This window comes from Rhipicephalus sanguineus, chromosome 10, assembly GCF_013339695.2.
Source record: "Rhipicephalus sanguineus isolate Rsan-2018 chromosome 10, BIME_Rsan_1.4, whole genome shotgun sequence".
NCBI lineage: Eukaryota > Metazoa > Arthropoda > Arachnida > Ixodida > Ixodidae > Rhipicephalus > Rhipicephalus sanguineus.
The window spans coordinates 71,045,556-71,117,644 of record NC_051185.1 but is presented as its reverse complement, the minus strand read 5'-3'; the positions used below and the strand labels follow the sequence as shown (position 1 = coordinate 71,117,644).

The 72,089-nt window shown below is 47.1% G+C and overlaps 1 protein-coding gene, 1 long non-coding RNA gene and 2 pseudogenes across 2 annotated transcripts; 1 reads left to right on the top strand and 3 right to left on the bottom strand.

Annotated features, from left to right (window-relative positions):
- Positions 1-17,778: 17,778 nt before the first annotated feature.
- Positions 17,779-22,151, bottom strand: LOC119372110 (uncharacterized). The gene is made up of 3 exons (XR_007417707.1): positions 22,031-22,151; positions 21,897-21,956; positions 17,779-20,183 (listed from the first exon to the last, which is right to left on the bottom strand). It is a non-coding gene; the product is annotated as an uncharacterized LOC119372110 (long non-coding RNA).
- A 2,086-nt stretch (positions 22,152-24,237) lies between these two features.
- LOC119372685 (acyl-coenzyme A thioesterase 13) lies at positions 24,238-34,677 on the top strand. The gene is made up of 3 exons (XM_037643130.2): positions 24,238-24,460; positions 26,242-26,429; positions 34,198-34,677. The coding sequence occupies exons 1-3, from the start codon at positions 24,392-24,394 to the stop codon at positions 34,358-34,360; spliced, it is 420 nt and encodes a 139-aa protein (XP_037499058.1). The 5' UTR covers positions 24,238-24,391; the 3' UTR covers positions 34,361-34,677.
- Positions 34,678-50,638: 15,961 nt separating this feature from the next.
- On the bottom strand, positions 50,639-59,691 carry LOC119406488 (uncharacterized; annotated as a pseudogene).
- Positions 59,692-59,698: 7 nt separating this feature from the next.
- On the bottom strand, positions 59,699-60,538 carry LOC125760259 (uncharacterized; annotated as a pseudogene).
- Between the last annotated feature and the right edge of the window lie 11,551 nt (positions 60,539-72,089).

Here is a 72,089-nt window from a genome sequence, read left to right as displayed (position 1 = left end):
TCCTGCCTCCGAGAGATAAGCCAAAATGAATTTGGCAACACGGAATCATAATTGGGACCATGCCTGTTTCTTGACTGGCTCGTACGTGTGCAGTGTCGTTTACTTGCTTGCTTTTCTTGCTTTTCTTTCCTTTTTTGTTTATTTTTCGTTCACGTTTTCCAATACTTGTACAATGTAAAGTGCTTACGCTCCTCTACCACTTGGAGCCTATTCACAAGAAGCGGGCGGAAATGGAAGGCGGTATGCCGACCCATTAAGGGGACGCTCTTCCCTCATGTGCCTCATTCTGCCCTCCGCGACAATTTTGGGTGGCCCTGCGCCCGACGCGAACCGACAAACACCTTCAACGACTTCATGCCATACACAGTTAACGTTTCCTTTTTTTTTCGTTTCCTCGTCTCGTTTTCTGACTTCGTCTGTGTTCTTCTCTTTCCTTTTTTCTTTTTTTCCTTTTTTCTTTTTCTCGTAATCTATCTCCCCCACTCTCTGAAATGTCCTTGAAGGCGAGAGGGACGCGGCAGGAAGCAAGATCGAACTTCGACGTCAGTTTTAACTCATCCCCCGAGGAAGGGAGCCGCATGCAATAAGTAACGCGATTCATTATTGGGGAATTTCGGCATCTAAGCCAATGGTATTGTTATATTTTTACCTCTGTTTATCATCTCCTTGATATGTAATATACATTATAAAGTACTAACAAAAGGAGCTGAAAACCACGTGCTACGAAGACACTACCTCTTTTTTCTATGCAGTAAATTCAGTCGGTTTGTACTGCCCCCATAGCAAAATAATACTATGACGGGACTAAACTTCAAAAAACATTTTCTTGACTATAACAAAAACTACTTCGATTAAACTTTTTGTGGACGAAGATGTTATGAATCTCAATCGTATGCGCTTTTCTGCTTATTTTTTCTTGGACCACCTTAGGGTGATACAGACGTCTGAACATAGGCCAATGTAGCGTTTTTTCCAAGTTCAGGATTTTATTTTAGAACCTGTGCGCCGCACATAGGCAAAACAAAAACTTTAAGAGATAGTACGTTTTATGGAGAGGTCTATAAAAATAATTGATATATTTGGTCTACAATCTTATTTTGTAAAAAAATTCCCGAAAAAGCAGCAACTTACTCAATTTTACCTACGCGCCAAGGAGTGAAAAATATAAAGCTACTCTAAGCAACTGTCGTATAATAAAAGCGCTATGCTCTGAAAACACAGAAAAGCAAGTTTCGGATGAATGCGTGAAATGGTCTATTTATCGCGAATTTTTCTTTCGTACCTGGTTTTCCACCATATCAAGAAGTTCAAATGGCGCTCACGTGCCCGAAAAATTTTTGCCGCTCAAAATATTTTGGGAAAATACTGTAGAAGTAATGTCTATGTGTGTCTAATTTTCTCAGATTTTTTCAGAGAAATCGATTTTTGTCGAGCGCCCAGACTGGGACAGTTGGCGTGGAATGACCCTATATATATACCGAATTCCAGGGGGGGGGGGCAGACGCCCCCCCTTGCCCCCCCTTGCGGACGCCCATGAGGAAGCCCCCTCTGTTATAGTAATTACAGTTACTTTATTCCGTAATTACTATTACAGAGTGAGAGCTCAGTAGATTAACAGACAAAAGTGGTCATGTCATAATTTATTACGTAAAACAGCAACGATTCCTGTACAGCATAGGAACGTAAAAACCACGAAATGAGATATAGCATGCGACTATATAATATTATTCAGAAGCGGCAAAAGAATACAAAATATCGCGGTAATTAAAATGCAGCTACATAGTATCCAACCTTCAAGAACACTTTTTGTTGCAAGATTCATCATTCGCAAAATTGTCAAACAACTAACAGTGCAATATGACAAAATTTAGGATCTGGCACAGCCATTCTGCAATATGTAAGCGTCGACTCATTAGCTTTACTTAATCAAACGCAAAGATGAAGTGAACAGAAATTGTCTAAAAGGGAATGTCGCCGAAGCCAACGCCTCGACAAGGGGACTAGTTTCCGTCAGGCAGGGGCGTAGCCAGAAAAATTTTTTTTTTTGGGCGGGGGTGGGGGGGTTCAACCATACTTTATATATGTTCGTGCGTGCGTTTGTATGTGTGCGTGTATATAAACACGAGCAAAGTAGAAAATTTTCGGGGGGGGGGGGCATTGAACCATCCAACCCCTTGGCTACGCCCCTGCCGTCAGGGCCCCGACGAAGACAAGCATTCATGATGAAACGTTTCCTCAACGCTTCATCTTCCGCTGAACTTTTTTCTTGTAGGAAGGAGAGAGAGAGAGAGAAGGAACAGAGGATAGGCAGGAAGGTTAAATAGCGTCCAGTTTGCTACCCTACTCATGGGAGGAGAATGAGGGAGTAAAAATAGAGAGAAAGAGACACATTTCACAACACACACACGGAGGAGTGTATCACAGGTGGTCACTCAGTTTGGTGCCTTGAAGTACTGCAGGAGGACTCGTGTGGTTTTCTGGGCTGATCTACTATGAAGACAGACTCCCAAGATCTTTCCTTCGGGAAAAGGCCGACCGTCAAGTCTCCTGAAGGCACACTGGAGAGTCCGGCGATGTGTTTGAAATAGCATACAGCAGCACAAATGATGATCGATAGTCTCTATGCAGTTGCAGTTACCGCACATTGATGAATCTGCCCTACCAATCCGATAGGTGAATGAGAAGACGCTACACCGAGCCACAGCCAACACAGCAACACAGCAAAAAGACATGGACAGTAGAAGTGGACAGGACAGCACTTACTCCTGTCCACTTCTACTGTCCACGTTTTTTTTTTTCAGTGTGCTTCAACCTAATTTTCCAAACATGAACGTAAACCAACAGGCCCAACTCGCCATCTTGCTCCAACACAGCATTCCAAGCAGGAAAGGAGGCATGCATCAAGCACCTGGTGTGTGTCTCGCTTCGTTTCAAAACAATCGTTCAGTAGCGCTACTTAAGACCACAGTTAAAGGAAATCGTCTCCAATGAGTTGAAATCACTAAGAACAAAACAAAACTGCAAAATAATATTTGGCCCACCGAGCCAAGAATGCGTAATGAAAAAAGAACGTAAATTGCTTGCAAGATCACTGTTGCTGAAGTGTATTGCTCACAAAATGAAACTTTTAGGAACGTTCTTACAACATGCCTCTGTTGGAACATTTCTCACTTAAAAAAAGTTTGGAAAAAGCTCTGGCATCATTACAGAAGTAAGATAGACGTTGGGAACAAAAGGCGCCATTTTAGACGTTAGCTAAAAATATTTGTGGATGCAGCATACGTGTTTCAACGGTGCCCACTAAAGGAGTAACGGTTTCAGGCTTCGAAATGCAGCGTACAAAACTTATCACAGAAATTATGGTCTGACATCCCAGAGAGCACACAGTTAAGCTTAAATGTGCCATGGCTAGCAGAAAATATGAGCACTGTAAATTACAGCGACATATAACAAAAAGTTCAACTAAACCAATTGTAGCGCGAAAACAAAATGTATGAACAGAAAACTAATCGAAACGACCGCAAAAATTACAATGAATGAGCCACTTACTAAAATGAATAAATAAAAATTAGGAATATGAAAATACCAGCCTGATAAAAAAAAAAACATGATTTTTTTATGATGCCCAGTATTAGAAAATGTCAGGCTAAAAGAACAAATTAATGTTATAACACACATCAGCTAAAGAAACTGGGACTCTTCCCCATTTTTTAATCAATAAGCACACAGCTGTAAATTCAGTATTGTCAGAGGCAGATCAGGGCATTGCACTTAGTACATCACATTTCTCAGTGTCAAAATATCACAATGTGTGGCATGTCAGACTGAACACATGGCTTCATGACAGGTACTTGATGGAAATCACTAGGCACATCAGGAAGTCTGCAAAGAATTAACACTACAAATAGCATACACACGAACGTTGTTGTGGCATCAGCAGCATGGGGCAGCGTTCCACGTCAAATATATTTTAGCACAATAGCCCTATAGTGCGGTTTCTTGAAGATGCCGACAAACAAAGACGCTCAAAAAAGTTAACTGCTGTGCAAACTGTGACCTTTTGTTTTTGACAGTTTCCAAGGAAAAGAGGAAAATGTCAATCACTTTACATCCATCTTTTTTCATACTAAAACCTGTCAGTCAGCCCATCAAAAAGAAGAAAGTAATAATTTAGTTGGTGTAGCCTTTGTTTCTAAACATCTAGGGCAAGTAGCATCTGCAATAAATAGTAGAAAAGATCATTTCATTATTTGTTAATATACCTATAGGACGGTGTGAAATGTTGAAAACTCGATAACACCGCACGGCGACAGAGAGCGAGCCTGCTATATTTAACCAGGTGCGTCTCGTAACATCTAGGGCAGTACCACCTGCAATAAATAGGAGAAAAGATCATTTCATTATTTGCTATTATACCTAAAATAGGACGGTGTGAAAAGATGAAAACTCGATAACACCGTACGGCGACAGAGAGCGAGCCTGCTATATTTAACCAGGCACAAAAGACGCGCAAGAGAACCTCTTGGTTCTGCTAAGAGCTGCAGGCTTTACCGGGAAAGGAGGAAGTTAACAGAGTAGGGGAAACAAATCACAAGTCCGAAAGCGCATCGAGATAGTCAAGGCAGCACTGAGAAAAAATGCCGAACTCCTCCCGTGAAACGCGTCTTTGACACTCATGCCCTCAGAAATTCGCAACTAACGGAGAAGCGTGACCAGCCTCTCGTTACATGCAGCTAGTACTGTGGAAGAAACCATGAACCAGTACGCTGTCGCTGCAAAGATTCTCGCATCCACAAACTTCAGTGACAATAAAACAGATGACACATGCCGTAACTTAATTCCAACAATGCAGTTTTAAAATTGGGTGCGCAAAGCTTTGCGTTCGTTCATCGCCATTGCGAATGCATTATACGCTACGTACGCAACAAACGCTATCTGCGTATCCCATTGTAAAACTGGCTACTCCGCATGCGTCGCACGCCATCCATCCTCTTGCGTACTCACGTTAAGTGGCGGAAATAGCATATGCGCCCAACGAACGCTATCTTTGCGTACCCTATTCTAAAACTACTTCTTACGCGGCACACGTAGCTTAAGCTAACGTATATATTGAAACTACCTCATCAAGCGGCCAAGAAAAAAAATCACAGCATATCCACGGAGTGAATGATGATGAGTGGGCGAAGTTGCGGAGGTTCATCGGTAAACCGTGAATTCTGCCCAGTACATCATCACCGACGTGAGATCGGGCGCGTTTATACTAAAGGTTCGATGAGTTATGACGACTTGCAGCGCACTTTAATTTTACATGTACGCTGTGAATTTTCATTGTTTAGAAAACCATTGCTTAGAAAACATCTGGCGTCTTTCGTTAAGCAGCTGGCGTCTTTTCGTTTTGCTTTAGAAACATCTGGCGTTCTTTCGTTTTGCTTTTACAAAACATCTGGCGTCTTTCGTTGGTTTATTTCATCAATCAACGGCGTTTTGAACAAAATTTTTATTGTTTAATCACGCACAGGAGAAATCTCACCAGGCACTACCTTGGAGGTAAACAATGGCTGCTACTGGGAATGGGAGACAGCAGAAGTCGGCTTTTAGCTAACACTTACACTTCTACTTCTACTAACGTTTCCTACTGGAACGTGCCAATGGCTGCTAATGGGGAATGAGAGACAGAAGAATTCGGCTTTTAGTTAACGCGCACGCTGCGAATTTTTTTTATTGTGCAACAACGCACAGGAGAAATCTCCCACCGGCACCACCTTGCAGGTCAAAGCGTAAGACTGGTTACATACTACGCTACGAGGGACGAACGGGTGCCGCTATAAGGAGCTTCGCCCCTAAAACATAGTCATTGTGCTGAAATTGGGTTAACAAATATACATACTGTTTTCGCTCATGTTCGTTCGAACATGGACGGAAACCATGACGTGCATTTACGTTTCGACAGCCTTATCATGTATGCTGAATAAATTCCGCAATCACGTACTGCTGAAACATGTCACACATGCAGCACGTGATGCAACGGAGCACGCTTTTTCATTTGTCATAGTTCTCAAATACTGAGCGCAAATGCAGTAAAAATGAACTTACCTTCAAAAATGACAGAAGCCCGTGGTTTACAGTATCCGCAAATCCACAGAACACTAATCGCACATCAAAGTAACCACGCCCGTCCCTCGATCATAGAAGAAAGGAAGTTGCGAGCGCGTCCCGCGCGCAAGCTGATGAGTGAAGTTTTCCACAGAGAATCTTACGGGACTCTAACCGTCAGTCAGCGTAACAGTCGCTCCACACAGACATACTTGCATTCGGGTCCACAAGTCTAACACGCAACGAAGTATAGTTTCTTCACAGCTGCGTTTATAGCCTCCATGAACCACGACACAAGCACGAAATATAGCAAAAGAGTGCATGACCGGTGAGCTCGACGCCCATGCGAAATCGGCGAGTTTAACTGACATTGCAGAAGCAACGGCCGCGCGGATAGATAGTCAGCGTTAAGGCCTTCGTGCGGAAGTTAGACGGTTATCGCTGCGAGTAAATTACAGTAAATTACGTAAAGTTTACTGGTTAACGAACTTTGAAATCTTCATTATTGCTGATGCAATGTAGACACCATACGCCTTTATCCTTTTGCGCGTTACTTTCTTTATCGCAATGAGAGATGGCGTGCGCAGTCTCGAGTTCAAATTTCAATTCGCGGTGGTTCATACATGCCCATGCATGCATGGGCCAAGTGGCGCGCAGTCCGCTGCTGGGCGACAAAACGTCTTATAAAGTGCGTCTTCTAGACGTCACGAACAAGACGTTTTTAAAACATCGAAATTGGTTTAGGATCGAAGAAACGTCTTGAAATACACGTTCCATACCAAAATGGTCTCAAAAAATGCCTTTTCTAGACGTTATCAAAAACGGATATAATACGGATTTTCTGTGACGTTTTTAAAACGTCGAAATTGGTTTAGAATCGAACAAACGTCTTGAAATATACGTTCCAGACCAAAATGGTCCTAAAAAATACGTTTTCTAGACGTTATCAAAAACGGATGCAATACGGATTTTCTGTGACGTTTTTAAAACGTCGAAATTGGTTTAGAATCCGTTTTATCCCATTTATCCCTAAAAAAAAAAATACGTTTTCTAGACCATGTGTGCTACCTGGGCAGAGGGAAAACGTGCGCAGGAATGAACCACGAAAGAACTTGTCGAGCCGTGCCCGACCACCGACTACTGTGGCCGGGCTGCGTTGTTGACAGGCGCCAGACGACGGACCACAGAGGGTTGAAGGGGGTACTGTTGGTAAACGGGTGTCTCAGCTTGCGACTGCTTCTGCGCAGAGCTGATAGACGGAGCGATCAAGGCGACGGTGAGTTAAGGCAAATTTATATACATATATACAGAGGCTTTACATATTCGGCGCTGGGGCCGACAGCTTATTGGGCTCGCACAGTGGTGCGACCAAGGAGGTTAAAATTAAACCTCCTTGGGTGCGACGACGACCCGGGATTTCTTCGTTCGCTCTCTCTCTCTCTCTCCGCGCAGCTTGGTTCTTTTATAGCCCTGGGCGATCGCTTGCATCAGCCAGGAGCGCGAAGCCTCCAATCAGGAACCGCCGTTGGTTGCTGGCTCGAACCGGATCCGCGGATGAGAGGGCTTGCCGCACGTTGCGGGAGAGATTTCCTTCGGTTGCGTCAGACGCATCGCCGGAGTTACCGGGGATTGCGTGACTCCCGCCTCGTTGCATCAGCGGGTGTTGACGCTGGTTGCGTCAGACGTTTTACCAGCTTGAATGCCTTGTCGAAGCAAGGAAGTTTGGGTTGGGAGCCCTGGCATAACACTACCGACACCAATTTTTGGAGCTTACTCCACCATACAAATCTCCTGTATACAGGGATGCTGCTGAGCTAATGTGAAGATCAGCAAATGATGATATTTTAGTTTGGCACTCAATTTTCCCATGGTGCACCTACTGAAAACGACACTAGTGTGATATCATGGTACAGTGTCAATTCTAAGGACATGCACCAGTATGGCTAGTTGCGATGACATCTGGTACCAAAGCATGCAAAATATATGGCCGCTTGTGTGTCACCAATGGAGCCACAGTGCAGAACGGCCATGGAAACGTCACAATATCTCGCGTCAGCATGTAACTAGAAGCTCATATCGTGCTGTGACGTCAGAGTACGGTAGGAACCAATACTAGCTTTTCAAAACACGATGTGATTAAGTTTTCAGCGCGCACTCACGCTTACCAGCACATTTTCTAGGCTCTTGAGCGCTTCGCCTTTCATTAGACACAAGAAAACGAGAACTGAAAATTTTCATGTACGTCAGTACCACTTTAACCACTGTAATACCGGTGAGGGTAAAACAACACTTCAACTCATGTAAATACCGGATTTTCTGCCTGCTAACCCGCCACACAGGGCAAGACACCAATAATAATCATCATCAAATATTACTTGCAGCGTGCCCGGGTTCAGCATGTAAACATGTGGGCCTTGGCTAAATTTAGTAGAGAACACCCTGGCCAGGCCAGGGATTAGTAACACGAGTGGTCATGTATACCCATACCCAGCTTCATAAAAATTCGTATCATACAGTGCTCTACCGACAGCGCCTTTGTTTCTCACTGTGTGCTACCATACTATATGATGAAAAAAACATTGCCAGTAATTGCCAGTAGCATATATGAATATGTGTAGGTGTGTGTATGTTGGCTTTATTATAAAACCTGAACTCAACTGTAGTATTATACGCCTTTGATGTGTACATGCGCTTTGTCCTTTTACTGCCACTGGAACTTTTTTGCGATTAATGCACTACAATAGCTAACCCTCAAAAGGCCACAATAATTCGAAGTGTAACTGCATGAAAAAAATATACCTATGTGCTCTGAAATTTGCATTTCTGCACATATATTTACACCAAAACTTGTGGACTTCCAGCATTTTCCATATGAACTGAATCAGCACCTGCGACATTGTTACACATTTACCACAACAAATTACCTTGCATTAGGATGTTGGCATTCTTAGCTGCATCGTTTTGTTTGACTTCTCTCTTTAATTTCTTTTTCTTTATTCTTGTGTGCCCTTTTGACTGCATTCCTTTACCACTGTTTCTTTGGCTTTTACATTTTTTTTAGTTCGTTGAGTAATAAAGGTGCACCCTTACTAAGGTCTAGAGTTTTTCATGGGCACTTTCAGATGTGAATGAATGAATTTGTGCCATTCGCCATAATTTTCAAGTCTTTTCACTGACTCGGGTGTTTTTCGCAGGTTTGTGGCTACGGTGACAATCGGAAACGTGATCCAAATCAATTTGCGAGTCATCCACCCTGGCAAAAGGATTGCTTTCATTGAAATGGATATCCTCGACAAAACCACCAAGCAAATCCTTATCCAAGGAACTCACACTATGTTCAAGTTCTCGAGGAGAGTGCGGTGAATTATTTGACGCAATCAGAGAACATTAGAAGAGTGCAATAAATAAACATTATGTTCCAAAATCAGATCATTGGAACACTAATATTTATCAAGTACTATTCATCGAGTGTGGTGGCAATCGCAAGCAGGGATGGGCATACCCCAAATAATAATACATGCCAGTATTCAAGTGCCTTTTCTCACACAGTAAAAGCGTGATTAAGTTTACTTGAAGTTGAGTTTACTTGAACCTTAGCAAGTTTCGATTGAGTTATTCTACATATATTCAGAGTGAACTGCATGCATTGCTAGTAAAATGATCCACTAGAGGGATGCAATGTACTGCTACTGTTCAAGATGGATCCAGAACTTGAGTGATGAAACAGAGTGGGGACGCCCAACAGTTTGTATGTGTCCAGCGAGACGAAATGTGCAAGTGTGGGCAAATGTGTGATTGTCAGCCAGACATTAAGGAGAAGCACCCAGAGACAAAGAGAAAGGCTTTTATACACACATCAAAAGACATGGAACTGAGCACAAAGACACATAAACATATAAGTTCATAGCACTTTCACATGAACAGCAGTCAAGTACAACAGCACTCACAGAATGGCTGGCTTAGCTGTTCTAGGTTCATCAGGTGTGGTTGCATCGACGAGCGTAACTACAACCACAAGTTCACTGCGGTCATATTGCAAGTTGGGGTCAATATTGGCCCTGGTGGCTCAGGACAGCTGTAAAAGCGATGGTGTTGCCTGCCACAGCAGCACCAAGAGCTGGATCGCATCCCAATTCTTCAGGGTCAGTGCCAGGACATGGCCTGGTTCAGCAGAGACGGCGCCGGGGAGCGTCCCGGGTGAGCAGTGACAGGGCCAAGAACGAACGGGGCAATGCCCATCCCAGCAGGAACCAGACAATAGTTGAAGCTAGTGTGCAGCTAAGCCAAGACAGAGCTGTGATACTGGGATGCAGCCCGGCATCCTATCCGCACTGCACAGTCCAAAGCTCACTGAGCTGTCCCATTCCTGAAACTGATCGTTTCCATCTCTTGAAAGCATCTCACACAACCTGCGCACCAATCACTCGTGCACCCGCACTTTTCTGGCCCTGCACACTGAATGCAAACTCTTCAAAGCCTGCGCACTTCGCTTTCAGGCTTTGCACACTTAAACAAGCACCGACGCCGACGCTCATACCTTTGCAAGTACGATCCTCGTGGTACGCTAACCGACGTGAAATATTCCAAGAAACTGAGTCCAATGGGATGAAATGACCAGCTGAGTGTACGACACTGAATGTCCAAACAAGATGAGAAGTGAGAACTTGAGCAAGTCTAAACGCCAAAGCGACAAAGCTGGGATGCGGGCAAGCACGTGCCTGCTGAGCTGCTTCACTTAATGTTGATGATGATGACAATACTAACCATACTGAAACCTGCCCACTCTGAGTGGGTGGCCAAGAATCAAGTGGATATAAACATTGCACAAATCTTTATTCTGGAATGTTTCAAACCCATTAGAATGGGTAGCTTTTCTGTACGGTAATTATTGTTACCCATTTTGATTGAACATTTGAAAGAAAAAAAAGAAACAAAAAAAGAAAAAAATAACTGCAAACCTGAAGCAGAGTTCTAAATTTCTTTGTGACATTTACTAAGTGTGCTTAATTTAAATATTAAAACGTAAATACTCAGAAATGTTCATCATATATTAGTGCTGAGAATTTAACTGAACTTTCTTGAACTATAACCAGTTTCTGAAGAAAAAAAAAAAAAGACTCAAGTTGTCACCAGATTTGCTTTTTAGACTAAATATGTCAGATTTTGCAAAGTTGAATAAGAATTGGTGTGAGCTCAACCACAGAGCAAAATCACTCATTCACATGTTAGCAGCAGACACTTGCACATAGTCTAAGACATGGGATTGATTACTTGTAACTACTAATTCAACCACAGAGCAAAATCACTCATTCACATGTTAGCAGCAGACACTTGCACATAGTCTAAGACATGGAAGTGATTACTTGTAACTACTAATTACATTTTTCATACTATTCTAATTGATCGATTACTTTTTTAGTCCAATTGACAATCCCTGCAATTCACTTTTTTTTCCCCTATTTCAGTGACACGTAACTGTTGCTTGATTCACAGACAAGCTTCTAACAGGGAATGCTGCCTCTAGCATATGTATTTGGCACAAAGTGCGGTAGCGCGACCAGAGCTGTGGAATGTGGCAGCCTCATATGGAAGTGCATGTTTCGACAGGCGCTCTGTATTTGTGCAATCCTTAACCAGCAAATTGGGACAGTCATCACGATGCAGTATTCGCCTTATCAGCCTCGAAACTACATGGCGTGCGAGATTTACTAACAAATAGCCTTCCTCCTCGGAACAGCTGCCATGCTTGCTGCACTTGAGGGGTTGGACTCGCACTGCGCCTTCCAGCTACATTTAAATTCATATAGTTGCTGCGCACGCAGGGTTATTTCCAAGGCTATATTGGTTTAATCTGCCTAGGAACGTCCAGAAAGTTGTACTTGCTGGGAAGTGCATCTTGGACTTCTAGGGCTGTCCTAGTCACTAGAATGATGCCTGTTTGTACAGGCTTCCAAACGGCTTTGTTTTAACTGCCAATAAGAATTTTTAAGAAATAGTCTGCTGTCACATTCAAGAGTGCAGCTGTCCTTATCAGCTTTCTCAACCACGTGGATGAAGGCAAGGTTCAGTGTTTGTGACGTAATGAGATGAAACCACCTATACTCCATCTCACAATTACCTTGCAGCACTGCCGAAGCTACGAGGAGTACACACGCAGTATCCTTGGGCTGCATACATTTCCGGGCATAACTGTTTCATCATTAATCATATACAAGGGCTTTAGCTGTGCTTCTTGCACGATGTGTTACAGCGATATGAAGTATGTTAGGCATGTACTTCGCAAACTCTGAATTATTGTAGCAATTACCAGCTGGTAATTGTAATAACCTCCCTAACTGCGATGACGTACAGCAACATGGTAGCCACCATACACCTCAGACTATACGCTTCCATTCGAATTCGTGCTTTTTACTGGCTCTCTACCCAGGCAGCAAAAAATAAGTGGTGTAACCTGTCATCGCTTAGTCTCATCTAACGCTAGGGGCAAGGCATCAGGTATATTTTGTTGCTATTATTTAGATCGCTCCTTTGTTTACATGCTGCTTGGACTACCAAGGTGGTGCCGAACAGTAAAATTAGTTTGATGTAAACATAGCAGATGGCGCCACAACATTAGCGCTGGTGATGCATCCACGATGAGAGACGCCACGAATGCCTAAAATTGTTTGCTGCGCCGAAAATTTGCTCTTCCGCTCAAGACCAGTGCACGATGGCCGCTGAAGGTGCGTCAAATGAATCTGCAGAGTGCTACTGGACACAGATCAACTATTTTTCAAAAGAAGCAAGGTTAGTGGTGCTTAATGTGTATAGTGCGGTGAAAAAAGAACTTTGTGAAAGCACAAGTATGAACGCTGCCATAAAAAGAACTGTGTTCCTCACAAATGCCAGCGAACGCTCCATCTACAAATGGGTTTCTGAACATCGAAGAAACGGCGAGGTGGCGTCCCCGAAGAGGTTCTTGCGTGGTGGCAGAGGACGCGAATGGTGAAAGAAGCTCGACGATTTTGACTTGAGCGTGCTGCGACAAGTAGTGCATGATCACTTCAAGAGGAATGAAATCCCCACAGTGCAAAAGCTTTCCTCTCACTTCAACGAGGATGAAACTCTGCCTTCACTTTCACCCGCAACAATGCATCGCATGCTGAGGAAGAGTTGGCCTGCAGAACCCGAGTGGCAAGGGAGCCCGATTGATCGCGATGCACTGCGGAAACGAGAATGGCTTTGTGGAAGGTGCCGGAGAAATATTTCAATAAAAAAAGGGCACAGGAGACTACAGTCGAACCCGGGTATATCGAACTCGCCAAAAAACGTTTATTCCCAGACAACACTCGACGTCCCGAGGTCGTCCTCAAATGGTACAATCGTCCTCGCAGATTTTTCGATGTCCTTGGTACGTATTGAGTACGACACGAGCTGGTTTGGCCCGGAAACGTCTTTGCGAGTGCTTCTAGAGGACAAGTTGTCCTGAAAAGGTTCTTCCAGATACCTTTCGGGGATGACAAAAGCAATATCGAGAGCGCGCTAGCAAGTTGTCCTGAAAAGGTTCTTCCAGGGACCTTTTGGGGATGACAAATGCAATGCATGCACTGAGCGCTTACATATGATTCCTCGCGTCCTTTTCACACTAAGTAGATGCATATCATATGTGAAAATTTTCTCAGCATGTTTGTTTCACAGAGACATTGCATATTTTCGCCTCATTGCTTCTCTTTTGGTTGAAAAGCTTCAAATTACGCGTTTCGCTTTCTGAAACACAAGTAATTAATAATCTTGGGTAGCGAAGCTGATATTGCGAAATGTTCATTTCAAATAGTGTGTTCCTAAACGTGGAAGCCATATATTAGTGAATATCCGCCGCTGAAGCGCGTAATAACAAACTAGCCGCTGGCAACCATTGACCATGTATTGCCGCTCTGGATAGTCAAGTAGCCAAACCAGCCAAGCCATTCCAAGTCAACTGACTGTCAAGATGGGATCTTGCAATGAAGGTTAGTGCAATGCAAACCGCATCTTTGTTGTTTGTGTGTACAGTACCGTTTAGTGTACAGTTTAGTGTACAGTTAACAAAAGTAAGATGTCTGAAAGTGCAAATCGTAGACGTCGACGGGAGGTCAATCGCCGTGTTGATGGGTGCTTCACGTTACTCAAAGCTCTGACTGGTGCTCCAATGAATGGATCGGCACCAGTCGAACAAATCGCGGTGAACTGTGCTTCGGAGAGTCCCAACGTGAATAACGGGGAATCGAGGTCTGCGTCTGACACATGGCCCAACCTCGGGCAAGTGAACTCGATGCCCGTGTCGAGTGCACTGGTGGGCTGTCAGAGCGGAGCCTCTAACACTAATGAGTGCACTGTGCACGATACACGTGGTGACGAGGACATTGTGCCAGACTTTCGAGGAAGTTTACAAGCATGGGCCATTGAGTCGCAGTCGTCGCATGCTGCGGTGACATCACATGAGACTGTCATGAAATGTAGCATTGTTCCACACGGGACAGCATCTGGTTCCTTTTGCATGTATTAATCCTTTCATTAAAATCGTAACTGCCTTTATTTGACGTCTTTTTTTTTTGCAGGAGTAGTCCGGTACAGTAAAACATCTTTGCAAATTTGCGTTGAATGCCTTAATATTGCTTTTTTTTTCAGACACTGCCTCTGACTATGTACTTGGACTCGGATGTCTGAGAAAGCGGTCCTCATAACCAGTCGGGACTAATTACTGTTTAAATAAATGAATTTCAGTCAACAAGCTTTGTTTGTATTTTTTGTCATAGTCAAGCACTTATTGTCACCTCTCCGTTTATTGACGCAGTATGCATCACAAGACCTCACAGAGGTGTTTTTCCTTTAATGTATGTAAATACATTGAAAAGAATAAATCATATGTAGTAATACAAAATATCACAGCCTACGGTACCGAACCGGCTGCACAATGGTTGTTCTGAAAACATACTAAAAAAGTCCTGAAGTGTTGTTTTGAGGACGTCCTGAGGTTGTTATGAGTACGGACAACAGGACTAGATTAGTGCCATTCTAGTACCGTAACAGGACGTCCTGAGGATATCATAATGTCCTCAAGGTGGCATACTGAGGATGTCCTGAGGTTGTTATTGTGCTGTCTGGGTTAGTTCGATATATGGCATAATTCGATATAGGCCCGCTATAGGATTTTGACACAAAGGCACATAACAATAAGAAAAGTACTTTATTAATATGGTGGCTTACTTGCGTGCCCTACTTTGGAACAAAATAGTCCTGGATTTTCTTCTGTGTCAACGACTTCGCTGCCTGCGACAGCACGCACGCCTCCACGTTGTCCAACGAGTCGGAGCAGCTCAGGCCACAACCTTCCACATTCACGCAATAGCGCCAGACCAACGCAAGTGCACTAATTACTTCGGAGGATGTAGGCAATGGGCCATCGTCAATTTCCTTATTGCTGTCGCTTTGGCTTGTGGTCGGCACGACGTCTGCAACGTAGTCCTCATCTTGTAGCTCACCCATGATGGCGACATCATCGTCCGCACTGACGAACTCGTAGAATGTCGATCCGTCGATAGCTCCCGGGAACTCTGCCAGCTCGCTCCAAACTTCGGCGAAAACACCTGCGGTGTCTTCAGTGCTGTCATCGGAATTTGGGGTGTCATCACCAGGCATGCGGAAGCCGGCATGCCTAAAGCAGTTCTGGATCGTCTCCTTCGTGACATCTGCCCACGATCTATGATTTATGATTTCGAGTTTCGCGGCGAACGGCAAATTCTGCCTCTTTGCACAAGCCATGACGACAGTGCGCCAATAAAGTTCACAGAGCACCAACAGGCAACACCACCAGCACGGACCACGCTGAATGAGGACTCGAGGAAAACAGGCAGCAGCAGGCACACAAGCATAAAGAAAGAAAAAATGGCGCTCACTTCTACCGCTTCTACCGCTTCCGCACCTCGGAGAAAGCACGACGGCCTCTGATTGGCTGTAAGCGCTGCGAGCGGGCCAGGATCATTTCTTGCAGGGGGGTGTTCCCCCGTGCACAACCGGGTCTAAACCACTTTTCCTAGGGTGGCGCCGGCAGCTTTCCCCGCCACCGCGAGGGAAAGCCAGCTTGCTGGGGCACTTTTGAGGCACATGGAGTTTGATATATCGGTTGTCGTTGCTATTTTCGTTCAATGTAACAGTAACTTTTGCTATTCTCATGTTCTCAATGTCTCATATTCTCATGTTCGTCCTCTTGAATGGCACGCTGTACCGTCGTAGCGTTCTGCCCGATGGCCCCGAGTTACTTCTCGTCGTGCCTAAACATTTGCGTTCAACGGTTCTGCATGAGCTTCACGACGAGCCCACTGCCAGCCACCTGGGCATATCTCGCACGTACGACCGTGTCCGGCGCCGCTTCTTTTGGCGCGGTCTCGCCCGGTCCGTTCAATGTTACGTGGCCTCCTGCGATAAATGCCAACGTCGAAAGCGACCTGCCGCACCCCCTGCTGGACTCCTTCACCCGATCTCCATCCGCATGTCCCCTGACTCGCCCTGCAGTACGGCCTTACTCCCCAGGCAACGCTCGCCGATCCTCTCCTACATTGCCTTTCCGCAACCCTACAGAATGGCGAACACCCGATGACCAGCCTATCTGCTTTTCCTGTCACCAGCCAGGGCACGTTTCTCGCTATTGCCGTCGCCGTTGGTCAATCCCACCACGCCAGACGTACCCTACCTACATGCGCCCTACCACTTCTATACGTTCAGCCGCTGCACCCTCCAATGTCTACTCGTCCTCTCACGAACCTCTCACCAATGACGCCACTTCGCCCGTTCGCCGCTACTCCCGCTCGCCGTCACCGCAACGCCGCCAATCCCGCTCTCCGCAGCCTCGACGCTTTTCCTCGCCGACTTTCTCTGGATGCTCGCAGCAGGCAAACTAGATATTGCAGCTTATGGAGGTGAAGCTGCAATACCATCGACGCCTGCAAATCCTCTACTGACGCTCCCCACACACCACAGCCTGCTTGAAGTAAAAGTCGACAATGTTCCTGTGACCGCCCTCGTTGACACAGGCGCGCATCTGTCTATAATGAGCGCTCCTCTACGCCGCCGTTTGCAGAAGATTATGACGCCGTCCACGACACAGGCAATACGTGTTGCCGATGGCGGTACTGTGGAAGTCATTGGAATGTGCACTGCTCGTGTCAGCATTGCCGGTCGTCACACCGTCGTCCTTTTCGCCGTTCTAGCTCGTTGCCCTCATGACCTCATACTTGGCCTTGATTTCCTTTCGGCACACTCGGCCTTAATTGACTGTTCTTCTGGCACATTCAGCCTCGATCTTCCTCTTCTCGCCGATACCTGTGAAAAGCCCGTCAGCCGCTTAAGCCCAACCACTTTTGTTCGCCTGCCACCTAGAGCAGTGACGCACGTCTGTTTGTCATCGACCCCTCCAGTTCCCGACGGCAACTACATCGTTACACCTATAACTGACGCACTCAATGTCAATTTACCGTGTTTAGAAATTGTTCGATATACGGGATAATTTGATATAAATGGGTTCGATATAGTCGGGCTCGACTGTATCACGAAGAGATCGACGGTCCCCACTATGAAAAATGGTTCGAAAAAACTCTACTACCACGTCTTTCTCCGAACAGCATGATTTTCCTCGATGACGCGCTGTATCACTCCGTGAGGCAGGAAAAGGTCCCCCGCATGAGTAACCTCAAAAGGGAAATGCAGGCGTGGCTTTCAGAAAAGGGGGTTCCGTGAAGTGACGATATGGTAAAGGCAGAGCTGATGAAGCTTATTCAGACTGTGAAAGTAGATGGCAACACATATCGTATTGACTGTATTGCTGCTACAGCCGGACACCTCATTTTAAGGCTACCACCGTATCACTGCCAGCTCAATCCCATAGAGCTGATGTGGAGCGACATGAAGCATTTTGTGGCTTCCGCGAACCGGGCATTATAAATGGAAGAGCTAAAGAAACATGTTGCAGAGGCCATAGCACAAGTAAGTCTGTGGTTGAGGATGAGGAAGACAAGTGGTTGAGGATGAGGAAGAGAAGATGAAGCAAATGGACCACATTATTGACAATGTGGTAGACAACCAACAAGCAGTCGTAGTCAATTTAGGGGAGGACACAACTTCTGACGAGGAAAACAGTATGATGAACACCTTGAATGACAATGACTTATAAAAGTTGAAAAAACTATCCCAAAACATTTTCTTTAGCAGTTATGCAATAAACACTGCAGCACAATTTCACGTTAAAAAGCATGTTTTGTGTATTTACTTATTGCTCAACTGAGGGCACGCACAGTACGTTACAGATTGAGGTACCCACAAACTGCAACGGGAACTGAATATTGAGCTGTCAGATCGTCAGTATCAAGCTACTTTGGGCAGTACCATAACTGAGCCTTGGCGACTTGAGTTGGAAGATATAATAATACACACTTCGCAAATGCTGTAATATACGCAACGTTAAAATAGCCACACTACGTGTAGATGGGGGTGGGGCGGGGGGAGTTATTAGCCTTATTTATTTATTTACATTTTCAGGCGTGAAAACAACCTATGTCAACTGCGGAGAGCAAGTACCGAAAAAGCAGGCGAGCCGATGCCAGAGAGACGCCCAGCAGACGACGAGCAGACAACACGACATGGATGAATACATCTTGAGGGGTTTTCGCATTTCCCGTTGGCTAAGAAGGCCTGCAGCTTCCACAGTGCTGGAAGGTACTTCTGAGATGGAGTATAAATATGGTTTTGATGAACCATGCAACAGTATTGATTGTTATCAAAAAGGACAGAAAAGACAGGCCTACTGTCCTTTTACTGTAATGATTGGAATCAAGAACAGAAGTGTTCAAGTGCAGCGCTAGCTTTGCCATCATGCCTCACAAGGGCCTTTAAAAAATCGGATGTTCACGTAGCTCGTCAGCAAATCGTGTTTCTTTACACTTTCTAGGTAGACGACCTGCTTCTTTAGCTAAATGATTTCTCATATTTTTGAACAAGTGGCCATACACCAACATTGAACACTGGCCTTACCCCAAAGCTTTCTCTGCGGGCCAAAGGGGTGACGGCGACTGGTTTGCAGCCTGCTGTGCTTAATGACCATCATACCGCAGAGCTTCCAAAGTGCTGCCCATGTTTCACACAACAACATGAATATTGCTGCTGATTGACTAGGATGCAGTAATTAGCTCAGCTACTCTGGCTTTAAAGCTGGCAGCGTGAATCAAGTTGCCAGTCAGCTGATATTCAATGGCATGCTTCTATATAGTGGAAGGACATGCAAGCATGAATACCAAGCTGTGTGTTGCCAAGCAATAAAGCAACGAACCAACGGAAAGAGGCGGTGTGGTTGCACCCAAGATATCACAGCACGAACAGTCATACATGAGACACTACATGATTTGCATCACATCTAGCAGCAGAACTGCATGGCATTCCTCTGGCTTCATGAGATTGATCTGTAGAATGGAAATCAATATTTGGAATGACTGGACGTAAACTAACAACAGCGCAAATGGACGAAGATGAAAAGAAAACAGAGGCATAGCGAAAGATTTGGATATACATGCTTCACACATTGGCTGCTTACCACCAAATGAAATGTAGAGAATTTCGTGTACCTTAACTCTATAAGTCAACCAGGCAAAGAGATATATGAACCAGGAAAACTCACAATATGTCACCTTGTGAAATATTAACATTTACCTTGAGAGGTTCCAATATATTAGAAAGCAGTCCAAATCGAAACTTTGTATGCTCAATTTGTCTTTGCAAGGTATGCTCCGAGAGCGAAGGAAAACAATATTCCCTGGGGAGGCTGCAGCTGTGTCCCACATGTCAGCCGCAGCGTCAGTGACTTGACAAGTGTGTTAGCTTCTCACCATGACTTCCAAGTTGACAACCACTCCAGTGATGATGGCGACATCTCATCATCGCTGAAAAGGTGTCAGATTCTTTTCTTCAACAGTGTCTTTTCCACCTCGCTCTTCAAGTATCTTCTTCTGTTGCTTGCAATTTTCTGTCAGCATTCTCTTCATTCTGCTCCAATTCATCTATGCATTCCAAAGGTACCTCGTCGGATGCTGAAAATAACAACAATGAAAAAGCTTTTAGTATATGTAGTGTGCACGTGGTTGAAACACAGACTGCCGCGTTAAAAGCATCACGTGCATGGATTACAGAGAGGCGTGAAGAGCCCTTGTGACACAGCATGCAAGAAAGCAGAGGTGTGCGAATGATGCTCTTTTGAAACCGAATCGAACGCAAATAGAATATTTGTGTGATGACTCTTCCGCAAATATTTGTATAAAACGAATATTCAAGCAAAACAGCGTAACACTAGCGGCGAGTAATTAAATGAAAGCTGTAGCCATTGAACGACCCCACACAAATGCCCACAAGGAGACGTGCAGCTCGACGTATGCATATTAACTAGTGACTTGGTTTGGTTTGGTTTATTCAAGGCAAAATTGTTAAAGAATTGCCTTGGGGGACACGACTAAAGGCTGAGTAATTGCCTGACTTGGTCGTGCCACCCTGGCAGCAAAGCAGAAACACACCGGTAAGCATAATAATCAGGAAACATAACAGTATATGTGATTCTACACGGATTCCATGATCAAGCAGAACTGCGAGTAGAGAAGATCACACATGCAAACAGAGATCTCATTAGAGTGGTGGCAATACAACAGATGCGTGCTTTTAAATTAATGCAACAAACTGACTAGGGCATACTTATGCCTGACAGGACAAATTATATTATAGTAAACAAATTTTCATGTAACATGTAGTGGAAAATTTCACATTGCTATTGGTGAACACCTCATGGCTCATACAGGTTTTAATAGCCCAAATTCAAGGGTTTTCAAGGACTTTCAAGTTCTTACCAAATGTTTTTCTTAAGGGGTACTGATACTGATTTCCAAAGCTGAGTTTAACCCGCCATACAAATCTCGTGTACTACACAGAGATGGCTCTGAGCAAGTGTGAAGCTCAGTAAATGCTGATATTTTATTTTGGTTTTAAGGTAAACTTTTACATGCACCAACTGGCAGTGACACTAACGTGTCAGGTTACAGTACCAATTCTGGTCGCGTTGCGCATCAGTATAGCTAGTTGTGATGACGTTAGGCACCAAATAATACAAAATGGCCACTTGTGCGTCACCAATGCAGCCATGGAGCATAGTGGCTGTGGAAATGTCACGGCATCTTGCACGAGCACGTGATGAGAAGCTCATATCGTGCCGTGACGTCAGGGTACGGTAGGAACCGAAACTAGCTTTTACAAACATGTCATTAATTTTTCAGGGTGGGCTCGCGTTAACCAGGACATTTTCTAGGCTCTTGAGGGCTTGGCCTTTCACTTGACAAAAAGAAATACAGCAATGGAAAATGCTTGTCAGGACCATTTTAAGGATGCAGAGCAGCAGTCCAAAGATAAATTGCTTGCTATAACAATGTTTAACAATGTCTCGAAAGCAATATGAATTGCTTTACGCATTAAAAGCACAAAAATTGAATGAGAAAGGTCCAGTATTGACCACATTGTCTTTTTATTCGACACACACACACAAAAAAAATCTGAAAATTTTTGTGCCAGTACCCCTTTAAAGAAATAACAGCTTACAGCATCCTTCACTAGGAGAAGTGGTGGGCCCTGTGGCAACCACCACGCAGTTTTAGAGCAAGCATGAGGCAGCCTGCAGTCGCCTCCTGCTTACTTTCGAACTTTGTGTAAAAGAGCACAATGTACCAGAGCGTGCAACAATAAAATGAATAAAAGGCACCACGTACTGTCGATCAAAACTGGTTCGTAGCAGGCATCAGGCAGCTCAAGGCAGTCTGGGGAAGGGGCTGCAGAAGGAATGAGATTATTGTGTGAGCATACGACCACACACTCAAATTTTGCGCTAGAGATAATGGCTTACAGCTGGGATCACTCGTCGAAGAGGCGGGCCTTAATTCGGATGCATCATTTACGGGCAACCATAACGTGGCCACAGAATCTGCATTAAAGGTAATAATGTAGTTGGCTGCATCTTTAAGTTGGCGAGAGAACATTATTGCCGACATTTTCGGAGGTGGGACAAGCAGGAACAACCACTCACTACTGTCATTTTCAGGTTCTTTTGGTTCCTGTGGAGGGGGCTTTTCCTGTTTCACGATAGGTCGGTGTGAGAAAATTGTGGGAACTGCGTTGGGCCTCAGCTTTTTTTTCCCAAATTCTTTCAATATGCGTGGCTCAAATTGGTCTTCGGTGAAATGCCGCTGGAACATTTAGGGAAAGAGTTATAATCAACTCAGGCAGGATGAAAAAAAAACGTTTATACAATTACAAGCGACTCACACGTAGCAGTGCTAGAAACTACTGCCCGCAGAATACTCCCTGCATTATCAGATCATAACCATCCACTGCTCAACCAATTCGTAATCAGAGCACATTGATAAAATTATTTCGGCTCGTCTAACGCATCCTTCGCGTTATTCGAGGGTTGCAGGTTCAGTCCTTGCCGGCGGCTAATTGGTTGGTTGGTTGGTTGTTCCTTGGCAACCTGGCGCAACCCACTGCGGGGGATCGGCCATGAAACGGGCGGCACCTTATTTTAGAGATAAAATTGTCTTTTTGTCCCCTTCAAGTTCTTCATTAAATACTACAGATAACGTCCGCTGTACTTTCCTTGGCTTGGAATTGTCTGTTAGTTCTCATCTAAGTGACTGAAACACACATCGAAGCGAGTAGAAAAGGATAGCTCCTCGATCTACAAGACATTTCGATTTTCAGTGAAACAAACAACGAATGAGCAACTCCATTTTTTTTTTTTTTTTGGCAACGTACGAATTGCCGCAGCAAAATCGCCGATGTGCAGGCCGGAACAACTAGAAATAACACAGCGTCAGGGGATTCTTTGAAACGAAAGCAACATGAGAGACGCCTCACCTCGCAAACAACACTATTCTTTGTGGGAACGAAGTTCTTTCGGCCAATGTTGAGCAGCCACTGCTCCCTACGCAAGCCGTCACGCTTTCCCTGTGGTATCATGAACACAGCGCAACCATCTCCAGGTTTCTTGCAGCAGTTGTATGCGCAACAGCTCGGCATTTCGCTAGCACGCAGCGCAGCGAACACAACACACCGTCCACTGCTGGGCTGAGGAGAAAAATGGCGCAAACGAAACAGGAAAACACAAGCAAAGCGCGAAGTGCGTGCATTTCCAAGGGCAGCGGCAGGGAGACCAATCATGGTGCAGAAAGATGGGGTTCAAGGTGTGGCGGTACTTTCAAAACGGAGATTAGCTTGGACGCAATTAACTCAGCTAGGCAAGATATTAGGCTGAAATAACAATTGAACTTGGTATGTCACAAGTCAACGGCAGTTGTTACAGGGAACACTCATATCCCTTATGCATACATCGGCCCCAGCTACAAAACGAATCTCGAAGGCCATGCTTTGGCCAACTGCAGATGTAAAAGCGGGACAAAAAAAAAAAAAAAAGAAAAAGCTGCTCTCTTTTAAGCAGAGCTTAATGCGGGGAAAGATGAAGGCAAGTAGACGAAGAAAAATATTTGTATTTTTTTATGAGTTTAAAGAGCTAACTTGAATAACTCGACCCATAAGTTCCGACCTTGCTGCAGGCTTGGCACTTGCAGCCGACAGAATGCATTGCCTTCGAGAGTAGCTATCATTGTTCGGACAATATCCTGAAAAGAATTCTTCAGCTTGAAATTGAACACTGTTTATTTTTATTTTTCTTCTTGTGAAACAACGTTCTTAATGAATCCGTTGATTGTTCTTAGTGCTTGAGGTGCTTTCTGCGGAAGCGACACGTAAAAGCATGGCCTTCAAGATTTGTCCACAACATACCACAGCAATCCTTCTTTCAAGGTAACAAAAACAAATCGTGAAAACTATGCTTTCGTTAAATATTTCAATTATTTTAAGTTTAATCATTGCTTATAAAAAAAGCATAGCCTTCGAGATTAAAAAATTCTCAGAGGCTTCAAGGGGCATGTTTAACGGAAGTATAGTCGCTCCACTTTCAGGCCGGAAGACTGATGGGTGAATAATTGCACTGGCATCAGGCCGGCAACTCAACCTCACGCCGAAGTACGGTAGCCGAAGTACGATCTAAGCGCGGGATAAGCCACGAATCCTACTAATTAACGTGACACTGACCTCGATTAAGTTAGATATCTTTATGACTCCATTCCGGTGACAGGGATCAACAGGCTCACTGATCCTTAAGTGCCTTTTATCGGCAAAAATCGCGTACGTTCCGCCGAAGTTGAGGATGCAGCGCGCTATCAACACGATCGCTTTCTTTAAAGATTTGCCTTATTGTCAGTCATTTATACACAAGGTGGGTGATGTGTTTGTTTCTGCTTTACCTACTAGTGATTCGCTAAAACTGAGGTTACGATCCCGTAAGGATTCGAGCAGGAGCACGTGACTGCCGCTCGTTCCTATCCGGATTGTGTTTATCCGCACAGAGGACGGATAAAGTCTACTTGTATCCGTCCGCTGCTAGGTTATCGTTCGTTCCGAAGCCGCGCCAAATGGTTCATCTAATCGAATTTGCCGTTAAATCGATAGAAGTTAGTAGCTGAGGCACTGGGGAGCCAAGGCAACGCATTCACACGCCACGGCGGTCTAGTGGTTACGGTGCTCGACTGCTGACCCGAAGGTCGCGGGTTTGAGTGCCGGCCTCGGCGGCCGTAATTAAGTGGAGGCGAAAATGCTCGGGGCCCGTGTGCTTAGATTACGCGAAGTGTTTTATAGAAAAATCCAGTGTCGTTATAACATTTCACTTTGAACGAATACTTGTAAACAGAGTCCTCTGTCACAGCGAGACTTAAAAAACTTGAGCTGCATTTGTAAGTCAGCGTTCTACGTTACCACAAATATCCAGCTTTATTCCAAGAGGAATGTGCGGCAAGCAAGGAAGGTTGAGGTTGTTGATCTTAAAAACAACACAGCAACACGAGGACGAAGAAAAAAAAACAGCGAGACAGGCGCTGTTTCTTCGTCCTCGTGTTGCTGTGCTGCTTTCATGATGAACCCCACCAAACTTGCCCAAATCTCTGTTCTACTTGAGGTTGTTGCACCAAGTTGCCATAATGTCATGAACCTCTAGCGCCTTCTTGGCTTTAGGTAACCTTTTCTCAAACAGATAGATCTGATAGTGTCATAAAGAAGTAAAACATAAAAATTAGCAGGTTTGTTGAACTTGCACTGCACCATAACTAAATCCAAGTGAACACTTGCATTTAGTTATTGGTCACTAAATCCAAGTGAACACATTGAAGTACAGTACTCACGGATTCAAAGGCGACATCAAATTTTTTAGTATGACGGCTTTTATGCGCAGTTACTCGAGATGACCACGTCACGTTGTGACGAATCTGGTCTCTAAAGAAACTGTTGGCTCTGATCTACGTGTTCAAGTCGAAGTCACGCCGATATGGCCCAAACCGAAGACGGTAGAAAGGAAAATGTGCATTACTTAGCCCTGTGTTGTCCTATTTCAGTCTTTGGGTACTGTATATGACATCACACTGTGACATGCCAGCTCTGGGAGTTGGGTGAGAAGTTCAAGAGGGGTGGGGGGGGGAACAAGCACTGTCTTCCACTTTCTCTCTCTGTAATCAAGTTCTGACTGCAAAAAATGTCGAAAAGGCTTAGAAGGCAGGAGGAGCTTGGCCCAGATGGCAAAGGTGCAGCAGCCAATTTCCTCCATGTTTGAATAAATAGTTCTGCCCATGTACTTGAAAATGTTCTCCCACGGCAGGGTTGCCACCAATTATGCGCCTTATGACGTCAGTCTAGAGTGTGCTCTTATTGGTACAGGATTGTGTGCATCCGCCTTTCAGGTAGAAATGCTTTTAACTGTAATGTAGTAGTTTTCATTAAACTGGACTTTAAGTTTCATTTCTTGAAATCTGTATAATAATTACTACATTACAGTTTATAGAATACAAATAACGTCCCCTGTACTTCCATTGGCTTCATTAATTGTGTTTTGGTTTTCGTTAAGGTTGTGTGTAACAAAAAAGGAAAACGAGCCCTTAAATTCTCCTCTCATTGTGTAAGTCATAGCAGTGTGCTTGTTATATGGCCCCCTTTTCAAATCACTTGGTACAGGTGAAGCTGATTTCCTGTAAGGACCAAGTGGCCCAATTTGAATTGCAACTTGAAAAGCCACACTGCAACCTGAACAACTCACTCCATGGGGGCATGGCCACCGTCCTGATTGACCTGTACACCTGCGCACTACTGAAGACGGCCTATGAGAAAAACGTGCTGTTCTCCACCACCGAACTGAAGGCAAGGTGAGCCCCTTGCACATTACAGGCACTGTGGCTAAGACCGACTCACACACTGCTGCATGCAGGCACAGGCACTTGATGGCACATGTGGCCTTATGGTACGGCTGCTCATTGTTTTAAACTGAACGCACGAGTGTCGATTGCCCAGCCGATAAGCGCCATACGATGGAGCACAGCGACAAAATGAATGAGAATTCGCCTGTGCATGTGATGAGCAGTCCTGTGCAGCTATCTACTGCTAGGCTGTTCCGACAACCGGACAGCACTCCCGCTTCTTTTGAGCCCTGTTATCGTCATCCTTTTTTCTTTTCTTAATGCTGCCATCAAGTTAAAGGGGTGCTGACACAAAAATTTTGGCCACGCGTTTTTTTGCTGCAATGTGTTGCTGGGGGCCTGTTAGTCATAACATGGCCAATTGTTTGCTGCAGCGAATGACAGATAATTAATTACAGGCTGCTCGTTACCAACGAGTGTCAGTTTCGGTTTCAAAAACGACAAGCCTCCGGGTGCAACTATCACCACCTAGCGGGTTCAGCGCTCGATCACGTCAGCACACAGAACTGTGACGCACTTCCGCGCGGTTCGCGAGCAGCCACCGAGTAGTAGGCTGCTGGAGCCAACGCGGCAAAAAAACATGGCGGCTATGACGTCATCATAACTTGCTGCAGCGTGGTCACATGAGGGAAGTAGGGGGTCCCCAAGGGTCCCCTTTGAGGGTGTCAGTAGCGCGAGGATGTTGATCGCTCATGCAAACTTCAAAATTCATTGAAAATAACTCCCAAGCTATATTCGCTGTTGGTATTTTGCAGATGATATACGCACATTCACCGGAATCGATACTGCATGCTATCTCGGCCGCGAGATATTGTGTCAGTACCCCTTTATAAGGAAAAGGTCAAGCGATTGCGCTTGAGATGGATGGTATGCCTTAGGGTACATGCGGCTGGTTGCTACTGTGCCCTGACACAAATTGCTACAGCGCGGAACTAACTTTGATCCGAGCCAGAGAAAGTGTGTCCGAGACGAACATGCCGGCACTTGCCCGTTGCTCAGGTAAGGAAACAAGTCAGCACGTCTTCTACTGTGAACAAGCAAGACTGAGGGACCGCTTTGCCTGTGGCCACAGGTGACGTCAACAATGGAAACTGCACGAGCCTCGTGACTGGAACACCACCAGATCTCGGTTGCGCTTGAAGGTCGAAAATGAGAGCACTTCAAGCTGGAGCGGGGTGCTCTAAAGGAGCCACCTGAACGCGTTCAGAGCACCCCGTTACGCTTCGCGTGAATGTAGGAGAAATTGAGAGTTGAAGCAGACAACTTTAGACCGAGACTAGAATAGCAAAGATTAATTACTTTTTGGGTTTCTTTGACATCACAGACCTGTATGCTTTTCATTTATATTAGCTAAATATTATTATTAATACTGTGACTCAAAATGTTCTTTCAATCAAGAAACCAGCCAATAAATGTTGGGCCTGCTTGCTTTGTAGCTTGTTACGACATTGCGAAGGAAAGAGCAGTGTTTTCTGGCTGTTTTGACACAAGGTTGTATTTTCCCTGCCGCATGCACTGCAATAAGCATTCAACCCGCACCTTCACAGGAGCCTTGTCTACAAAATGACAATGCAAAGTGCTTAACCGACCCTTTAATAACACAAATAGCTTACTTAAATATATTAGGCAATTTGCTTGTGTCAGCAGCCAATGTTCGTAGAAACATGCATAAACGCATGTTTCTTTTCTGTCAGACAATTGACCATGCGGAGTCACTGAGGCGAGAGAAACCTGATCAAGTTATGCCAAACCTGGTCAGTGTGTAAGCAGCGAATCAAAACAGAAGAGAAGTCACCAATGATTACGATACACACATATGTGAAATTGGAGCTTTGCAGGAGTCTTGCGTGATCGGCACTGAGCTTCTGCCTGGGCAATTAATTCCTTTAGCAGCAGTAGCAGACTAAGCACTTTCACTGGTTGCATTGCTCATTGTTCAGAAATAAAGTGTGAACATGGGAACGCACGGCTTGCATGGTTCCCGTTGGTAATTGACAGCTTGCGAAATAGTTACCGTGCATGCGCGAGCAGGTTTGTTTTTAATGCGGATAGCCTCGATCACAGACTAGCAGGCAAACTATTTTTTTTCCATTCTCCTCTAATCCCTTCCTTTCCTTTTTTTCGTTCCTCGCGTTCTCTTTGTACAGGGGAGAACTTACAATAAGGCCTGTCATTCCTGCAGTGTGTTTTGAAAAGCCTTTGCGGTGCTCCGCATTATCGCTGGAAGCGGAGGGGTGAATGTGCTTAGAGCTAGGAAAGCAGTCTGGGAGCGAGAGGTTCTGTGTGGAAAACATTCTTGCGGTAAAGCCGACTTACTGGTGTTTTCAAAGTGCACGCAACGGGGTGTCAACTGCAGAATGGAAACGTCACATGGGACCAGCATGACACAACGAAAAGGGGAAAGTAGTGTGGTCTTTGCGTTCTGTGACGTGCAGTATCGCGCACTTGTATTTGCTTGTCCTGCATTGCGGCCCTTCCTAGAACATCGACAAGTTACTGTTCTTGTTGCAGTACAGCAATACGCTGGCCAATGTTAGAAGAAGGAAGGGAACCATGATGATTGTACCATGGTTCCCTTCCTCCTTCTAACATTGGCTAGCGTATTGCTGTAGTTCTCCACGCTGTTCCCTCCTTGAGCCATTTCTGACATGATCTGCATTGACGGGCGGCATTTCAATTGGTGATAGAACACCCCAACGGAAGGCCCATCCCATAAACAGCTGAAACGCATCGGGAATGGCGCGCGTTTGGCATTCAATTTTTTTCTTTCTCAGAATTTTCCCGACGCGTACAATGCTGCATGTCAGCTTCACATGCTGTCTAGAGAGGGCCTTTATTCCAGTGTCACGAAATCTTTTGCAAAAGCTTCCATTGGTAATACTACAGTTAGAACTCAGGCATATAGTTCAGATATGGCCATGTGCAAGTATTGGTGATTTAGCCTAGTGTTTATGACGCTCGGTTTCTGAGCACTGGGACCTAGGTTCAAAGCCTCACTACCGACAATTTTCCTTATCAGCTTATTTCATTTTACTGTTGTACGCATATTTTTGCTATGCTCTGCGTTCCCTCACTTTCAACCTCGCTTGCGCGAATCATTCTCTCGGTCAAACACCATAATGATGCGAAACCCATGAGTGAGGGCTTCACAGCTGTGCTCTAAAAAGCAAAGGCATCAAGGCCGTTGGTATGAATAAGTTGTTGCACAAGACAGGGAGCAGTTTCAGTGTTCGCTCCAGAAGTCTCCCAACACTAGGTAGGTACTTCAGGTTTCCAATTTCAAGATCACCATCAGGCTTACTACGCCCTGTAGGGCAAAGGCCTCTCCCATGTTTCACCAAGCGACTCAGTCCGGCACTTGCTGCAGCCATGTTATTTCCACAAACTTCTCGATCTCATCTGCCCACCTCCTTTTCTGTCTCCCCTCGCGTGTTTGCCTTCTCGTGAACCCAGTCTGTTAGTCTTAATGACCAGTGGTTATCTTGCCTACGCGCTACATGCCCTGCCCATGTCCATTCCTTCATGATTTGAACTGAGATGTCCTTAACACCCGTTTGTTCCCGACCCACTCTGCTCTCTTCTTGTTCCTTAAGGTTATCATTTTCCTTTCTATTGCTCGCTGCGTTGTCCTCGGTTTAAGTTGAACCCTCTTTGTAATCTCCAGGTTTCTGCTCCGTAGGTCAGTGCTGGTAAGATGCAGCTGTTATATATGTTACTCTTAGGGGATAGTGGTAAAGTGCCTTTACAACAAGGACAAGTCTATGATGTAACCGAGCCACTATGGAAACTTGGTGGCTGCAGCATTGCACTGCTGGCCATGATGCCATGGCTTCAAATCTCGCCACCGCTTTCGGATTCCAGTGGCGGTGGAATGTAAAGATCAGTGCGGGCAGTATCGAAGATACATGTATCTTAGATACTATCTTAGATACTCTATGGGTATCTTGTATCTGTATCGCGATACGTCTCGAAAGACGAGTATCTGTATCTGTATTTCCGATACATTCGATAATGTATCGGTATCTTAAGATACAAGATACTTCTATCGCAACACAACCGTGCGAAACAATAATCGCTGGCCAATCTCGCTTCTCAAAGGTGGTACTGGTGCCGTTAAAGCGATCTCATAAGTCTAAGGGCCCTGACGTATTTTAGTTTTACGCCAGAGTCGTCCAGCGAGGGTAGAAGATCAGGAAGACAAGCGCCGCGAGACGTCTACGCCCAGCCCACGTACCTTTTGTTTTCTCGATCTCTTGCTTTTTAGTTGCGCCACTGCCGCGAACACTTGCTCTTAGCAACTGTCCTGCGCCGCGTACTCCACTGCGTGCGGCGTCTATCGTGCAAAATTTTGATATTGCTACAGTGTCGATATGAAGATTTTCTTGCGTCTTGCGTCTGCTCCGTAACGAAATGTGATGCGTGCAAGAATGGGGTTGGTTTGCGTCGTGTAAATTTACATATCAACGATTGGAAGGTCTCGTGGATGTAAGTTGACTTGCATGCAATGAATAACTTATATGCATATAAGCTTCTAACAACTTAGCGCCCACGGGTACTGAAGCTAGATCTAAAAGAGCAAGCATTTACCTAAGGGAAAATATCTTGGCGTACCGTATTTTTCACTTCCTGCTACATTTGTTCAAAGTACCAACTGCTACATTCGTTCAAAGAATTCATGAAATCATATGTCATTATTTGCACAAGTGCTGTCTTAGCTGTCATTTGGCATCCCCATACATTACCCAGGTCCTCTGCATGTTTGTCCGGTTCTGGTCACTGCAGTAGGTCTTTTGTAACGCGCTCCCAAAATAAGATCTCTGCTTTATTCTTCTGTCTGCTTTATTTCTACGTACTGTTAACACATTTACACGTTGCCAAGGTGATTTTGAAAACAAATATATAATTATGTGGGCGTGCTTGAGCATACAGTACCAAAACGTTCTGCTTACCGCCTTAGGAAAATAGCGAAATTGACTTTGGCATTATAATACTGGAAATCATTAGAAGCCATCTTAAAGATATTAGGAAGGAGATCCGAGAAACGTTGTTTTACTGAATGCTGCCGTTTACTCATGAGCGTCCCAACGAGCCGTTTCTGGCAATTTTCCATAGGCACTGAATTTTCTATTGTCTGAACAGGTAAGTTGACGATACTTCATGCTCATAGCAATTAAGGACGCCCTCTGTAGTGTGTTTCTGTACTCATTCAATGTGAATGTTTGACACACAACCACCTCTCTATTTCGCTTATATTTCTTTTCCTCTTTTAGGCCTTCTTAAATATTTTTCGTATTACTAATCGCTACGTAATGTCAGCTAAAAGCGGCAATAGCGCCAATAGCGGCGGCGTCCTTTCTGTGTTGCACATGTTCTCCGTTGAAAAAAAAATGCTAAAAGATTACAAGAAAATTCGACGACGCAAACCACCGTGAAGAAAAGGCGAAAGGAAAGAGCGTCAACTCGCAACTGACTTTATTCTTGCAAATCCACCGCAAATATATATACCATTGCCACACATGCGTAATAACACACATGCGTCACATCCAACATTTGGCCAGTCTCAATGCACGAGCTAGTTCAGAAATCTGTCAAAAAATTAAATTCAGCTGAACGCAGTCACCACACGACGTATCGCTAATACAGATATCTTTTTCTTTTGGAGATGGGATGCTTCTAGCATCTCTCGCTCAATCACCTCCTTGCTTCTACCTAGAAGAGTGATATTGGCAAATCTTGCCTCACATCCACACGTGCTGCAGTGCATAGGCAAATGTGCCAAAAGGTTATTCTTTATCGGAAGAACATGCTCCCTCGCATCGATCGTTTATGCATCGGCCGGTATGGCCGATGTAAACCCTTCCACAGGAGAGCGGAATTTCGTAGACCACTCCCGTTGCACAGGTGACGTAGGGCCTCGCATGCACGTTAGTGAGTCTATTAACAAAGAATTCTTTACGCCAGCAGATAAGTAGAATATGAAAATTCATTGCAGTTTTACGTCATCTGCGTATACACCAGGGTCTCAAACTCAGCTTATAGCCAGCGGGCCGCCGTCGCGAAATTTAGTTCCAAGGGCCGGGGCGGTGAAGATGGTGGGAGAGTGTTTCAACAAAATTACGATGTAAAGGAAGCCTTTCCCATGTCTCATATATAGGTCATTTCTGAAAGGGATTTGGAGTCAGGATTCGAGAAACATCGATACCGATGTACACAACGAGTGAAATCTGGACGCATATTGTGAAATATAGAGTTTTTGTTCCATGGTTATATTTCAGCACATGGTGACCACATGTTACTTACGAAAGGAATGCTTGAGACCAGTCATGTCTGTGCAGTTCACGGACATACTCATTTCGAAAATAAAAACAAATGGGATGAAAACGGTCATGAGTGTGGGCCGGGCCGCTAGCGAAAGGTCCTCAAACCCCTAGTCACCCATGCGTTGCACCCCCCCCCCCCCCCAAGAAAAAAAGAAAAAGAAAAAAGAAAATGCTACCAGCGCTGCTGCTGCTGTACACCTGTCCGGATATACGGTATTGTGCAACTGTCTTTTACGGACAAGGTAAAATTCCACACGGTATTTGCGCCGTCGTGGGAAGGCTTCTTATTGAAGTTATTGTGATTATACGGCTACCCGCTAGCTGGTCGGCAAGCTGAGCAGCGACTCCCATCAATTGCAAAATAACAAGCAAGAACCGCTGTCAGCGAAGTGTATAAAGAACTGCCCTGTGAAGAAGCTAAAACAAACCCCAATAAGTTATTTTGGAAAGGAACTAATGTACTTTGAGCAAGAAGGGCAGAACTCTTGAGATACTAACAGACATTTCATTCAAGTGAAAAAAATAGGTCCGGTTAAGAAATTTTCAAGCAGACATTTTCGCACATTGGCGTTTGCTGCTACATTATATGGATCTTTAATAACAAATTTGATAATGTATCGAAGTATCTTAAGATACAATTGCCAAGTATCGTATCGGATACAATTATTGCGGCAGTATCTTGTATCTGTATCTCCAATACTTCTTGCCTGAGTATCTTGTATCGTATCGCGATACAATTTCAAAGTATCTTTGCCCAGCCCTGGTAAAGATGCTCGTGTTTGATGCATTGAATGCACCAACAAGCCCAGCTTGTCAAAATTTTAACCTGGAGTCCCCTGCTTTGGCATACCTCTTGATCAGGTTGAACGAAAGAAGGGGTATTTTAAGGGCCCGTTTTGCTTTGTTAGACAAAACCTTAATAAAAACCAACAGACAGTGAAGCCAAGGAAGGTATAGGGAATGTTATTTGTAGCCTTTCAACCGTATTGTAGCACAAATGTGAAGAAATGGAAGTGGACTAAAAAGCAACTTTCCACCAGCAGAAACCGAAGCTGTAACCTTTGGATAATGCGTCCGCTGCTCTACTAATTGAGCTACAACGGCGATCGTCCTGCCGTCTACATTATCGTGTATTTCTCTGCATGCAAACAGGAGAGTGTGAGTCAGCGCTGCTCATAGTCATGACTAGGTTCAATCGCATTCTTGATCAGAAAAAACGGAATCTTGATCAGATTGCGGTTTTAGCACGGAAAACCCCATAATTATTTTTTATGGCTTAATGTCAAAAGTGGGGACCAACTACATCATCGCATTGTATTTACTGCACTACATTGATGAATAATTGTGAGTGCGATCTGAATTATAAAGTTTATTCTGACATTTTTTCTCCCTTTCAGGTTTCTTGGTGCTGCCAAACTGGGAGACACCATCCTGATGGAGGCACGAATCACCCGCGCTGGACGCACAATGGCTTTTGCTGAAATGGACATTCTCGACAAGGCCACCAAGAAGATACTGGTTCAAGGGACACAGACTGCACTAGTCGTTCCTCAAGAGTAGCAGTGTCAACAGTATTGGTACGAAACAAGCTTCACCAAGTGTGTTGTTGCATTCTGGACAATTTACCAATTCTATAATGAGTATTGCCATGTACTAGTTACCTGTTTCTTATATGCTGTGAATGTGGAGTGGAGTACAGAGGAAAACTTAGCCTGGGTGTTTAGTTACTGCTGCTTTTGTCATAGATTGTTCAAGTCCATCAAGTTCAAGTCAACAATACTGTTGCAGAATGGCGGGGAGTGATTTCAGTTATGCTAGTACATTACGAGTTTTTTTTTTTTTTTCATTTCTAAAATAGCCGAATCTACTTATAGTGGGACTTAGAAAAACACAATTGTTTAATGGTACTGACAATATAGTGATGCCAGCTCCAACAATATTTTGACAATGCATTCATCTGACCAGAGCACCTCAAACCTGTGTTGCAGTTAAAACGTAAATGTAAACTACTACTGTATACTAGCCGGTTTGCAGGAGTAAATGTTGGATTTGGCACTTATAGACTAATGGATTTGTTAATTTGAGTACAGTCCAACGAACCTTGACCATTTACCTTTCTTTAGGCTGTTTGCATTGAGACATTCATATAATGTCGGAAATTAGTTACATAGAATGATTATATATCGCTTAATTGTTGTCATCAGTCTCCATGATTCAGGTTGCTGGATGTAGTCGCATGAGCTACAATTAGCAAATACCGTATTTACTCGATTCTACCGCGCCCTCGATTGTAACGCGCCCCGTTTTCCGCGAACAAAAAAAAAAAAAAAATTAAGACGTCGATTGTAATGCGCACCCATGTTTCGCGAGAGAAAAAAACAAAAAAAGTCCGCAGGAGTCAACCTTCGCACATTCCGTAGAATAAGTATTTGAGTTTTAAGGAACTAAAGTTTCACAAAATAAAAAAAAGTCAAACAGCGGGCCTTGCTGCTAAAGCTGTCACCACTACGGCGGCGATACGAGTCGCGTAATGGATCACTCCTCGTCGATGTCGGACCACTCCTTGTCGCTGTAAACGCTCTTCGATTTAGGGAAACCGGCCCTGCTTTGGTCCACTGAAACCTTTTCGTGAAGCTTTGCTGTAAAAAATATTCTGCTTCTGTTTACGACAGTCTCGCACGCACGTTTCGGGAACTCCGAACGACCGCGATGCGGCCCCATTTCCGTCCGTCTCTGCACATGTAATAACTTTTCTTTTAAATGCGGCATCGTGGTGCACTCGTCGAGTATTTGGAGTCGGCATTTCCATGCCGTCGATGTGAACGCAGAAGGGGATGGCAAACTCCTCAGTGCACGTACGAACTGAAACAATGGCAGAAATAGCCGAGGCGCGCTGCGCGTAGGAGGCGGCCATTTTGAAATGCCGATGGCAATATGATAACGGAGTTTTTTTTCGGTACTCGATTCTAACGCGCATGCGATTTTTGGACTCGTTTTACCGAAAAAAAGGTGCGCGTTAGATTCGAGTAAATACGGTAGTTGAAGGTTGGTGCCTTGTATGTCTGTCATAGCATTTGCGCTTGTTTTCCCACATTGCCACGGGGCAGCCACTTCTCCTTCTGTGAGGAGTGCTGCCTTTTTAGTGGTGGCATTTTCACTGCTGTTTTGCTTTTTGAGCTCTTCATTTGCATTCCAGAACATTCTTTTGTAGGTGAACTCTGAGTTATAGAGGCTAGAAAACTTTTCTATTGTGCGGAGCGGTGGAGTATTAGCGTAATATTCCTCGATCCTCTGGACAGGTGGCGCTGCCTCTAGCTGGCATGCGTTCAGTGCGGGCGCTTGCACATGCTATCCTACACTTCTAGAACTTGGTGAAAGCATGTTGCTTTTATCATTTATTTTTATTTCATTCGTGGTTCACTCCATGACGCTCTCATCCATGCGTATTTGACTCAAAAGACAGCCCTGGCTTCGGCTGAAAAGTGTGCAAACGTTGCTTGCTGGATCATGAGCACAATATTCCATTCATGAGGATTTAGCGAAACAGCTCGTCTTTTCATGAACCTCAAGAAACCTTCTTCAGTTGGCTCTTTTGATGGACTCGCACCTTGAGCAGCGCAAACTCACTTAATTGTTGTTTTACGTGACAATAGCACCTTGCCACTACTTCTGAGAAAGTTATATGCATTGGGCAAAATTGTGTGCAACAGAGAAGAGAAATAGTTCAGCTGAGTACCTACACGCATTTCTTTCCCATTAGCTTAAACTGCTCTTTCAGAAACAATAATGCATCTGCCTTTTCATGCTCTATTAGCTCATCATCAAATGTCGTGAAGAAGAGCTACAACCATTTCGAGCACTGCACTCACTTTGTCCATTTTTTTCATGGCTTCGTTTCTTGCAGTAGTTCGGCACACTGTCCAGTAGATTTTCCAAGAGGCAGAAATCGAGAACCTGTCCAGGTATATCAATCTCTTCATTCGATGCCAGCTGTACATGTTTCCAAAACACACACACACGCAAATCAGCTGACACTGTCACTGATGCTAGGAGCTCTGGTACTTGTGTTGTAGGCTCAAGGTAAGCAAATATGATGCAGTTGTCACAGTAAACATTTGTCCAGAAGCCGTTGCGGTGGAAACGGTGGAAACACGAAGATGTGTCTTCTAAGCTTTGTAATTTGTTGTTTGCTTCTTCTGCCTCATAAGCTGTCCTTGGTTGCTGGACAGCTTCGTGGAGTTGTGCGTTTTCGCTGCGTCTCTGCTTGACATCTGGTTCGTCTCGTGACTGATTCGTAGAAGAGAGGTAGCCTGGAAGACAGTCGGAACAGCGTCAGACGTAATCCGCTTCATTGGCACCTCTATTGTTCGCCATCCGTGTAAGTGGAAGTTGTGCACAGATGCTCAGGCTTGAAATGGCCTTCACAGACCTGCACATATGACCACCAAAACACAATGATTGTGGCAGAGAACGCATCATGACATGCGCATATGCACAATATTGGCCTGGTATCATGGCTAGTGTGTTGCCAACACCACAAAAAAAAAAATATACGTTAGTCGGTTAAACATTGCCGCGCGCGCATTCAAGTATTTCTTTGTACGCAAACTGTACTCGCTGTCGGTGCCCATTTCAATATGCAAACGACACCGAAGAAAGCAAACAGGAGACAAAGCACAAGCCAGAAAAGTTGCAACCGTGAACATCTAACATAGCGTGCACAGTGATGCATGAATATCTTAGTTCGTGCACGACTGTTCAGTGCAGGATTACGTGGCATGCACTTTGGGAAACAACAGGCCACTCCTTGCCTTTGGATCTTTCAGAGTCGACACGTCGACGTCGTCTCGCTGCACGGCATGCTGCCATTGCGCTTTTCGTAGGGGATCAGCAGGAAATGAAAACAGACACACCTTTGGCCCACCGTCCAATTCGGCAAGCAACAGCGCCCCATCGCTGCCAGAGTTACCCTGTATTGCACGTGTGCGGCAAGCGTAGCACTAACACAATTACATGTCACGCCAAAAGCGAACGGCTACCGGTGTCGCGCTGATCTTCTCACACAAAACAAAGATATAGTTACTGCATATGCTGCCTTCAGGTATATGCTACCTAAAGGTAGCATATGTGGGAGGAAGGAGGAAACAACTTTGTTCAGTAGTAGGGAAGGGGGAAAAGCGAGCCCGGACATGGGGGGATGCTAGGTCGGGGCGCAAGGGGCCGCAGCTGTCACCGTCCATTCTGCCAGCCTGGACTGAGTGGCCTGCTCTGAGCATCGCAACGTTTTTTCCCACTCTTCGGGTGAGGGGGGCAGCTGTAGGAGCTCTTTAGGGGGCGGATGATGGTCGCATCCCCATAGAATGTGGTCCTCTCCCGCCTGAGCTAGGCCGCGATACGTACACGACAAGACGCTCTCATCCCTCAGTATGACCGCCAGTCTCCTGGGGCTGAGCACAGTGCCAGTTTGAGCTCTGCGCAAGGCCACGGCCTGGTGTCTATTTAGGCCGCCATATTGAGGAGGATAGCCTTGTCGCTCCTCTCTTTGTCGACGGAGGCGGTCTCCATAACTTGTTAATGCCTCTTCAGGGTTTGCCGGATCAAAGCTGCACCTCTGCCCGGTTTGTATTTGTGCGGGCTGCGAGGTGGGCAACTTCGTTGCTTGGGTTTCTCTCGTGGCTGGGGACCCAGAGAAGCCTCATGCTCACCGCTGGCTCTTGGAGCTTCTTTGCCGCGGTTTCGCTCACTTGTTCTGACCTAAAGCTTCTAATCGCTGACATGGAGTTGGACAGATGAAGAGCGTCCCTTCGATAGCTGTTGTCATGGCGATGGCGGCCTCCTTCGCCTCCAGGATAGACGTAGCTGTGATTTCCTCAGTGTTCAGGATTCTTCCCGTTCCGTCCACAGCTGCTATCGCGTATGTGTCGCGTCCTGTCGGGGAGGTGTCCACATACGCGGCCGGTTTGTCTGCCAGACTCTTCCAGAGGGACTCAGCGCGCACGTCGGCGTTCTTTGTTGTGCTCTCTCGCATGTTCTTTGGCAGCGGTTGAATTATCAGGTTGTTCCGTATCTCTTTTGCAATTTTCACTCTCTTTGTCGTCCCTGTGAGGGGAGGAAGATTCATCACTTGCAAGATGTCGTGCTCTTGTTGCGTGCATAACAGCCTCCACCACTGCGCAACTCGTTGCGCTTTAGAAGAGTGGTAAGGTGGGCTAGTTGGTAATGATCCATACTTAATGTAACTGCGCAAAAAACGGACGGAAACACGAAGGGCGAGAGGACAAACAAGCGCTTCACTGATTTTGCTGACGGTGTTTTGGAGGCCTAATTACATCATTCTTTCGTTGCTCGCCCATGTAGGGAGTCCGGTGGCTATTCTGTAGACTGAACGCGCAATAGAGAGTATCTTTGCGATGTCGGGTCTTTCGTAGCTGAAGGAAAGGGCATGGTATACGATCCTATAAACTATGCCTGTATTAGTTTGCATGCTTCTTTCTCTTTGAGTCCGAACTTGCGGCCAGTAATTGCGTCGTAGCAGGCCCGTGACCTGGCGAGATGTGCTTTCCAGTCATTTCAGTGTTTATTTGCAACTGTTCTTCTCTTCTAGGAAGAGTCCCAATACCCTGATGGTCTGCACCTGTGGTACTACTTCTCTGTTGACTATGATTTTGTAGTGCACTTTTGACTGCCGGTGTTGTTTTGCCAGCATTAAACAGTTCTGACTTGGCGAGGCGCATTTTAGGCCATTGCCATCCACATAGGCTTGTACAGTGTTGGCCGCTTCTTGCCGTGCTCCACTGACGGCTTCGGCATTGCCTTGCCTTGTCCAAATAGTCACATCGTCCACGTAGATGGCATGGCGATTGAGCGAGATCTTGTCAAGCTCTTTGGACAGATTCCTCACTGCACAGTTGAAAAGAAATGGGGATAGTACAGCACCCTGGGGGGTGCCTCTAGCGCCGAGTTTGAGCAGGGGGCTCTTGATGCCTCCGATGCTGAAGGCGGTAGTCCGGTCCCTAAGAAATGCGATGATGTACTTGTGCGCCCGCGCCCCAACCTTCATGTCCGATAGGTTTCTGAGTATGGCCTCATGTTTGACGTTATCGAATGCCCTGTGCACGTCAAGCCTGAGTATTGTGCGTACTGCTCCTGGAATGCCTGTGTCCACCACGTCCCTTTTGAGCATCCACATAATATCTAGTGTGGACATAGCAGCATATACAGTAACTCTAAACAAAGATACATTGTAGCACCGCCTATCGATGAAAAAAGGCTTTCCGGAGGAGCTATGCGTCATGATTACTGAGAAGTCACCTAGATGACGCTAGCTGCAAAACTGATGAGTCCATTTCGACAGATTTTGCTAGGGCTAGACAGACGCGGTTCGCGTCTCCTCGCCCGTAGTAGCAGTGCAAGCAGCCCGTAGTAGCAGTGCAAGCAGCCCGTAGTAGCAGCGCAAGCAGCAGAGCGGAGGGGCTTGGTGTGGTGACGTCACGGGGAGAGTGTGGAGGCCTTCTGCTAATCTAGGTGGCTCTGCAACTCATCCACATTCGCATTAAGTTAACCCTTTTTGTGACGTTCTGCAGTACCGGTGCCCAGCGCATCAGCCTAGCACTCTGAGGGGATGTCAAAGTGAAGAACTTTAGAAGAATACGGTCCATCACCACTGTGAAATTTGCGCCAAAAAGCCACATCTCAAGGCGCCGTAATGCCCGTATAACAGCATAAGCTCCTCGCTGACTCTTGGCCCACGGGTTTTCGGCCGGTGTTAGCTTGTTGCTGAGGAAAGCCACCAGCAATTCCCTGCCATTTTCACCGATTTGAGCAAAGCATGCTCCTAAGCTCCATCGGATGCATCTATTGCCAGAATGTAGCCCTTGCTTACGTCAGGCGCGTGAAGTGTCGGCGCACTTGATAACTGTTCCTTAATGGCTTCAAAGGATTTTTGTGCAACGTCGTTCTACGGTATTTGCTGTGGGACCCAGCGCCCCGTCGAATCGGTTACTGGTAACACAAACGCAGGGGTCCCGGTTTTGTGAAATTGTTAGCAGTGGTAGCGTGTAGAGCAGAGCCGCAAGGCTGACGAGCTGGCGTAGCTGAAGAGTGGCCTTCGCTCGGAAGCGGAACAACAAAGCAAGCGTTTTGAAAAACGAGAACTTTACAGCAGGTAAAAGGTTTCGTTGAACATAGCCTGCCAGCTCGACAGTCGGCTGGAGCAACTGCCTCTAACAAGGGACCGGTACAGCCTTAAGTAACATTTAGTCCATTGTTTCGCATCCTCTCCACGGCGCTTGGGACGTGGTACACATCACTGTCTCACTTTTAGGAAGTCCTCCTATGTAGGCGGGGCGTTGACCGTCCGTCGTAAAGAAGACACGACACTACAGGCATTGTCGAATACAGTTTGGTTCCCATACGAGTGAAGCCTGAGGAATTCCACCTGCGCGGGCGAGGCACTGACAGTTCGTCGTAGCCGTAGGCCGGCACAGCTTGGTCGAAGACGGACCTGTTCCCACGGACCGCAGTGTAATGGCGTTGGTGGGGGAGACAAGGGTTTGGTGAAACTTCCCGTGGGAAGAAGGGTTGCACGATCTTCCCGTGAGAAGAAGGGTGCATGAAGGCAGGAACTGCACGAAGGCAGGATCCAACGCAGCTCGGATGATGGGATGCTGGTTGACTGCTGTCGATTGTGGCCTTTCCGCCTGTGAAAACTCCCACAGCCCTGCAACGGTTCACTGGAACGACGGAGAATCAACACGCCAAACTATACAGGTGGAAGCAAGCACCCTCTGAATGTCAATCATATCTACAGACCAAGGCAGCAAAGTAATTTATTGACTCTCTGCTATATGTTACATCACGAGAGACGTATCCGTTAAAGAGCTCAAAACACTGGCCTTCACGAATACTGCAGTTATGAGGTACACCTGCGATGCCAAGAAAGGATACGTAACGTAGCCTAATAAGCAAAGTGAAAGATTTGGCCAGTTGGTGATTCATGATCGAAGTATACTGCGCGGTAGACAACTCGGGCAACAAGAAGACGGGGACAAGCGCAGTATAATAGCATGAAACGATTCTCATTGTCATACGAGCAGGTTGGAATCTGCTGGGGCTGCTGAAGAGAGCCACCCTGCCCACTTTTCGCGCAATTTTTTCTCTGAGCGGTAGCGGCTGGCCTTCGAACAATCCTTGCTAACATTTGAAGAATTTATCTGTCGAAGCACATTTGGACCTGAAATACTCATGATAATGCAACACGATAAAATATAGCTTCTGTTTAAAGTAAAAGGCAAAGAAAAAGAACTAAAAAGCATGCAAAACATATTAAACAATAATAATGTAACTCATAACTTATCTGAGGGAGTTGCGGGCTGCACTTCAAAAAGCTCTGCTGAGTCCGTCTGCATTTGTGTGAAGCTTGCCCTTCTTATAGCGCACACTAAAGTTATGGTGCTGAAGTGTCAAGCTCCACCTAAGTAAACGACCGCTTTTAGAGGACATGTTGTGCAACCGAGTCAAGGGGCAGTGATGCGTTTCCACTACTAGTTTGATCCTGAGATGTAACATTCGAGCTTACCAATTGCGCAAACAAGGCAGGCGCACTCTTTCTCCAACGTACTGTAAGCCTCCTCCCTGACGCCGAGCTTTCGGCTCAACTACAAAAATGGCCGCTCATGACCGTCGGCATCCTCTTGCCACACAACTGCTCCTAGGCCGTGGTCACTTGCATCACACTGAATAATAAAACTTAAAAAAAGTTTAGTGCCGCCAGCACCGGTTGTTCTGCGAGAGCGCCCTTCAGGCATTCAAAAGCCTTCTTTTTACTTGGGTCCCGCAAAATGATGGTGGGCTCCGTTTTGCGGAGAGAATCAGCTAAGGCACTAGCCAGGTTCGAGTAGCGTTGGTAATATCCCGACAGCCCCAAAAATGCCCTTAATTCCGACTTTGTCGTGGGATGTCGGTATTAGATAATGGCAGCAACCTTTAGCTTAGGCGGGCTACGCTGGCCGCGATCCACGATGTGCCCGAGATAGCTTATGTAAGGGCATCCCAAGTGGCGTTCTTGCGCTCTCACGGTGAGGCCTGCGTTGCGTAGTCGAGCCAGAACTATCCTCTAGTCAGCCACATCCTAGAACGCCCACGTGTTAGAGAAAATCGCCACGTCATCTAGATACGGGAGGGCGAAATCTCCCAAACCCTGCAACACCCTATCCATCAGGTTTGAAAAGCAATACCGAGCCTTCTTTAAGCTGAAATCACGCATTAATGGACGAAAGGTTCCTGCTGGGAAGATGAATGTGGCATATTGAGGAGCTCGCTCTGTCAATATTTCCACACTAGTGGGACCTGCCAATATCCCCACACTATATCTAACGTAGAGATATATGTGGACTCGCACCGCCGGCGCGTCCCCACTGTCTCTACTCTCCTCGCGCGTGCGTTCCGAGTAAGCCACGATTAGGTATCGGATACGTCTGATCTAAAGTAAGAGAGTGCGACGGCGATTTCGGCGGATTTAGAAACGCTCGATAGCTCGTTTCAAGCGTCGCACGGCACGTAAGGAAAGCAATGTTCAGTAATAACTACATGAGTGCCGCTAAAATGTCTGTCACTTCTGTTTCCGGACATCGCGGAATGAAATCTGGGATCGCTCGCAGTAGATATATGGGACAATATCGAATTTTCTTTGCTTCGCGTTTATGGAAGAGCACGCGAATGGTGGAAACGCGTTGACACTTTTCCTCAGATATACTTTATCCATGGATCTTCATCCAGAACAGCTTTTTCGTAAGACCTTCCGCCAGCACGTCCGAGTTTGTAATCACTCTGCGGTAAATACCCCCTAAAAGGCCCTGCCCTTTCGAGCTCACGTGCTAGGGTTCCTATTCGAATTTTTTGCTTGCTTTTTTAAAAATGTCGTCTCATTAGTAAATCATATCTCCTGGTCGGAGCAGCCGCAAATGCGCAGCTGTCAGTAGCGGGCCCGTCGCTGACGGCCCACAGTGAAGCGGCTACGCCATGTTACACGTCCGCCCATCGCTTTCGGGGGTCAATAGCTAACGGTTAAAAAAAACTCAGTTTCGCTTAAGAGCGAAGCAATGAATGCGATACCAAAAAATTGTATTGTGAAACGAAGTAAGACTAGCAGCTAACTCTTTTGGATCCGATCTCGCGTAACTCAACAAAAACGCTGGTTTAAGGGAATATGGCCCCTCCAGGAACCGAAGCGTTTCTCTTGCTCCGAGTTCTCTAAACGCGAAGTAAGCGTTGAGAGCACAGCAAGTTTACGAGTCGTCTCCTGATGCCTTGAGATAGCGCGCGCGCAGCGACTGCGCCCTTCGAACGATGCTGTCCCCCCCCCCCCTTCCGCTCCCCTGGGCGTCCCTTCATGCTCCTTACGAAAGACGGGCGGGGCGTTTCCTCTCTGTTTGATGAGCAATCGACGGCAGGCCCGCACGCGGGAAGTATGTATCTCATGCGCTGTCCGGCGGCGGAACAGACGGCCGGCTAGTTTAATCTCCGCTTCAGCCGCGTTTCGTTGCCAGCGCTCGCGAGCTTTTACCGCGGCTAGAATGCGCGTGGTGATGTTATTAATTTGGACTTTATACGGAAAATTACGGCAACGGCGACGGCGAAAATCCGCCGAGAGTGTCCATATTATTGCTATTGCAAGGGTCAATGTACGGGGCAGATTTTGCGCTCCCCCCCCCTCTTATGTGATTAGGGGGAGGGGGCCTCCCCCCTGTCCCCCCCCCCCCGTGCGCACGCCCATGCTCCTGAGATGATTTTTCCATGAGATTTGCAATGAATCGAAATATTTCTAGCCTTCGTAAGAGCCCCATAATAATACTCAGGTGCTTGAATGTTAATGCCTATGCTTCTGTATTGCACTCCAGGATGTAAAATTCGCTGCTCCAAAGTGCTCCCAGATGCAAAATTATCTGCTCCAAAGTGCTCCAAGATGAAAATCTTGCTGCTCCAAAGTGCTCCAAACGGAAATTTTGCTGCTCCAAAAATTGCTCCAAATCAAAGTCATCGGTAGCATCACTGTACGTCTGATCTAAATCAACTTTATTTAGCCGAAGGTAGTACACGCATGGCCTAGAGTCTTTTCCAGGAACCTCGACTAGAATGAGTGGGCAGGTGTAATCGCTTTTGCCTTGCACGATAACTCCAAATTCGCACATGCGATGGATCTCAGCTTCCATGATTTCCCTCTGCCTCGGCGATACGCGTTATGGCTTGCTAAAGGTCGGCTTTTCGCTTGACAACTGAATATCATGCTCTATCAGCGGTTTTCCCTGGTTTGTTGGAAAATACTGCTTTGTAGTGTCGAATGACTTTCTTCAGATCGTCGCACTGGCTCTCCGTGAGAGTTTGCTCTTCGGCGATAAGCTAAGGAGCTCACTAACTGCCGCGTCGCTTTCGCGTGGAGAGCTCAAGAGGTTGGTCTCTAATTCCTCTGGTGCATTCATTGTCATGCTTACCACTGCCTGATGCTTAATGTAAGGCTTCATTAAGTGACTATGGTAAACCTTATTTTGCTTTCGGCCCAGTTTTACCTCATAGTTTGTATCCGAAAGCCTGGGAATCACTGTAGCTGGCCCTTCTCACTGCATGTCCATTTTTTCACTTTACGCTGACGTAGCTACATTACCTGGTCGCCAACGTTGAATGTGCGCTTCCGGGACAACTTATCGTAGTAAGCCTCTACAGGCTCTGGTTTTAGACAGTCTCTCAGATAGATATAACACGCAGGTCACTACGCGCGGTTCCCCTTCATAACGTCCCCACGAGTCTCTCAACAGTCGCAGTGGAGATCTCAAGTTTCTCCCTTAGACGGGCACGGTGCGACTAAATCCTGTTGTCTTTTGGGGAGCGGGCCTTATGGCGAACAGTGCTGCGCGTATGTATACCTCCCAATCTTCGTTGTGTTCAAATCAAAGTGCTCCCAAAACGCGCTTAAGTACGGCATGCATCCTCTCCACTGGTTTGACTGAGGATGTGCGATAGAGCTGTGGATCATTTTTACTCGACAGCGTTCAAAAATGCAGTTGCCAGACAACTGGTTAATGCGCTTCCATTGTCTCTGTGAATCTCTGCTGGAAAGCCAACGCGAGTGAAAATAGACATAAGTGCATCGACAATGCAGAGAGAAGCTGAGCTCTTTCACGAGAACCGCCTCTGGAAACTTCGTTCCTACGCACAGTACAGTTAAATACTAATGGGCAACAAAATGGGACTCTGGGAGCGGGCCAACAATATCTGTGACGAGCCTCTGGAACGGCTCCGTGATAACAGGCACCAATCTCATCGGAGACTTTCGCTTGTCAGTGGATTACCCTACTCTGTGGCACGTGTCGCACGACGGTACAAAGTTTTCGACGTCCTTCCAGCATCAGGACAGTAGAAATCCTGCCCGGGCCTCGCCTTGGTTTTCTTTATTCCAAGGTGTCCCGCCCAGGCATTTCCGGGCGCCAGTTCCAAAAACTGCCGTCGGTACTTCTCTGGCTCTAGAAGTTGGTCTACGTTCGACCCCCAGCGGTCCCGATAGCTTCGATACATTAGCCATGCCTTCGTGCAGAATGAAATGTTCTTACAGGCTACTCCTTCGTTACCGATATGCCGGACATTCTTTATGGAATCATCACTTTTCTGTGCAGCGATGAGTACGTTCCTGTCTACTTACTAATGCTATTCGCAACAAGTGGGGACGGGACTAAGTAGGGACGACTGAACGTTCTCCTGAAGCACCCATTTCTATCCACCTCAGAAGGCTGTTCGCCTTTGGTAGTTAATACTGTATCCGGCGCCTTACTACTTCAGGTTCCTGCAATACCATAGCCGCCTCCTAGCTCGAATGCCCTTGTGGAATGGTCTCACGATCGATTGTTTCTTGGTTCGAAACCGAGACTTCAAATTTCTCCGAAAGAGTGCGGGACCGCGATCGCGTTAGTGCCATGCGCGCAAGGGCAGATCACAATGACTGGCCTTTTTCTTTCAGGAGCCGCTCCGATTTGTTCCAGAAAGGTACGGGAAAACTTGGGGTAAACTCGGGCTCACAGCTGCCTCAGTGCGCAAAGTTCCGAAGTTCCTTCTAGACCTACAGTAGCAATAGGCAAACACGCACCTTGCTCTTCTGTGACCTGTCTGCTTCAGGCGCATTCCCCAGCGTTGTCGCCAGGGGAGATGCAAGATGGGTGTTATGTCCATCATAGCAGCCGAATATTGGAGTGCCCGGCATTTCTTTCCGTTTACCAAATTTTCCCGCATGTAAGTTTGAAGTTCTCGTCCGACTTGCGAATGCTTGCGAAGGCAAATAATTTCTGCTTACAGCTTGATGATATGTGGCCATTCTTTTTACAATTGTAGCACAGAATTGGCCGTCTGGATTCGAAAGCTCCGCGCTGTGCCGGCGCGTTCCTTAGCACTTGCGGTCGACTCGGGTGCCTCTCCTGGCTTTCCTCTTTTCCCTCTAATTGTTGTCGCTCCCCCTGACTGAGTTCTCTGCGTGGCGGAGCCATCTTGGTGCCTCGTTTTGCGTGGGAAATTGCTTTGAGAAGTCCCCTTTTTCTTTTGAATTCTCGTGACTCAAATGGAAATTCCTTCACATGTAGTACTCATCAGCTAGTTTCAGCAGCTTTGTCGATGTCTGTTCCTTTCATTCTGTCCTGAAGCCAAAGTCTGGCATCTTCAGGCAGCACTCGTTAAAACTGCTCGAGTGCTATACAATCAAGCATTTTCTCGTAGTTACCGTAAGCCTCGGCACTTCTCATCCATTGTTTCAAATTGCATTTAAGCTGGCACAGGAACTCTGTGCGCGACTCACTGCCCCTTTTTGCTTGCCGAAACGGCTGCCGAAATGCCTCGGCAGCCAAGGGGTACTTACGAAGCAGGGCAGCTTTGACTTTAGCGTAGTCGTCGTAGTAGGCCTGTGTGAATGGTGTTATTTTGGTTCGAAGCGAATGGCCCTCAGGGTCGAATACTTTCGAAGCGAATTCGAATAGTTGCCAGTCGTCCAAAGAACCAGACTGAACAGTTTAAAGTTCTAAGCAAAAAGCCTTTATTTCCGAGGTCACAATGTACAAAGGCATCACAGAGAATCCTTTGACAACATATATTGAACAGTAAAAAAAAAATATTATAGACTATCTGTAAACGAGGGTGCTTCCTTCTACACAGATAAGCTTAATGAGATAATGTAGAACATACGCATGGATAGAAGAACATCACAGAGTCCTATGGAAACATATTTCAAGTAAAAAGATAATGGCATAAGAACTAGAAGCTCCGAATGCATTGGAGAACGTCCTCCCTTTTAGTTCAAAGGCTACATCACAGCAAAAAAAAAAAAATCCCTGCAATGCACAGCGGTAAAATCTCAGAAGTTCCTTATTTCTGCTAACGTATTTAGAGACTCCATGAAAGTGTGTTTCAGATGCAAAAAAAAAAAGAACATCACAGGTATACATACTAAGGTGTCCCTTCCCACTAATAAAATGAAAGTCAGAAGTTCTCACGCAGAAAAACTAGTTCTTCGACATGTTGGGGAAGAAGGTTCTCTCTTCTTCAGGTACAATGGCACCCGCTGTCAAGAATAACATGTCACTTGTTTGGGTGCTGGCACTGACCTGAGATACCTGCGGGCTATCCTTACAGGGGTGGATTAAGGTGGCTGGCTTTGCTCTTTTACCATTCGAGTGGGTTCTCACAGCGAGGAAGGAGGGGAGCTCTCAGGTAGCTCTCAACATCGTCTTTGATGGAAGGACTAGACCTCTTAGGACCATCTGAAGCAAAGCTTGCAAAGGCCCGCCACACGAAGAATCTGGAAGCTATCTGAGCCAGTGCTATACTCTTCACTCGATGGTTCACAGTGTACAACTTCCACTGTTCCCTCTGCTGCTTTGGTGAGAAGAGTGCAGGCCAATTTCTCCTCGGCCGTTGCCGTATAACAGTCATCCTTAAATCTTGGATCCAGCCACATCGCCAGAGCTCTATCTTCCGATGTCTTGACACGAGGAAAGCTTGCCTTGATGCTACGGGCCAAGCTTAAAGTAATAGCTGATGACTCATCTGACTGAGCTGCGTATCGAGCTAGCACAGTGCTAGTGCCCTCCAGCAAAGGAATGACTTGGACAACGTGGGATAACCCAGATAGCTGTCGTGGCTTGGGTAAGTGGATCAAGCACCTTCACAACAGTAGTCATCAGCTTCCATTCAGCTGCAGTGAGGTTATCAACCCCATGACAGTCCGAAAGCTCCATGGTGATCGGTTTGCGAAGCTTCAGCAGCCTAGACAGCATCTGATGCTTGCTATATTCCAACGCGCGGGAACATCTTGCACCACTCCGAGGACATCCAGCTGTATTTCCGTTAGTACTTCCATAAGGCGCGCACGCGCCTTTGGGTATGTCTTATAGCGGTCAACGATAGCCCTGGCCTTTGCGCACAGTTGAGAAAATCCAGGTACCTCCACCTTCACATCACTCACGCACAACTGCAACGTTTGCCCGAAAGATTTAATGCCTATCCAAGGCGACTGAGGGATTGCTGCAGTGAAATTTCTCCCGTTATCTGTAATAATGTACAGTGCCGTCCGCTATTAGGGTGAACACGGCTCAGCGTGGCAGCGCTCTGCGGAGCGCCAGATTAGACAGTCATAGTTTAGCTATGGTGGCTAGAGGTTTAGCGTTAGCGTGGTAGCGGGGGTTAAGGGAATAGCGTTACCGTGCCGCAAACGTTCGTTGCCGACAGCGCGTTTTAGTTTAGCGGGATAATGTTTATGTGCCCAAGCTGGGACGGTGCCGCCACCTAGAGGAGGGTGAGTGCGTTAAAAAAGTGAAAAGAAAAGCTGAGAATGCTCGCCTGTATCCCCGCACGAAGCAATATTATTACTTTCTTTAGCAACAGTAAAAATAAACAAATATGAACCACGCACCAAAAGTGAAAACTTTTACGTTGTAGATTTGTTTACACCGATCTCCTAGTTAGGCCTAGGGACGTTCGAAATAGGAAGCGATCTCAAAAACTACGCTAAGTTATCCCTAATACTCGGGCGTTGAAGCTACCTGAAGGCAAGCGAAGCCATTTTACACAGTCGCTTGCTGTGAAAGAAGCGAATCCGTCCACATCTACACTAAATTCAGTTCGAGGCGGGCGTCCAAAACCACCGCCATGTTTTACGTACACTACGTTAACCATGCAAACACGGTAACGCTAAATCTGAAAAATAGCGTGCGTACGGTAAACGCTTAGTGTACTGCGCATGCGCATTTCGATCCCGCTATTCCGCTAAGCCCGCTAAACTATAACTGTCTATTATCCGCCGTGGCCGCGCATCGAATTGAAGTGGCGCAGGTGCACACGAGCGCGCCGCTCTTGCTGTACTGCAGCCAAGCAAGAGCGGTGCCTGGCTATCACGGAGCGGCGCGCTCGAGCGATCTACCAGACGATGCAAAGTATACCTCCCATGTGTCCCTGTGCGCATGTGCCTCCACGCTTCGATGCGCAGCTGCATTGGCGCTGCGCGGAACGCGGCCACGCTGAGCTGTGTTTACCCTAAGAGTGGACGCTACTGTACACTGGTACAGTACCTCGCTCGGGAAGTGCCCACTTCTTCATCACGCTTTTGAGAAAGGCCACCAATTTTCCGGCTGTGTGAGCGTCTGCCATTTCTGTGCATGACATTGCGTGCACATGCTGTTGAAGTGAGCTCTTCATAACGTGGCATGTTACTGACAAGTAGCTTTCATTGGCACGCGATGTGCAACCGTCCATCGTTAGGGCCCCAAACTTTATGCGGTGGAAAATTTGGAGTTCTGCTATTCCAGATAGAGAAATCTGCAAAATTCCGCGGCAGCCTTTAGCATGCAAATTTCTGCGGCAATATTGAACAGATGCAAGGCACATGTAACAATTTATTTATTGCACACTTTCAGACTCGAAACATTCCTGCAATAATTAAAATTGGAGGAAGCTGTTGTGGCATAGCATCGGATTATACTTAGTGGTCTGTTCACTGAGAGAGTGACGCTTGTGGGACACAATGTCACCATAACGACTAAATGATCTCTCTGCGTCAACAGAGTTGATTGGTATTGCCAGCTACTTAAGGGCAATTGACGAAAGGGTTGGAGTGAGCTGTTGCATCCCTGTCCAGAAAGCCAGGACATCAAAGTCTGCTCCTGGATTGTCTTGCTTGGAAAGAAATGGAGCCAAGTGTCTGTCACTGGTCTTTATTTTTTGGGCAGCCTTCAGGTACACCTGCCATTCGGCAGCTAGAGCTAACGATTCGTCTGCAAGCTGAGGCACACCTGTCAACTTTGACCTCTTCTTTGAAAAGCACCGAACTTGCAGAGGATCCAGGCACCTAACATCCTTAAAGAACTTCCAGGTGTTGAACTTCTCCAAGTATACTAGCGCTTTGTTAGCTGCTTTGGTCATTGCAGCCTTCATTTGGCTTGCAATCTGATGGGCCTCATGCATCGTGTGCAACATCTCCTCTCTTCAATTGTGTTGCAAAATCCTGCTTTGCAGCTGCTTGCAGTGCTTAAAGGCAGGCTACGTGCTGACCCTCTGCTGCTTTCAGCAAGCTTGAAACTTTTTTCCAAGTACTGTGATGCATCGCATGCTGTACTTAAGCTCAGTTGAGTGTTCTCTAAGCAGTTTCTGAAGAGATTCAACGCACGCTGCTTCTCCATAGTTCTGGTGGACTTGCCTAAGCAAGGTGGGATAGTGCTCGAAGTAGGCAGAATGTTGTTCAACAGCCTCAATCCACAAGTTCCACCTGCTTTGGACAGGTGCTGGAGGTGCTTTGGCACATTGAACTCCATGTGCACATCTTCCAGGAGAGAGCTCTTTCTACTCGAGAGACGGAAGGCCTTCTTCATACAGGCGACAAACTTGTCCACTAAGGGAAAAAATGCCTGCATGATGATGTGTTGTGTTTAATGGCACAAGGGCCAGTTATGGCCAAAGAGCGCCATGTCATGTGGTAGCGGATTTACAAAGTAGTATATGTGATGATTCAATGAGTTGCAAATGGTAGATGCGACGTGGTTGTATAGGGACCTAAAACTGGTTGCTGTGGATTTGCGGAAGTCATCCACAAAATAAAACTGTGAGAATGACTAATGATGTGAGCTATGTGCATATAATCTCCATTACAATGACATGATAGTGTACAATCTATGGAAAGCATTAGTGTTCGAGAGGGTACTTGAAGTCACAGATGACCAGGCCAGATTATTTGTAGCTTGTTTACGTCCTCTAAAAACTTCAGTACTGTTTTAGAATCAAAAGCGGTTCATTGCTAAGAAAAAATGCCGGATGAAGAGGGATGTGTTCACGGTATGCGAGGTGAAAGTACTTTTTACGTTGGGTTTCTATTTCGGGGCACTGGATGAGAACATGAAGGACTGTAAGGGTGTCGCCACACCCGTCACATCTCGGGGGATCATTTCCATTGAGTAGATACGAGTGTGTCCCATAAGTATGTCCAATCCTTAACCTGCAAAGAAGTACTTCCTTATATCTTGTTTGCTTTCTCGAATATCCAGTTCCCTATTCTTGGCTTGACTGTGTGTAGCTTATTTGACACTTCACTGTCCCAATTCCTTTGCCAACATTTTCGCAACTCTTGACGCAGAAAAGGCTTTAGGTCAGTGGGAGGGATAGCTATTTTTGTGTCTGTGTATTCAAGGTTTACTGAGGTGGCGCTTTCGTCTGCAGCTACATTGCCTTTTATGCATTTGTGGCCGGGTACCCAGCATATTATAACGACTTGGCCGCCCATATACGCTGAGCATAGCAAGCTGTATAATTCATTGCAGACTGGGTTCTTATGTTTTCGTAGGCTCATTAGAGCTCTAACGACGCTCAGTGAGTCCGTGAACACAATTGCTTTCGTAACTTTAATTTGCTTTATATACTTAACCGCCGTGAGGATCGCATATGCTTCCGCTGTAAATATACTTGTATGTGGATTCAGTGCACCAGACATGGAAAACGATGATCCAAGTGCTGCGTAAGCAACACCAGCATGTGATTTAGAAGCGTCGGTGTAAAATTCTGCGCATGAATACTTGTCCTGGAGCTCGAGGAAGTGCGAACGTATGTGAGTCTCAGGTGCTCGTTTTGATATTTCTATAAAAGAAATGTCGCACTGGATATTCTGCCACTCCCACGGCGGTGGAAGCCGAGTGGGGGCCATTAGGGCATTATCTAGAAGAGAGACACCCGTTTCCTCTGCCACTGCTTTCAAACGGAGAGACAGTGGACGTCTAGTAGCTGGTTTGTTGCAGAACAGCCTAGCCGTGGATACGTCCTCAATCACTGAGTTACATGGATGATGTACATCTGATTTTACTTGGAAGGCATATGAAAGGCTTAAGTATGTTCTTTGTAAATGTAGAGACCATTCATTAGATTCGATGTACAGGCTTTGTACCGGACTAGTCCTGAAGGCTCCTGTAGCGAGTCGGATACCCATGTGATGAACAGGGTCTAATATTTTCAGTATACTAGGCGTAGCAGAGTTATAGACTATAGCTCCATAGTCAAGGCGCGACCGTACGAGACATTTGTATAAGGTCAAAAGGCACCTTCTGTCACTTCCCCAGGATGTGCGGGACAAGAGCTTCAGCAGATTTATTGTCTTAAGGCACTTTGCTCTTAAATATTTCAAGTGTGAAATAAAAGTCAATTTTGAGTCTAAAATTAGCCCCAAGAATTTATGTTCACGGCTCATAGATAGTCTTTCACCATGTAGATTGATTTCAGGGCTTTGAAGCACGCCTCTCTTGTTTGTGAAGAGGACGCACGTACTTTTTTGAGGATTTAGTTTGAAACCGTTCTCATCTGCCCACTAAGACAGTTTGTTTAAGCCAAGCTGTATTTGTCGTTCGCAGGTAGTGAGATTACATGACTTGTAACCTATCTGAATGTCATCCACATATACAGAATAAAACATCGTGCTTGGCATTACACTATGGAGCGAGTTCATTTTCACAATAAATAGAGTGCAGCTGAGTACACCACCCTGTGGTACACCCGCCTCTTGCGTAAATGGACGAGACAGGACATTACCGACTCTAACACAAGACGTGCGGTGAGACAGGTAACTACTAATCACGTTTAGCATGTTGCCTTGGATTCCCATTTCTGCCAGATCGCGGAGAATTCCAAAACGCCAGGTTGTGTCATATGCTTTCTCCATATCTAAAAACACCGATAAGAAGAACTGGCTGTGCACAAAGGCATCGCGAATAGTAGTCTCAATGCGAACAAGGTGATCTGTTGTGGATCTACCTTCCCTGAAACCGCATTGTAATGGGTCTAATAGATTGTTTGTTTCAAGAAAATAGAGCAGGCGCCGATTAATCATTTTCTCAAAGAGTTTGCATAGGCAACTTGTCAAAGCTATAGGCCTGTAACTACTGGCGGAGGACGGGTCCTTGCCCTCTTTAAGAATAGGGATTACTATTGCTTCTTTCCAGGCAGTCGGGATATAGCCAGCAGAGAACATAGAGTTAAAAAGCGACAGTAATGTTTTGTGGGTTTCAGGGTGTAAGTGGCAGATCATCTCGTAGACCTTCGGTCCTTTCCAGGGGCTGATTTATTACAGCACTTTAGTGCAGCCTGCAGCTCCGCCATGTTGAATGGGCGGTTATACGGTTCATTTTTATTTCCCTTCCGGTGGAGAGGCAACCGCTCCACTCTTCGCTGGTACCTCAAGAATGTGTCCGAGTAATGAGATGAACTAGAAATGTGTTCAAAATGTGCCCCTAACGAATTAGCCTGATCTTCAAGAGTGTCGCCCTGCGTATCTACTAGTGGTAGAGGATGGGTTTCTCGACCTTTTATCTTGTTTACCATGTTCCAGGCCTTTCTTTCATCGGTATACGAATTTATGCTGGAGACATATCTTTGCCAGCTTTCTCTTTTAGCACGCCGGCGCGTTCTCCTACCTTCTGACTTTATGTTCTTGAAGCTGATCAAGTTTTCGGCTGTTGGAGAGTCGCGAAAAATTCCAAGCCTTGTTTTGTTTTCTGCGAGCTTCCTTACATTCATCATTCCACCAGGGAGTGCGCCGTTTTAAAGGAGATCCGTTGGTTTCGCGAATACAGATTGATGCCATATCAACGATAAACGCCGTCAAATGTTCAACTGCATCATCAATGGGAAGTTCCGAGATGGCTTCCCAGGTCATGTGAGTAAGTTCTTTATATCGCTTCCAGTCGGCTGACTCGACTTTCCAATGGGGAACGCGTGGAGAGCACTGGTCGTCTTTTGTTAACGTTATGATAATGGGAAAATGGTCACTGCCATATGTGCTTTTAATCACGTTCCACTGTAGATATGGAACGAGTGTACTTGATGCAATGCTTAAATCGATGGATGAGGATGTATTGTTTGCCATACTAAAGAAAGTAGGCTCCGTCCTGTTCAGTAAACATGCACCTGTAGAAAAGAGGAAGCTTTCTACTAGACGCCCTCTGGCATCACAACGGCTATCTCCCCACAGCGTGTTGTGAGCATTGAAATCTCCTACGACCATATAAGGTTCGGGTAGTTCACACATTAAACTTTCAAATTCTGTTTTTAACAGAGTATAGTTCGGGGGGATGTATATCGATGCAATAGTGATCAGCTTGTTAAAAAGTACTGCGCGGACCGCGACGGCCTCTAGGGACGTTTTAGTTGCAGATGCCGGCAAGCGATTCGCTTATCTACGATATTGCCACACCGCCCGACGAAGTCAGGGCGTTATCGCGGTCTTTGCAGTAAATGGCATAGTGCCGGAGAAAGTTCTTGTGAGAAGAATTAAGGTGCGTTTCTTGGACGCACAGCACCCTTGGACTGAACTTATAGAGGAGTTCCTTAATGTCATCTAGGTTGTGGAGCAAGCCTCGAACATTCCACTGAAGTATTTGGGTATCCATTTTGTCGTGTTTTATGCTGTGCGTCTAAGGAAGGTGGGTTAATTAACAAGACCTTTCACTCACGAGACCTTTTCAGGTCCCGTGATGCGGAGTTTTTCTTTCTTACTGCGCTCGAGTGAGCTTCGACGTTCCTTGGGCGTCTGAGACGCCGCAGGAGAGCTAGAGGTATCCATCACTTCTGAGGTGGTGGAGAGCGCCCGCTCAGCGGGCACATTTCCGAGTTTTTCGGGCCCTACTGCCGAAGCAGTGGCCCTGGGTCCGGCAGACGTGGGAGTCTGCTGGCCCTCATTGGCAAGGGGCGGAACAGCACTTGCTGCTCCAACCGGGGGCGCGGATGGCTTGACTGCAGTCACACTACGTGTGGCCGTTGCAGCCGCCGAAAGATGTGGCGCTGCGCCCCGACGCGTCACATCGCTGTAGGAAGGAGAGGACTGGTTGTGCAGAGAAAAACGCTTACGTGCTTCTTGGAAAGATAGGTTGAATTTAACTTTGAGTTCTATGATTTGTTTCTCTTTTTTCCACGAGGGACATGATCTCGAGTAGGCGGGATGGTCTCCTTCACAGTTGGCACAGCGGGTTGTTGAAGTGCAAGTGTCAGATGAGTGGTTGTTGGACGCACACTTTGCGCAAGTGGCACGCCCTCTGCAGCCCTGTGACCCATGTCCAAATCGTTGGCACTTGAAACATCGGCGGGGATTAGGTACGTACGGTCGGACTCGAAGTTTGCAGTAGCCAGTTTCGATTGACTCGGATAAATCACTGGTTCCAAAAGTAATAACTATGTGTTTGGTAGGGATTTGCTTATCGTCTCGCCTTATCATTATTCTTTGAACCTTTACAACGTTGTGCTCTTGCCATCCTTCCAGTAATTCACTTTCACTAAGTTCAAGGAGATCATCTTCTGAAATGACGCCACGTACTGTGTTCATTGACCTGTGTGGGCCAACTGAGACAGGAATATCGCCGAAAGCCACAAGTTTCGATAGTCTGTCGTATTGGGGCTTGTCGCGAACCTCGAGAAGGAGATCGCCGCTTCCCATCTTCGTTATTTTATAGCCTGGACCGATCGCTTCCGTGAGAGACTTTGACACGAGGAATGGTGAAATAGTTCGAACGGTTTTCGTTTCGTGCTGACTGTGTATCACATGGTATTTGGGGAAAGACTGCTTAGGCTGGGCAAAAGTGAACGGTTCATCGGTGCGCCACCTTTTGAGGCGGCGATCAGGAAGTGCGGGGAAAGTGTTTGCCATATAAACATTCAAATTTCGGCGGCGATGGTGGCCACCCACCATCGAGCCCAACAAGGGGACGCTGCAAGGTAGAACACTTGAAGTCGCCAGCCATGCATCGCCGCTATAACCAAATATAACTACCCAAGGTTGGGCAACTACACAAGGTTAACCCTCGCCGCCATGAAGAACGGAAGTAAAAAGAAGTGAGGAGGAGACAGGAAAGGCTAAAAGTGGGAGAGAAAGACGAAGACGTGGGAGAGAGAGAGAGACAGGAAGAGGCGACTGCCGATTTCCCCTGGGTGGGTCAGCCCAGGGGTGCCGTCTACGTGAAGCCGGGGCCAAAGGGATGTGTTGCCTCTGCCGGGGGGCCTTAAAGGTCCAATCACCCGGCGTCGGCTCAATCCCAGGATCCCCTTTTCCCCGGACACGGCAAAGCCACGCACGGCTAGGCGTGGGAGGAGGTCGAAACGCTCCCGTTAGCTCGGGTCCGTGGTGTCGCTACACACCAAACGCCTGCTTGCGCAGACGCCCCTGCGGGGAAAAGATGCCTGCAGTGTACTGCCAACAATGTTCACTGTATGGGCTACACTCGTAATGTGAACAGCACCCTCGCAAAGTGGCTTTATGCACTCCTTAAATACTTCACCATATAAGTAGCATAATCGCTAACAAAGCCCGATACATGCTCAAGTTCAACTCCGTACCTCGTCAGTTTTCTTGTCACATTGCGGCCTATCATGGACGAGTTCACTTCATCCACGAATTTCACTTCCTCGAGTACAGGTTGCAGTGAAGTACTCGCACTTCTGGCCGACTGAACGAACAACACGTCCACAACCGATTTTGATCGGTCATCGATGGTTTCATCTGTAATTACTGAAACTGACTGTGGGGCCTTGAAACATAGCTTTCAAATTTGCCTCGTGCTTCTCGAACAATCCTGGAAGTCGTCAGCGGAGCGCATCAGATCCAGGCATCGATTTGCCGTTCCGAACGCGTGTCTGTAGAAACGTTGTTTCAGGTTGTCCACCTTCTCAAGGGGAATATTCGCAGATATCAGTGCATCCAAGAATTTGAGCACAACGTCGTTCCCCGCTTCACCAGCCGTGATTGCGGATTCCAGCGCTTGCAGTCGACTGTGCTTTCTCGGCGTTCCTGAATCCCCCAGCTCCGCCTTCCGCTTGTTCTTCGCCACTTGTTCGCTTAGAGGAGTCCCTTGTTCCGGCATTCTTACGATGACGGTTGCTCCCGGTGTGCTCGTCAATAGTTGACTTGCGGCGATGGTCAACTGCTCTCGCGCAACTCCGGCAAAAAAGCACGCCTCCATCTTCGTAAAAGTCAGCGCGCTTGTATTCTTGAGCGCGTTCCTTGGCTGTCTTTTTGTTTAAATGAGATCCTGAAGGTGCCATCTCGATTCGCGCATCGATCTCGAACCAAAGCAAATAGGAATATGCGCACGTGCAGTTGCAAACAGCAGTACGTTGGATGGATAGGTGGCTATGGCCTACGTCTACATTGTAGGAATGCATCCCGCACACTACGAAAGTGGGGGTCACAACAATACACTTTATTGTATACTTGTCGAAACACAACACAAAAACACACAGATGCTGTCGCACAGGTTAGAAAGCAGCCATGTGGCCTGAATGTTTATGTCAGACGGCTCAGTTTGAGATGTTTTTTTCTCTCGCGGGTAGATGCTCCTTGTTCAGCGACATCGCGTAAAAGTGGAGGCGCGTTATGAAAAAAAATTACACAACATCTCCCCCTAAGGGCAACCATGGTGGGATGCGAAAGCATCGCGGGGGATGCGCATCGAGTTTCCGTTTCTCTTATGTGACTTATAAGACGGTGGTCGGCGAAGCGTTTGAATTACCGCTTGGCAACGCTGACGTTTACGTTCGGCTTCCCGAGCCTTCCTCTGCTCCGCGGCGGTGGCGCTGCCGCTGCAACTAGCGCCGACGTTGACGTCGTTCATGGCGTTTCGCACACCGTTGCACAGAGAGAGAATGACGGAAGCACAGCGAACACGCGCTTTCGCAGCCTCGCAGCTTCGAGATTTGCTGGCCGGCGTTGCCGTTTAACACATTCAGCTTCGCGAGCGTCCATAGCGCCGTTGCGAAGGAGAGTGTAACGGGAGCGAGCGCGCCCCGCATTATATACCAGCGCACAGCTGTGGCGGAGAGAGAGAAACGGGAGAGGAGAAACGAAGCGGAGGCGGCGCTGACGCTACCTTCTCCCACCTCGAGGAGAGGGGGGAGAGTTGGCGCATGCGCAGTATGGGTGCGGACGCCGCAGAACGGACACTGCCCCGAGCATAAGATGCTTTCGCATCTAAAACATTAGGCAGTTTTAGAATAGCGTACGCTAAGTTAGCGTTAGCGTTTGCGGCCCGCTATTTCCGCCAGTTAACGGGAGCCCGCAAGCGGTTAGCGTACGACGCATGCGCAGTTGCGCGAAAAGCCACCGCAAAGCTTTGCGTACGCTATTCTAAAACTGCCTATTATCATCTGGTTGGTTAGGCTCTCGCCGTGCTGTGCCCATCCAAGCACGACAGAATTCCTCTGCAGGCACGAGGTCAACTCAGCCAAGCTGTCATGGTGAGCTCATTATAGCTGAACCATGTCGTGAAGGTCATCTCCAGGGCTTCTACGAACGCGAAGAGCTGCTCCGAGGGATAGAGCAGTCCACCGTGGTCACAAAAGTGTGTCAGCATGGCGAGGTCATTGCTTGCGTCCTGCGGAGCTACGAAGAAGCTCATCGAAGCGGTCGCGGCAGCCGCTTTTCAGGACAGTCTTCCTGGCGACATATCCGGCTATATAACAAACAAGTCAGGCGTCGCTTGTCTTTTCAGCATGCACATGATCCGGATCAAGCTCCGACTTTTCGAGTACGCCAGAAGCTTCTTCGAGCTTGCCATTATCAATCAGCGCGTCCACTTGCTTGACACTACTGTCGTCTCCAAGGAGAGAGGTCAGTGAGCCTCCTGAACAGCTACCACTGTTTGGGGCCTTCACCGAATCATAAAAGCTCAAGCAGTTGACTGTGATCAAAAACTGCATTGCCGTAGGATGATCGTTGCGCCCTGAAAACTGGCGAATGACACCAAAACACTTTTCAATGCAGTCTTCACTGAGATGGTTTGTGAGCATGAACTTGAAGTTCAGCTTCTCACTCGCATACCTCAATAGGCCGAGGGTAGCATGCAGAGTAACTCTCAGTCCCTCGGCGATGCTTCCTGAAGTGAACCCAGTTTTGGATGGCTCTAAGGAAGTTTCCCACTCGTTGAGGTATTCAAGGAACTCTTTTATGTTCATTTCTTGAGGAGAATCCACCTTCAATCCTTGCGATAGAATGCGTGCCGTCATTGCTTCGATTAATTTAACCATCATTTGCAAAAACATCTGTGTTGGGGCTGGGTCGCTCCAACGTCAAGCCACTTCATTCTTGTAAAAAAAAAATAGGCCACGTAGGACTGCAGCACTGAACAAATGAAAGGCTAAGTTTACCTCCATCTTCTCGAAGTTGTTGGGGTTCACACGAGAAGCGGTGATTTTAGGCATCACTTTTAGAGTGACCGCACATTTCTCTTCGTCATACGCCGCTTTGATATGCTCCATGTACACATCATCTGGGGTCTTGTAAGTGGCTTTTATAAAGCCATTCCTAACACACTTCATTAAATGTGGGCAGTCTGATATAAAGAAAATGCGTCGGCCTTCCTCGACAGGAAGACTTTATGGATGTTGAAGACGCCGATATGCCAAACCTGCGCCACATGGATCGATTCCATGAGGCTCCATCCGAGGTAATAAAACCTACTTTGAGGCCTGCTTTCTCTGTAAGCAGTACAGCTTCCATAACAATCTTTGTAAGTAGTGCAGCTTTGACATTTCCTCTGGAAGCAGAGACTCCCAGTATTTGGTGCCAGGGGCCTGTTAACGGTTGAAACAGAATGACCATACCATGATCACATGGAATGTGTTTTTCGCTCTCAGGTGTAAACTCTCCCAAATCCACAAATCCTTCAACCTTTCCTGCTGCACCGACACTCAGGCACTCTGACAACTTCATTTTGTCTACTATGAGACCATCGTGTCGTTTGAATTCATCCATGGATTTGGTTTTCTATGCAATCCCTGCTAACACCATGGGATTAAAGCCGAAGCCGCTGTTATACTTGCACATGTAAACTTTGTGGCACGAACGACTCGGCAGCAGGAGTATGCCCTCCCATCCCATGTGTTCATACAGCCGAGGGCTCTTCATTCGCATTATCATGCATTCAAGTAACCAATCTGGGTTGTACTTCATTCCCTTGGCCGACTTACGTCGTGCACCCTGAAAACACTGCATGATGGCAAGCTTTTAGTTGGGTGTGAGGGCTTTTAGTCGGCTTTCAAAGATGTTTTCTTCGAGCTCCTCACTTTGCTGTTTCAGTTTCTGCATAATGTCTTCATACCGCGAAAGCTTGGTCCTTAATCGTTTAAGAGCTTGTGTTTGTGCCCTCCTTCTTTATGATATACGAACAGCTCGAGTCTGGTTGCGTTGTTTCCGCACAGATCTCTGATTGAGGAGGCCTTTTCTAAGATGCTTTCACGAAACGCATTGTTTTTTTTTTTTCTTGTGCAGTTCCCTGGCATTTTGAACTGGATATTACGGTACCAGTGACCGCGTACCGCTTGTTGCCGATGGCAAACGGAAATTCTTCGAGAATTCCAGCCCCTGAGCGCACACTTAGAGCGCCTACCTGCCCTAACAGTGAGGCAGGGTCGTCACACGCATCGTGCAGTATCTGCACTCCTTTCACAAACACTTCTTGCTTCACCCCGTTTTCTTCTTGTGTGAAAACAACCAACTTCCTGACGAACAAGGTGCTTTTGTCTTTTCCGGGTTCACAGGCGCTGTAACCAACAATTAGAGGAGATGCACTGAAGGTATGTTTCCCCCACGAGGGCGACGGTAAGGCGAGATTGTCAAACGGCATGCACTAATCGGTGTTGATGTCAACACTGTCGATCGCGTTCTCAGCACTTACTGATGAGGCATTTTTTGTGCACGTTTCATCCTCGGTGGGGCATACTCTTCAGCCTTTGTAGAGCGCTTTCTCTCCGGCGGTAGCCTCTGTTGTGTCTTCAGACGTATGGACACGTGTAAGAAACACCAAATACATTTAATAACAGATCAAGCGTTCATGCCGACGCAGCGGCACAGCGTAGCCGGCCGGCGACATGTGTCGAAAAAGGGAGTCACTAGCGGCAAACAGGGGTTGGTCGATCTTGGTTGCGTAGTGCCCTCTGGCTGGCAGTGCGGCCACCAGCGCCCGTGCAGCTGATATTTTTACCCGCAGATGGTGACACCTGCTAGAGCTGTGCACGGACCGTATTTCCGAGCCCGAGCCCAGCCCGGGCCCGCTGACCTTGTCGAAGGCCCGCCCGAGGCGGCAAAGGGCTGCGAGCCCGCCCGGCCCGGCCCATGCAACGTACGAAAACACAATCCCGGGCTCGGCCCGGCCCGGCTTTTTAAAGTTTCGCTGCGCACTAAGCACATCAGCTGTACACCAACAAATAACGTAATAATTACGCAGATACATATAAAAATATACTGCGAGACTACGGTAAACTTTTACGTACCAACATGCAACAAATATTTTATTTGCATTGCATACCTGCGACAACGCGGCACTTTTGCTATACTAGTAGACGGCCTCGTGCCAGCAACAATGGAGTTCGCTCGCCAAAGCCGTCACGTGTATGGGGTATGCCCATGCGAGCGTGAGCTTGCACGAAGGCGATCTGCGTCGGGTCGCTGTCGCGTGCATTTTCACTCATATGGGATTTGGCCTTAAATCTAACGCGAACAGTCGCGTGGCGACGTCACTAGCTCAGGTGGTGTTACTTCTCTGTTTGTCGGAGTGCAACAGAGGCAGTGCTTTACTTGCTCCCCTTTTGTTTAAAGTAGTTAATGGAAACGAAAAGCTGTCAAGGGCGCTCGCGGAAAAGGCGCTGTATGCGTGCTGGAAAACACTTCTGGCTCATTCTCTATATTTTGGGCTTGAGTCGGGCTTTGCGTCGGGCTCGCGAGCCCGGCCCGATAAAACTCCAAATAGCCCGGCCTGGGCCCGAGGTGAAAATACGTCGGCCCGCCCGAGCCCGGCCCGCGGGCCGGGTCGGGTTCGGGCTTTCGGGCTACCCGGAGCCCGTGCACACCTCTAACACCTGCTCGTCACTACACAACATTCTTTCCCCCTAAGTTTGTCCTACACAAAGTCGCTCCAACGTTGAGGGGGAGCCACAGACCTGCGTCGTCGTTCGTGGGTCCCAGTGCCACTACTCTGTGATGCCTCCGGTTGTCGAGGGGCACTACATTGCACTGGTTCGTCAGCTGGTTCCATCTGCACCATTTCGTTGCTGTCGTCCTTGGATGCATTGCCCTAACACCACGCCGTCGCATATGGTCTACATGACGTCGCAGAATCGTGCCGTCCTGGGTGCATGCCGTGTAGCATATAGGGCCTGTTTTCTTCACTACCGTGGCTGGTATCCATGTAGGACCTTCCTCACAAATACCGAGTTATTTGCCGTAAATGACCTCGTCTTCGGCCGTGGTTCATCGATCATCCCCTCGATGCTCTTCCGAGGAACCCTTTGTTAGGTCTGGGTGGATGCGATCCAGCAATGTAGTCAATCTGCGGTTCATAAGTAGTTCTGCTAGGCTCCGACCTGTCGTTGTGCACGGTGTAGTGTGCTGTTGCAGCAAGAAACTGGCAAGGCGTCGTCCCCAGTCACCCTCAGCAATACGTCGTAGTGACTGCTTCGTCGTACGCACCATGCATTCTGCTTGTCCATTGGATGAGGGATTAAAAGGAGCTGACTTGATGTGATGAATCAGTCCAGCCCTCAGAAATTCATTAAACTCTTGAGACGTAAATTGCGCACCATTGTCAGACAATAATGTCTGGCATACCATGTGTTGCAAAAAGCTGCCTCAAGACACCAACGGCACTCCGCGTAAGTCATGGAGACCACGGGAACCACTTCCAACCACTTTTTGAAGGAGTCCACAACAATAAGAAATGTCTGCCCCTGGAAGGGGCCAGCAAAGTCGATGTGCAGTCTGGACCATGGGGTCCTGGTAACCTCCCATGCGTGAACAGGTGCTCTTGGAGGAGCGGGTCGAGACTCCTGGCAGGACCAAGCAGTTGCTGACGTATTCTTCAATGCTTGTATCCATCTTAGGCCACCACACAAAGCTCCGAGCAAGAGCCTTCATTCGTACAATTCCTGGGTGAGCCATGTGGAGCGCTTCCAACACCGCCTTCCTCCCCTTTCCAGGTATTACCACTCTGCTGCCCCAAGGATATACCCCTTGTGTACAGCTCGTGCTGCCTGATCCTCAATGGCTTAAATTCTGGTTCCACATTTGCTGACGGCCATCCCCTCAACGCCCAGTTGAGGACACGTGACAAAATGGCGTCTTGTGTTGTCATTCTAGCGATGTCTTCAGCATGAAGTGGAGGATTCAGTGTGTCATCGAGAAATGTAACTAATCAAGGTGGACGATTGGGCGAGTTGGTGATTCATGATCGACGTATGTATACTGCGCGGTAGTAAACACGGTCCTTGTATCTTCTTGTCGTCTGTGTTTACTACCGCGCAGTATACATATGTCTTCGAGAAACAAAACCTCTAGTGGTGGTGGCACTGAAAACTCTGGGACAATTAGCGGAAGACGGCTCAGTGCATCCGCATTAGGAATTTTCTTCCCTGGCCGATGAATCAGATTGTAGTCATAAGCATTTAGAAGGATAGTCCAACGCAGCATTCTTGGAGATAATATCTGAGGTGTTTGCTTTGATGGCGTGAACAAACCAACAGTGATTTATGGTCTTACAATATCAAACCTCCGTCCATAGATGTAGTATGGAAATTCTTAATGCTTGACACCAGAGCCAAGGCTTCCTTATCAATCTGTGCATAATTTCTTTCTGTGGCTGTCAGTGTTCTTGAATAGAAAGCAACAGGGGCTTCACGACCATTCTCCAGTCGGTGGCTGAGTACAGCCCCGATGCCATACGGTGATGCATCACACGTTATTACGAGAGGCGTGCTCTCGTCGAAGTGGTGCAACACATTTTCTGATGATAACAATTCCTTTGTATTTCTGAATGCTTGGTCATGATGAACTGTCCACCTCCACTTGGCATCTTTGTCCAGAAGACGATGAAGTGGTTCTGCCACTGTTGCCTTATTTTCCAAGATGTGGTAGAAGTTTAGGAGGCCTAGGAAGGCCTGCAGTTCTTGTTTGTTAGTTGGGACTAGTGCATCATGGATTGCCTTCACTTTTCAATTGATGGGTGCACCCCATTTTTGTCAATTACAAATCCAAGAAATTCCACTTGAGGTACACCAAAACGGCAGTTCTGACGCTTTACGCGGAGGCCAGCATCTGAATGGAACTCAACACGTCATGGGGGCATGCAGCCAGTTCTTCGCCCGTTCTGGCTGCCACAAGCACATCATCAAAATATGGCACCACTCCAGGAGTTCCCTTCAGAAGGTCGTCCGTGAAGTTCTGAAATATTCCAGGCGCGACAGTCGCACCAAACTGCAATCTCTTCACCCTGAAGGCTCCCCGGTGAGTTTTAATAGTTTGTGCATCAGCTGCAGCCTCGTAAACTGCTAGCTGCTGGTAAGCCTGCGCAAGGTCCAGCTTTGCAAATACACATCCTGCAGAAAGCAATGCCAAAATATGTTGCAGTACAGGAATGGGGTATGGATGGTGCGACAATGCTTGGTTGATCGTGCATTTGTAATCTCCGCATACGCTTACTTCTCCATTTGTCTTTATGGGTGTCCCGATTGGAGTTTCCCACTTTGGTTCGGTTATGGGCTCCAAGACGCCTTGCTCTATGAGGCGATCCAGCTCTGCATCAATCTTTGGCTTGAGAGCAAATGGGACTCGTCTAGGTCTCATTCGGATTGCTGTGACTGAAGGATCCAAGTGCAAAGAGACCAATGGACCATTGAACTTGCCCAATTCTTCCTTGAATACATGATCAAATTTTGCTAGGACTCCTTCCACAGTTAGCCTGTCCACGTTGTGAACACCTACTAGTTGAATTCCTAAGGGTTGAAACCAAGCCATTCCCAGCAGGCTTATCCGATGACCTTAATTGTGCCACCAGAAGCTTGAGGAATCCCTTGAAATTGCCATACTACACATGAACTTGGCAGGCACCTTGCACTTTCACCGCATTGCCTTGGAAGTCGGACCGATTTTTTTTCGAATAGCACCAAAAGCTTGCTGTTCCCTCCACAAAGCTCCCGATATGTATGCACAGAAATGATCAAGAACTCTGATCCGGAGTCCACCTCCATTGTACACTCCTTGCCTTCGATGAGCATTGTCGTGCGCCTCTTGAGTGTTGCAGCAGCCTGCGCAGGTGGGAAGTGGTTAATGTGATACTCTTGTTGAGATGCCTCTGTATCCACGGCGTTCGTAGATGACGTTGTAGTTGCACTGGCATCGCGCCGCTGCTTCATGAGGCACACCCGTTCAATGTGGCCGATCTTCCTGCAAAAACGGCACTGGGCATCGCGGAAACGGCAGCTTTCTCGATTATGCGCACCGCCGCACCCGTAGCAAGTGTTCATTTTCCGCCCTGTTTGAGCCTTCGTCGCCTCTGCGGAACGACGACTGTACTCATCTTGGCTGCGACGGAGAGTATTGACGTCTGTCGCGTTCGGCGCTGCGTCGCTGGCTGACTCGGCCCCTCTCACCTCGCGAGTGCTGAGGTCTGCTGCCTTGGCCGCCAATGCTTCTTCCAAGGCGATCTTGAAGGTGAGCTTAATTCTTCATGGCGAAAAGACGATTCTGCACCCTGTCGTTCTGTAGGCCGCACGCGAGCCGGTCTCAGAGCATCTCCTCCAGGTTCGCGAAGTTGAAGTTTTGTGCCAACCGACGGTGTTCAGCCATGAAGACGCTCACCGACTCTCTCGGACCCTGCTCCTTTTGTAGAAAGCATTCCGGCACAAAATCTCTGACGGCTGAGGTGCGAAGTGATCCTTGAGGACGGCCAGGATTTGAGTCGGCGTTTTGGTATCGGGAGCAGATGGCTAAAGAAGCGACCGTGCCAAGTGGAACGTTGCCGCACCACAAACGCTGAAGAAGACCGCGCGCTTACGGCCGGCGACATGTGTCGAAAAAGGGAGTCACCAGCGGCAAACGGGGGTTGGTCGATCTTGGTTGCGTGGTGCCCTCTGGCTGGCAGTGCGGCCACCAGCGCCCGTGCAGCTGCTATTTTTACCCACAGATGGCGACAATCGCTCGTCACTACACAACAGCCTCTTTGGGTAATAGGCAGGGAGGTTCGGGAACTGAGTTGGGAACTGCTCCCGGAAGCAGCACAGGCCTGGTTCTGTCAATGCGGACGAGCTCACCATTCACAGTGGGCTCAAAGTATCTAGAAATGAACCTGTCGTTGAAGTGGAGTTCGCACACTGCACAATTTTCTTCCAGTTTCTTCTCGGCGCGAGGAACAGCGCGTTGCCACTGTGCGTGCAAGGCTGGGTCCTTCGGTAACCAAACAAGGACAGTTTAGTCTTATTAGTCTTATAGCCTGTCGTACACCCAGGCACAAAACAGTGACTCTGCCTCTGCGGCATTGCTACACAGGACGGGGGGCGAACTTTGTGCGCAGATCCATAAAATTAACCGCACGCACATGTCACTCAACAAAGAGAAACAGCGCGCTTTTCGGCACGGTGGAGCTTGAGCGACGTGATGATGATGATGATTTGAGGCTGACCTCTTTGTATCGGGCGGGCAAGATTAATTTGCCCTAGCCAGAGAACAAAAATAAAACACCTAAAAAGTAAATAAACTAAAACACTCCACAGGTGTACACACCCCGTATCGGTTCGTATAGCTATCTGCGCACCTTCACTTTTTGTCCACGTAAATCACTACCGCTGCTTCGCGCGCCACCACTGCACCAGCCTTGTTTTGGTGGTGCGTACTGCCGCATAGTTCACTGCACCATCTGCTCCATCGCCTGCGGGTGGCACAGTGTAACTTGTGTATACAAACCCCACTGCCTCGGGCAGTGTGGTGCCCTCTCGCTGGCGCGGGCACAGACGCGTACAGCGTAGCACTAGGTGGGGGATAGTTTCTTCTTCCTGCTCGCACACCCGGCACATCGCCCTCGTGTCGTCGGTATTCTTGTCAAATCGGCGACGGTACACAAGCGTTCGTAGTGCCCCAGTCCGCGGTTCGAACAGAAGGCCACTACCACCATTGTTGTCATAGGCGTACGCAAGGTTCCCCTTCAGGGGGGCCGAAGGTTCGTCGCAGCGACCCCCCCCCTCCCAATTACGCCAAGGTATGGCGCTGACATTGCGCCTCCCCCCGAGTCGCAGCGCCCCCTCCCTATTATATTAGTGTGTGGGGCTGACTTTGCGCCCTCCCTTCTTAGGTGAATAGGGGGGGGGGGCGGCCGCTCCCCCTGCCCTCTCCCCTCTTCCACCGAATCTGCCCACCTTCTGGCAGCGACACCGCCGCAGATGTGTCTGTGCCTGCGAACACCAGCACCGCTCATTTCTTGGCATTGAAACTGAGTACGAGTTTGCTCAGTTGATTTGCCGATAATGAAACATGTGCTACAGGTCACCCAGACTGTCAACCATCAGGACAATATCATCTGCTTATACCAGGCCCGAAAGCCTCCAGGGCGCTGGTGTTCCGCCATATGAGTGAGCAAGAGAGAGTTCGCATCCATCCGCCAGCAGCATCCTCTCGAGGCTGGCTGTGTACAGGATATACAGCAGCGGGAACAATGGACATCCCTCTTTGAGACCCCGCTTCACCGTTACTCGTTCGGCTTGGGCTTCGGAAAAACACGCCACCACCGTATTGTCCGTGTATAGCCGGCGCAGCAGACTGGCCATGTCTTCGGCATGCCACTTTGCTTCATGCAGTGAAACAAAGGGCTATGCGGTACTCTATCACAGGCCCTCGCGACGTCGAGAAAACGAGTGTATAGTCCTCTGTTCTCCTTTCGTGCTATCTCGATAGCCTGGACGTGGTCCACATCATCGTGCTATCTCGATAGACTTTCGTGCTATTTCGATAGACTTTTAGGACGTGGTCCACATCGTCGTCCCACTTCTATCTCGACCATTCGTCGTGAGGCAGGCACGACACTACACGGCACTGTCAAAGACAGTCTGGTTCTCGAGCGAGAGAAGCGTGAGAAATTCCACCTGCGCGGGCAGGGCACTGACAGGTCGTCATATGTCGGTACAGCTCGGTCGATGAAGGGCCTGTTCCCACGGGACCGCAGCGCAATGGCGTTGGTGTGGGAGGCAAGGGTTCGCCGAAACTCTGGCTACAGACCTGACCAATCTTCCCGTGGAAAGAGCGGTTGCACGAAGGCAGGAACTGTAGCACAACACCAGGCGCGTAGTTGCGGTAATAGTTACACCGCCCGAAAAAGCTCCGCAGTTCACATTTGTTCTGTGGCCTAGAAATATTTTAAACCGCCAAAACCCTTTCTGAATCGGGTGCGAGTTTACCTGACTCTATATGTAGCCAAGTTACTTGACTACCTGCTGTGCCAACTTGCATTATTCAGATTAGCAGTTTGTCCCACGTGAGCTAGCTCTCTAGCAAGTGCCTTAATAACCCTTGTGCTCCTCCCATGTATTTGAGTACACTGCTACATCATCAATGTACGAGCAAGCATATTTCCTATGCAGCTCCAGAACCTGATTCATGATGCGCTGAGAAGTGGCAGCTGAGTTTCGCAGAGCATAGGGCGTCACCTGCCACGTATATTGCCCCTCGTGAGTGACGAAAGCCATGTACCTCTTTGCCCCATCATCTAGAGGTACCTGTCAATACCCGCGTAGCATATTGATTACCACGATGTAATTGGCTGTCGCTACCTCGTAGAGCAGCTCATATTCTCGACCCATAGGAAACGTATCGAGCTCAGTTATTTCGGTCAGCTGTCTGTAATCAACGCAAATGTGTATGCCCCCATCCTTTTTCGCCGCGCATACCACAGGGTGCGAGAAGTTACTCTCTGTGGGATATATGAGCCCCAAATGCAAGACCTCCTGAACCTGACGTTTAACCTCTCCTCTTAGGGCAAGAGGCGCACGGTAGTTGTTAGCTAGTTTGGGTCCGCTCCCTGCTCTTTAGGCGGATGTTGTGTACTTCTGCATTACATGTGCCCGGTGTGTCCTGAAACACTTGCAAATAGCTACTTACTAACTTGCTGAACTCTTGTTTCTGCACGTCTGTTAAATGGTCTATTGCAACGTAAAAGTTGTTGCTTCTCTGCGTGCTCCCCGGCAACGCTAGCATATTTTCAAACTACTCATCGGTTCCAAATATAACTCCCACGGAGTTTACTGTAGTTAGGTACTCACACACATTGTTAGCATGAACATTTCGTCGGCTGCTGCCATTTAGCTCGATTAGATATTTGTACGACCTCTAGCAGCAAACCACAGTTGTAGGTCATGTCCATTCTGAAGCTAGTTTTCCTGTGTTTCTAGGCTCCTGCATAAGAAATTGGTCCCCCTCTTGGAACTCCTTATGTTTAGCTTTTAAATTGTAATGGGCTGCAGATTTCGCTTGATTTGTAGCCGATAGCTCTCCTGCTTCCTGATTAAACGCCCGGAGCTTCTCCTTTAGTTTGTCCGAGTATTCAACTGTAGAATTGTAAAGGCCCTCTGTCGCTACTTACTCCCCTGACAAGATTTCTTGCAGTATTGTTAGGGGCCCCACAGGCGTCCTCCCAAACTCATCTCAAATGGAGCGATTCCTATGGATAGCCGATGATTCCCAGTGAGGAGGCGCGTTCTTTCAAGAAGGAACGTGTTTATTTACATGATGAAGTCAGGAGGTGAAAAGAAGAGAAGCTGAGCAGAGAAATAACGTCAAAAGTCTTCGGCTTTTATAGCCCCGAGACCGTCACTGCAGAAGCACAGGCAAACCGGTGTCAGCGTCTCCCGCCAATCCGGTGACCCTGTCGGTCTTGGCGTCCGGCCTCCCGAAAGGAGGCAAATAGTCACACAATACACTCGCCACGCCCCGAAGACTCGTAGGTGAGAAGGTCGGCGAGGAGTTTCAGTCCAAAGGGGAAAGGGCCGATGACCTCCGCTTCCACTGCCAGTAATACTTGGAAGAAGCGTTGAATGATGGCTGCCACGGGTGAAGGCCCCACCTGGGTTGATGGGAACGTCTTCAACGGCGCACTCCCACGCTGACCAAACGCACGATAAGCGGGTGTGTCCGAATTTCGGAAAACACGCAGACCGCTCCCTCCGGCGCAGGTTTGCGTTGGGAACGTCACGATAGGCCCACAGCAGAATGGCACGTGTCTGTCCCAGTTCCGACCATGCTTGCGCAATTACATCGAAAAGCATGCTCTAAAAGTGCCACTGAACCGTTCCACAAGGCATTGCTCTGCGGTTGGTCAGGAGTCGAGAATGGGGGGGGGGGGGGGGGGGGGGAGGGGGTTGGCACCCATCCTAGCTAGGAACTCCTGTTGTCAGCTGGCCTGTGAAGTTAGTGCCGCAGTCGGAGCAAAAAATTTCAGGTATGCCCATGGAGACACTGGAAGTTGTAAAGGAGTACGTCTACTTAGGACAGGTAGTAACCGCGGAGCCAAAAATGAGAGTGAAATAACTAGAAGAATAAGGATGGTTGGGGCTCATTCGGCAAGCATTATCAAATCATGAATGGTAGTCTACCACTATCCCTCAAGAGGAAGGTATATAACAGCTGCATCTTACCGGTACTTACCTACGGAGCAGAAACCTGGAGACTTACAAAGAGGTTCAACTTAAATTGAGGACGACCAGCGAGCGATGGAAAGGAAAATGATAGTGTAACTTTAAGGACAGGAAGAGAGCAGAGTGGGTCAGGGAGCAAACGGGGGTTAATGACATCATAGTAAATCAGAGGTATGGGCCGGGCACGTAGCACGTCGGCAGGATAACCGGTGGTCATTAAGGGTAACACTGGATTCCAAGAGATGGCAAACGCGTAGGGGGAGACAGAAAATCAGGTGGGTATGATTAAGAAGTTTGCAGGTATTAC

What these genes read in the sequence shown, in the direction of transcription:
- LOC119372685 (XM_037643130.2), top strand. Translation starts at nt 24,392, where the DNA reads ATGCAGCGCGCTATCAACACGATCGCTTTCTTTAAAGATTTGCCTTAT. An exon ending in GTCAGTCATTTATACACAAG is followed by an intron (nt 24,461 to 26,241) that starts GTGGGTGATGTG and finishes CACTTGGTACAG; the next exon opens with GTGAAGCTGATTTCCTGTAA. An exon ending in ACCACCGAACTGAAGGCAAG is followed by an intron (nt 26,430 to 34,197) that starts GTGAGCCCCTTG and finishes TCTCCCTTTCAG; the next exon opens with GTTTCTTGGTGCTGCCAAAC.